The sequence below is a fragment of the Peromyscus maniculatus genome, chromosome 15 (assembly GCF_049852395.1).
Source record: "Peromyscus maniculatus bairdii isolate BWxNUB_F1_BW_parent chromosome 15, HU_Pman_BW_mat_3.1, whole genome shotgun sequence".
Taxonomy (NCBI): domain Eukaryota; kingdom Metazoa; phylum Chordata; class Mammalia; order Rodentia; family Cricetidae; genus Peromyscus; species Peromyscus maniculatus.
The window spans coordinates 6,528,217-6,578,733 of NC_134866.1; the positions used below are offsets into that span (position 1 = coordinate 6,528,217).

The 50,517-nt window shown below is 40.5% G+C and overlaps 1 protein-coding gene across 1 annotated transcript; it reads right to left on the reverse strand.

Moving 5' to 3' along the window:
• Nucleotides 1–10,393: 10,393 nt before the first annotated feature.
• Nucleotides 10,394–37,842, reverse strand: LOC143268731 (uncharacterized). The gene is made up of 4 exons (XM_076552256.1): nucleotides 37,279–37,842; nucleotides 29,644–29,770; nucleotides 28,578–28,673; nucleotides 10,394–19,367 (listed from the first exon to the last, which is right to left on the reverse strand). Exons 1-4 carry the CDS (start codon nucleotides 37,282–37,284, stop codon nucleotides 17,830–17,832), a joined length of 1,767 nt encoding a protein of 588 aa, XP_076408371.1. The 5' UTR covers nucleotides 37,285–37,842; the 3' UTR covers nucleotides 10,394–17,829.
• Nucleotides 37,843–50,517: the final 12,675 nt, after the last annotated feature.

Sequence of the window (50,517 nt, forward strand, 5' to 3'; positions counted from 1 at the left end):
CCCAAGAACAACCCCTGGGGTGTCCATCACAAAGAATATAGCTCAGACTACAGCCGTGAGAACGGCAGACTCACTGTGTTAAAGAATCATGGCAGCTATAAAAGAGATGAATTCTTTTAAAAGGCTGAAGGGATCAGGGAGATGGCCCAGTGGGAAAGCATTTGCTGTGTAAGCACAAGGACCTGAATTTGAACGCCCAGAACCAGCACAGGAACTGAGTATAATAGTGCATATCTATAATCCCGGCCCTCCTAGGGAGAGATGGGAAACAGACACAAAAGAATCCTTGAAACCTAGCATTCAGCTATCTTGGCACACCCAGTAGCAAAAAATAAAAAATCTCTATTGCAAGCAAAAAAAAAATAAAAAAATAAAAAAAAAATCATGGCGGTATCAGTAGTTGTAGCTGTATAGGGGGTCCACCAGCGAGGGATGTGTGCATGCTCACGGTCTCGGCAGTCTTGCTGGATGGTGGAGGAGGCAGCAAGTGGTAGCAGTCACAGCAGGTCTTGGTGATGTATCCGAGTCTGAACGGCACCAATGTTGGTTGCGCAGCAACACTGGCGGGTGGCTGGTGCCCGTGGCTACCATGCTAATGGAGGAGAGTGCTGGAGGAGAGTGCTAGATGTATCCGTGACAGGAAGAGTCAAGAGCCATGGTTACCTTTTTAGAGCTTTATTGGGAGAGAGAGGGAGAGGGAGAAGGAGAGGAAAGAGAAGAGGAGAAAGGGATGCACAGAGGGCCCACTCACTTTTTAGGCTGGGATGGCATCACAGGCTGGTGATGTAATTAAGGACAGAATCCTTACAATGGTATCTGCAAAACTTCCTATAATATCCATTTTTGTCATATCAGGTAACTTTTTTGCAAAAGTCTCTTTAATTTCGTTCTGTAAACCATAAACCATTTGAGAATTAGGGTGACCCATCAAATGCATCTTAACCTTATCCCAATCATACTTGCTTTCATTAAATCATAAGGGTCTGATACAATAACAAGAAAACATCCCAAACACATTTTAATTTTATCTGCTCCTTCAAAATTTTTAACTGATCCCCTAAGAATACAACACCTTGCCTTAACTCAGTTAATTCATTTACTATCTCATTATCAGTCTTATTTTGTTCAGTCCAAAATTCTTCTGAATGTTTATGCCAGTGTCTGATGGATTCAGCAGTTTGGATTTCTTTATGAAGTGCTACTTCAGCTGTTGCTGTTGCAATGATTCCCATAATAACTGCAACAACCAGTTCAACCACTGGATGTGTTATTTTTAATATTCATTCAGTGAGCTTTTGTACCAGGATCATCACAGGGTAATCTTGCCATGGCCTTGACAATTTCACTGGTATCCAGATTGCTGGCCTTGCTCTAAGAATATATAAACTCTCAAAGGTCAAATATAAAAACATACAAGAATTAAAACAGGTATGAAGGGTACAGTGTTCAAAAGTGATGTTGTAATTATTTGGGTGCCGTTGTACAGACTCTTTCAGAAGCAAGTAAGGTAATGGTACACATGCCATAGAAGGATGGCTTTTATTTAGTCTAAAAGACAGAGTGTACTTATCATTGTTAATGTTTAATTTTCCTTCCCATGCCTTAAGAGGGTGGAAGGCACTTGACAAGTTCTATAAGTTAGTCTGAATTGAATCACCAAAATTGCAGGAAGACTTGCCATTCTAACTCCACACCACCAAATAAGTTCATTAACAGAAGCACTGATTTCCATAGTTCTGATTGTATTATACCATTTCCATCTTAACTCGGGTGAGAATCTTTTTCTTGAGGGAAGCCATAAGGTCTCCAGTCAATGAAGGCTCCTTGGGAGATTAATTAGCACTTGAAGTTTCTTACTCTTACATTGTGGCCAATGGACCCAGTCATATTCCTTGTTGGTAACCCTCATTTTCCAGAATGGTAGATTTATGGAACTAGTAGCATTATTCTCCTGTCCTTTAAAACCAGATTCATGAAGCATATAAGACTTATTACGATAATCTTGGATAATATTGACTATGGATAGCCATATTTGAGAGGTTATAGTTAGGCCCTGAATTCCATTTCCCATGCAAATAGGATTTCCCTGTACTCGAACATTGTAATTGTCAATCATTTTACCCTCCTTCATTGGTTGAACAGGACCTCAGTTGTCATGAGTGTTGGTTATTTGCGGCGCTCTTATCCTGCAAGGAAATGTCACGAAACACAACAGAATCCACTAACAAGAGTTTTATTAAGATAAGGTAAAGAGGCAGAGGTGCACAGGCCCGTGGAAAGGACACATGAGTAAAGATGGGACCAGGAATCATGGCACCAGCCTATAAAGGCTGGGCCGCACCTGCACACACAGTCCCATGTGGCTATTCCACCCACATGGTTGTGCTGCGTCCTTTACACAACCATGCAAAGCCACAGGGTCCTGGTCACGTGAGACGTTTTGACTAGGTCCCGCCGGGCATGGGCAACCATGCCCAACTGTGGGAGCATGTTGTGAATCCATATCAATGAGGACCAAAAAGATTAATTAACAATTAATTACATTATTACAGAATTAATTCAGAATTATTCATATCTCCCCAACTCACTGCTAAGTTAATTGGGGGGGTTAGGGATAAAAGAGCAATAACTATGCTCCATCCCTTTTACCTGTACAGTTACCATGGAAAGCATGGCAAGAAATAAGTTTGTAGCAATTAGACTCTTGTGAATCAAGTGAATTATCATGTTTCCTTTGTTTTTTATTTTTATTTTTTTATTTTTTTGGTTTTTCGAGACAGGGTTTCTCTATGTAGCTTTGCGCCTTTCCTGGAACTCACTCGGTAGCCCAGGCTGGCCTCGAACTCACAGAGATCTGCCTGCCTCTGCCTCCCAAGTGCTGGGATTAAAGGCGTGCGCCACCACCGCCCGGCACATGTTTCCTTTGTTAGACAAACTCTTAAGCTGTTTCCAGGTGTGAAGATGAGTTTGTTGCAAAGGTCTCCTGTGTCTCAGCTTTGGCAGAGGCATCTCTGCATCTGCAATATCTTGGAGATGTCTCTTGTGCATGCTAGATTTTTATCAATTTTGATTGGATCCACAATTTTTCTATCTCCTGTGGAAATATAAGCATAATCTAGGCCTCAACTTAACACTTTCCCTGGACTATTTTGATGTTAAAAGATTTACAATAGATGGCCTGACTGAATTTAGTGGGGTTTTTTTTCCCTTCAGAATCCAGTAGCAGCTTGGTAAAGCATTATGCAATATATCCTTGTGGGTCCTCATATCCCCCCCCCCTTTTTTTAACAAGCATTTCTTTTAAAATGTGATTCGATTTTTCAATAATTGCTTGTCCTGTAGGACTGTATGGTATCCTAGTAATGTGTTTTATGTTGTAATGTGCAAAAAAAATTGTTTCATTTTATTAGAAATGTAAGCTGGAAGCCGGGTGGTGGTGGCACACGCCTTTAATCCCAGCACTCGGGAGGTAGAGCCAGGTGGATCTCTGTGAGTTCAAGGCCAGCCTGGACTACCAAGTGAGTTCCAGGAAAGGCACAAAGCTACACAGAGAAACCCTGTCTCAGAAAAAAAAAAAAAAAAAAAAAAAAAAAAAAAGAAATGTAAGCTGGAGCATTATCAGTTTTAACTTGTATCAGTATAGAATGTAAGAGCCCCAGAAATAGGTGCCTGCTATGAGATGTCTTTCTGTACACTGTGAATATATGCTGTTCCCATTGGTTAGTAAATAAAGCTGTTTGGGCCTATGTCAAGAAAGCTTACAGCCAGGAGGAAAATCCAAGTAGGGAGACAGAGAGAAGGGCAGAGTGAGACATATCCCAGCTGCCACTCAACAAGCAGCAAGATGCCATCAGACCGGTAATGCCACAGCCACATGGCCACTTATAGATTAATAGAAATGGGTTAAGTTATAAGGGTTAGCTAGCAAGAAGCTTGAACCTTAGGCCATCTAGTTAATAATTAATATAAACCTCTGAGTGATTATTTTGTAAGTGGCTATGGGTCTTGGGTAAGAGAGATTTGTTCTGACCATAGGCTGGGTGGGACACAGGAAATCTTCTGACTACAGGTGTACTTTTCACAATGTGGGGGGAAAACTCCATTCAGTTCTTTTTATAAACTGAATTCACTTTCTTTTTGGACATGTGTTGTTAATTTCTCCTAAGAAATTACTACAAGCTCTTTGCCAATCATCATTAATCTGCCATAATTGTCTAATTTCAGCACTGGAATAGAGTGCCACAGTCTCAGCTGGATTCATACCTGACAATTGATGAAGTCTTAATCTTCCCTTTATGATTAGTTCAGAAATGTTTTCTATATAGTTTTTTAATTTTTTACTCTGTGAGCTAAGAAAATCTATTCCAAAATATAATCTTCTTTCTGCATAATGAGTCCAGTAGGAGAATGATTTGAAGGTAAAATTACTAAAATACACGTTTGTGAGGTTTAATGTATCCATATAGTCATTTTGTAATTTTCATTCTACTGGGCTAATTCCCTTTCAACTTCAGATGTTAACTGTATTGAACTGTATAAATCTGAGTAAATCTGAGTCACCTTGCAAGATTTGAAACAAATTACTCAATTCTGGGGTAGACAATCCAATTGTAGGCCACAACCGGTTAATATCACACAATAAATTTTGAAAATCATTAACAGTGTGCAAATGATCTCTCCTAATCTGTACTTTTTGTGGCTGAATTCTCTGTTTACTCAATTTAAATTCTAAATAATTAAGAGAATCTCCTCTTTGTATTTTTTTCAGGAGAAATCTGTAATCCCCAATAGGGTAAAAATTTCTTTATTATATTAAACATTTTTTCTAAGGTATCTGTAGCAGAAGCAGGCAATAATCAACCATATAATGATAAATAATGGACTAAGGAAATTGTTTACATGCCATTTCCAGTGGTTGATTTACAAAATATTGACATGAAGTTGAGCTATTTAGCATTCTCTGTGGGAGGACATTCAGTGATATCTTCTTACTGTTTGAGCATTATTATTAGTAAGCATTGTATATTTCTATCCTGTTTTTGTAAAGGAATAATAAAGAAGCAACCCTGTGAATCAATCACTATTGTAGGCCAATCTTTAAATACTATAGAAGGTAAAAGGATTCCAGGCTTCAAAGTTCCCATAGGTTGAATTATCTTATTAATAGCTCTCAAATCAGACAACAGTCTCCATTTTCCAGATTTCTTTTTTATTATAAACACAGGAGAATTCCAAGGACTAGTAGTTTTCTCTATGTGCTTAGAAATTGTTTTTATTGCAGCCGGGCGGTGGTGGCGCACGCCTTTAATCCCAGCACTCGGGAGGCAGAGCCAGGCGGATCTCTGTGAGTTCGAGGCCAGCCTGGGCTACCAAGTGAGTCCCAGGAAAGGCGCAAAGCTACACAGAGAAACCCTGTCTCGAAAAACCAAAAAAAAAAAAAAAAAAAAAAAAAAAAAAAAAAAAAAGAAATTGTTTTTATTTATTGTTTTACTAATTGTTTAAATGCCTGTAATTTTTCTTTAGTTAAGGGCCACTGCTTTACACATACAGGCTTCTTAGCCATTTTAAAGGCCAAGCAGGAGGACTCCTGGCAGTGGCCCCCACTCTAATTTGGATATCCAGTTCCTGTCCAATCTTGCTTTTGTACAACCTGCATAGCCTGTGACTTTCTCTTATAATTCTTTTCAATACCTTTCCCAGGAATATACTCCCTTTTTTTTTTCTTTTTGGTTTTTCGAGACAGGGTTTCTCTGCATAGTTTTGGTGCCTGTCCTGGATCTCACTCTATAGACCAGGCTGGTCTCAAACTCACATATCTGCCCGCCTCTGCCTCCTGAGTGCTGGATTAAAGGTGTGTGCCACCACCACCCGGTGCAGGAATATACTCCATTTTTAACTTCATTTTATGAACTGTTTCTGAAATTGTAGGAATATTAATTTTGGCTCCTCATTGTTGTAACATCTCTCCCCCATAAAATTCATGGCCATATCAGCCACATAAGGCTTTGATGTCCCTTCTTGTCCTTCTGGTCCTATATATTTAATCAACTCTACAACCTTGTTTTACTTGAGATAAGTTTGGAATGCCTACAAATTGAGTGGAGACTTCTTGTAAAGGCCAGTTGGGAGGCCAAGATTCTTGTGAAATTATAGATATATCAGTACCAGAATCCAATAATCCTTCAATCTCAAGCCCATTAAGTTTTACTTTTAATTTATGCCATACATCATTGATAACTGTTTGCTAAAACACCTTTTTTCCTGTACTTCCAAAGCCTCCAGTTCTATATACAGGCACCACTTTGCCTTTAAGATATGGAAGCAATAATAATTGAGCATTTCTATCACCAGCTTCTATTTCCATGGTTCTTTTTACATATGCCATGCATAAAAATAATAAAAACAATCTCTATAGGATTTTAAGAGCTAACTTTAGGCAATACTCTGGAGTATTTTTATAAAATCTTAAAAAAAAAAGTATCCTTTTTTATAGATCCCAACTAACACATTAATGCAAGCTGCCAATTATTAACAGTGTGGATCACACTTTATCTATATTTTATTTAGTGGAAAAATGATCTTCTAAGCTCTTTATTGGTGAGAGATTATTTTCTATGAGTTTTTATCATAACAACCTCATTAATAAGCTAACAACCCAATCTGTTTCAGATGTTAACATTTTTAAAAATTTTACCAAAAATTTCTAAAAAACAACTTAAAGAGCAGAGCCAAATTCTCAGTAATGATAAGCAGACAAGAGCATACTCAATATATAGTTTAAAATTGTGAATCCTGTTCCTTCAGTTTATCTACCATGAAATTTGAACATTCATCTAAACAATTATTAGACAATCAAAAGAAGAGAACATCCTCCATACCATGGATGATTGATACCTCTGGAAATTCAAACAGCATGGACATATCATTCCATTTCTCAACTGCAACCTTTCTTCACCAGATGTTGGGCCCATTTAAACTTTCTTTTTCTCCTATGAAGGGACTGCTAATGATTTATTTCGGGGGGGGGGGGGGGGGGTGGGTTACAGGGCAGCTTGACCACACAACTGCCCTGACAGGCTTGGAGGTCCAGACACAGCTTCTGTGACAGGCTAGCTAGCAGGCAACACCCAAATCCAGAAAAGTTCATAAGCTGACTCCACCCAGGGAGGGCCTGCAGCTAAGGGGAAATACCTGACATTCCATAGCACACACCTATACCTTAGACAAAAGTCAACCAGTCAGGGTCCTGAACCCTGGAAATCCCCTCACCCCAACCTCTACTATGATAAAAAAAAAAAAAAAAAACCCACCCTGCTCAGGCTCAGGCCTCTCTGCTCTCACCACTGCATTGGACAGACAGAGAGACCAAGCTCCTGTTATGCCCAGATCATAGGGACCCCCAAAAGACCACCACAGATACCGAATCCCACATGTAAAAGCAAAGATCCTTTATTTCAAGCTCCAGAGCTTGGTCCTTCTGTCTGTCCAACACAGCGGTGAGAGCAGAGAGCCCTGAGCCCAGGCAGGATGGGATTTTTATCGTAGCAGAGGTTGGAGTGAGGGGACTTCTAGGGTCCAGGACCCTGATTGGCTGACAATTTTCTAGGGATATCTGTAAAACAAAAAATAGGTGTGTGCTAGACTCAAGGACATCTGGCCACCTTATCATTAGGTTGGAATGTTTGGGATGTCAGGTACTTCCTCACCCCTGGGTGGATCCCTGGGTAGTGTCAGCCTCAGGCTTTTCCTGGATCTGGGTGTTGCCTGCCAGTAAGCCTGTCACAGAAGCTGTGTCTAGGCCCCTAAGCCTGTCATGGCTGCTGTGTGATCAAGCTGTTTTGGGGCCCCTCCACACTCCAAGCTTGAAATAAAGGCTCTTTGCTTTTACAGATAGGATTCAGTCTTTGTAGTGGTCTTTTGGGTGTCCCCACCATATGGACATAACAATTCCCACCATTAGGAAAAAACTAAAAACATTACTCCTGAAGGGATATTTAATATTGAGTTGTTCCTGCTCTGGGGGAAAAATAAAAGACATTTAAACCAAAGTGAAGAAAACTCTAAGCTCTGGGCTGTGCTTGTCGAGGCAGCAGCAGTGAGGCCCCACCTGTTGATTCCTTGTTATTCAGACGCTGCCGCTCTGGGCTGGCAGGCAGGTCTGTGAAAGAGCTGACCAGCAGAAAGAACTCAGTTTTTTATCCTCAATTTCTTATATCAGAAAGAGCCTTTTCTTCTACCATGTCTACTGGGTATGAAGATCTAGACTTAACTTTCACAGACCCCACTTAGGGAAAGGGCCATCATCTCAGACCACCTGCTGTACTCAGTTCCAGGAAGAATCTCAGGAATGTGCCATGGCAACTAGAACAGATCCAGGGAATTAAAATTTAACAAGATCCAGACGCTCTTGCAGATATCCTGTCTGAGATTTATGGCCTTTGAAGATATCTAGATAATCCTGTCAAGCAACCCAGATAATCCTGCTCAGCAAGTTGTGGTTCCCCACCAAAAGTCTAATCCAATGGTTTCAAATGTGGTTTCGTTCCCAAAGTCTGGACCAGTAGTTTCAAAAATTCACCTTGCCCCATACCCCTTCTACCCAATCCCAAGTTGCCAATTTCTGGCTTGTGGTTTTTCCCTATAAAAACTCTCTACTCCTGGGCCTGTGGCCTCTGAATTTTCCTGTATTCATGGGAGCATAGGTTAAAGGCCCAGGTTCAAATCTGGTAATAAAAAGACCCTTGTGTGTTTGCATCAGAAACTGGATCCTTGGTGGTCTCTGGGGGTTCCAAGACACAGGCACAACACTCTGAAGAGGCTTTTTCTTTCCTTTATGTTTCTTTTACAAGGCCTCTTAATCTTCAGCCCTAGTTTCCACATTTTCCCCCTTTTCACTGGGAAAATCCTTTTTTTCTTGATTAAAAATTTCTTCCTTTTGCATAGAGAAATTTCCTTTCACTTTCCTTTCCTTCCTTTTTTTTTTTTTTGTTGTTGTTGTGAAGATTTCCTTTTTTATTTTCTTTCTTTCCCTTTTCTCTATTGAGAAAGGTCTTTTTCCTTGATTTACTTCCTGTCTCAGGAGCCACTCTATTCCTATGTTTAAAAATTGTGCAATTACCGATTTTTTTTGACAAGCATTTTTTAGCAACTGTACATTTTGCTGCTCCTGAGATGGGGAGTTTAAATCCCCCATGACCCTGCCAATCCTAGAGTCCCCTTACCCTGAGGGCACTTCCTTCCCATTCTTTAGATAACGGGCTCCTCTTTACTTCCTCAGTGGATCCTGTGTCCTTCAAGCCACATGTTGGAGGCCGATTGTCATAGCACAGATGTGTGGGTCACGAATGTCCATTGAACGAAGACTCAGAGGCACCTAAAGAATGAATCTAGCCTTCTGCTGTTGCAGGTGTGCTTGGGATGCTATGAATGTGTTGCTCTGATTGATTGATAAATAAAATGCTGATTGGCCAGTAGCCAGGCAGGAAGTATAGTGTAGGCAGGATAAGAAGGGAGGACAATTCTGGGAGGTGGAAGGCTGAGTCAGGATATGCTTCCAGCTGCCGCCATGAGAAACAGCATGTGAAGATACTGGTAAGCCACAAGCCACGTGGCAAAGTATAGATTAATAGAAATGGGTTAATTTAAGATATAAGAACTAGATAGCAAGAAGCCTACCACAGCCATACAGTTTATAAGTATTATAAGTCTCTGTGTGTTTACTTGGATCTGAGAGGCTGTGGTACTGGTGGGTGAGAGTGATTTGTCCTGGCCATGGGTGAGGCAGGACCAGGAAAACTTCAGCTACACAAATGGATCCAGACTCTAAGGACTAAAGCCCTTTCCCTTCACCCAGGGAATTTTTATTTTTCTCCAAATTTATACTTTAGCCAGTTGATTTCCATATGTTCAAAACAACCTGAAAGAAGGTTCCAAAAATACAGTGCCAAGTACAAATTTCTCGATTCATCAGGTACCACCGTTTCCTGGGTTTCATGAACCAAGTTTTACATAGGCTTTTTATCCTTGGGAGACTCTGAGACAAGATTCACATTGGGAAACAAGAGAAATAAATTTTGAGTGTCTGCTAAACAGAAGATGGATTAGGGCTAAGTGCTACTCCCTGGAACCAAGCCAGGTATAGCCTCCTAGGAATGTTGCCACACCTTGGTATGCCTGAATGTGCTTCTAAGTGCTGAGAGCTTCTGACAAATGGACCCAATCCAAACCTGGACTGGAAAATTTAGAGACCTTCTGTATAAGTAAAAAGGAAAAAACAAAACAAAACAAAACATACAAAAGAAAAGAAAAAACAGAAACTATAACAACATCAAAAAACTGAAAAAAAAAAAAACCACCAACAATATAAATGAATAAAACACACATGGCAAAGCAGTTTGAGTACAAGTTAGGCTTTGTCTTAATATGCAGTTCTACATATAAATAATCCAAATTGCTCTGTACTGACACTCTGAAGGTTCCAGATATGGATCTGCCTCCACAGCTTGTAAAACAGTTTTCCTGTGAACACTGGAATCCCTGCAGTGTAGGAGATTCCTCAGGGACACAGAGATGGTATAATCACTGAAGAAAGTTAAAGTTCAACTCTCTGACATTTACTTGCAAAGAACTCCATAATCCATCTCAGGCTTTGTCACCTGTCCTTAAGTTCCTTGCAGCTCTCAACTATTAATCTGTATAAAAAATTCAGTTTTGGGGAGGGTTCTACTAGAATTTTGACCATGTTCCCTGGTTTTTGTTCTTTGTTTTTTTACAACCCCAGGTGTGTATTCAGCTCCAGGTGTGCTGTGAGCTGATGCTTACAACCTGCTCCTCTCCAAAATGGAAGGACACAGGTCCTGGCTCAAACACAGACGTAATGACACCTCACCTTTATCCATTGCTGGAATTCCCTCTGCAGAGATTTCATCTGCTGTGTGCAATTTCCTCTTCTCTGATGCTGAAAGGATTCCAATGTGACAGTATTTTGAAATTCGTGGCTTCTGCCTTGAATTTGCCTCAGTTTCTCAAAATCAGGACACACAAATTATTATTTCTAAAATAAAAACATATCAAATAATCTTATTGCAACAATCAAATACCTAACTATATACTATAACCTCTACCCTGGTAGCTTCTGAGAGTTTCACTTTCATCTCTTACTGGGAAAAGCAGTTCACTTCTCTATGTTCTTCTAGAATCTAATACTCCAAAGAGTCAAACTGACTTTGTAATTCAAACAATTGCTTATCCCACTGTGCTTACAATATTATGGCTTCAGCAAGCCATGGAATAGTGGGGACCTGCCACTCCACAAGGCAGATGTCATCTAGCAAGAAAAGATAATAAGTAAGACAGAAACGCAGTGGGAAATTGCGAATCCTGCAACATCTCGTGCACGCTATCTGAGGATCCTGATTGAAATGTCTGGATTCCAAAGAATTGTGTAAACTCCAACTTTCATCTCTTTACTCTGAAGAAAAGATAGCTTTTGTCTAGACTTTGCTATGTTTCTGTCATGAGTATAGGATGGGTTTCCTGTAGCTGGAAGTTTCTCTGGTCCTGCCTGGGCCCCCAAGTTAGATGAATCTCTCCCACTTGAGTCCCACAGCTGTTTGGTCCTATGTAAGCATACAGAGACTTATATTATTTACAAACTGTATGTGCTATGGGTCAGGCTTCTTGTTAGCTAGCTCTTATAACTTAATTCAACCCATTTCTATTAATCTATGTTGCCACGTGGCCGTGCATTACCAGTCTGCTGGCATCTTGTTGCTCCTTGGGCAGCTGGCTCGACTCTCCTCCGACTCCACCCTTCTTCATCTAGTCTTTAGATTGCATGTTCCTCCTAACCTTATCCTGCCCTGCCATAAGTCAATGCAGCTTTGTTCATCAACCAATCAGAGCAACACATATTCACAGTGTACAGAAAGACATCCCACAGTGGTTTCCAAGGCAACTTAGCTGTCATTTGCATCTTTCGTATTGAATCAGTTCTCTTTAACCCTGCTGCAAAGCTCCATGTTGACTTACATGTTGCACCTTAGTGTCTACATATGTAGTACAATTTGGACAGTGCCTTCAAGTTTGGCTTCAATCTTGGGATAGTTCCAGACCCCATAGCAAGGTTTCTTTTGTTATCTGGGTTCTGTCCCTGAAGAAACTTTCCTAGAAGTATAGTTTAGAGCCTGAACCTCTACGAGGGCTCCTCACCTTTCAAATTAAATTGCACTTCCAAAAGATAGAGGCTTCCATGGATGTGTTCTTGGCTCAGAACACATTTATCATTGGCTCAAGGTATCAGAATTGCCAATATTGACCTTAATCTCTCTGACAATTACATCAGATTTCAAATGGTCTATGAATTTAAAGTCACTGTGGTCTTAGAATGAGAATGTCACCTATAGGCTCATACAATGGAAGGCTTGGGCACCAGTTGGTAGGAACTGTTTGGGAAGGATTAGGAGGTATGGCCTTGTCATAAGGGATGTGTCACTGGGGGGTGGATTTTGAAAATGCAGGATCCCAAGACATTCCCAGTTAGCTTTATCTACCTCCTATTGTGGATAAATATGTAAACTGTTACTGATTGAAGAAAAGGCTTGCCCACCTGATACTATGCTCTCCAGCAGAGGACATTTGCACAATGAAACAATGATCCATGAATTATTAATGTATCATCTCATGGCAATTAAAAAGACACTTTTTTTTGTGATTTTCCCATGGAGAAGAGAAAGAATGTGTACTCACCTCAGTGATCACAAAATTTTACAGAAAAATGGATGAATGTTGAACATATATCAGTTGAGATCACCCAGTCATATAAAGAAATATACTGCATGTTCCCATATGGTTAGTATAGACAGTAATATATCTACATATGTTAAGAAATGTGTATGTGCATATACTATGTAAAGTAGAAAAGGGAATAAAGGTTAAATATTAGGAGATGAGAACGATTTAAATCAGGTAATGAACATGGGTTGTGAAAGAGGACATAAGAACTGATTTTTAGGTTCCAACTCTGCCATGGATTTTAGTTTTCATGGTGTATAAGTGCATAAAATATATTCAGTGCAGACAGTGTCAAATCCAATGTGAATGCCTCAGAGTCTGTTCTGAATGTCCCTTCTAACTGAATGTCTCTTCTAACTGCACAGAAGTTCATGACCTCTGTAGTGTAATAGGCTGTCTCTTGGGCCACCAACCAGCTCCCAAATCATGCACGGAGACTTATTCGTTATGAATGCTCAGCCTTAGCTCAGGCTTGTTTCTTGCTAGTTCCTATAGCTTAACTTGTTTCTCTTTATCTATATTTTTACCTTGGGGCTCTTTATCCTTCTTTTTTTTTTCCTGTATATCTTGTTTTCCTGCTGTCTCTATGGCTGTCTGGTGGCTACTTGGCTTCTGGCCCTGGCATGTCCTTCTATCCCTCATTCTCTTCTACTTTTCCTCCACCCTAGATTTTTCTTCCTATTTATTCTATCTGCCTGTGAGCTGCACATATCACTATCCTGCCTAGCTATTGGCCATTCAGCATTTTATTAGAGCAATCAGGTGCCTTAGGCAGGCAAGATGAAACAAATGCAACACATCTTTACATTGTTAATAACGGAAGCAAAAACAAATGTAACACAACTTTACAGAGTTAAAGTAATGTTCCACAGCATAAACAAATGTAACACACCTTTGCCTAGTTAAAATAATATTCCACAAAACTGTAGTTTTCAGCTCTTGATAATTTTCACATATAAATTATTCTTTACTTTCAAATTAATAAAGTTTAAAAATAAAGATTTAAATGAGAAATGCCAGCTGAGATATGAGTCTGTACTATTTAGTCCTGAGAGTATATGTCTCTGCTATACTGTCTACTCTTGACAGTGTGAGCCTTTGCTATGTTATTTACTCCTGAGTGTATCTCTGCCATACTTCTCACATGAGCTGGTCCCTTGAGAAGCTTTCCCCACAGACTGTAGCTCTAAGAAATCATTCTCTTGTAGAACAAATGTACATCCATTAAGGTCATTTCCATTCATAATGAAATCTTCTTATATTCTGAAAAAATTACTAACTAGCTACAGACCCAAGCAGGAAGGAAACATTGACTCACATACACATAGCACACCCAACCTTTGTTCAAGGTGTATTGGTGACCACATCTTAGACATTTTAAAAAAAAGAAACCTTCCCACATATCAGCCTTTCTTTGTTATTAACTCTGATGGAGATTAAAGCCAGAATCATAGACACTTTCATTGCCACGTAATCTAGAGGTTTTTCATTTTTCTGTTTTTTTTTTATTTTTTATTTTTTTATTTTTTATTTTTCCATCACAGGCAATTTATTTTGTTCTATTCATTCACAGTTAATACAGAAAATACTTGGAAACATTTCCATATAATATTTGACACAGAAATCATCAAATAGAAGTATACAATGTTGACAGGAGGCAGTACATTTATAATTTATAACCCCAAATGTATTTATAAATTAGAAATGGAAAGATCTACAAATGAAATTATGAAGGTTCACCAAAGTAATTTAATCTGTCAGTTTCTCATTCATTTTTATGTCTTAATAATATTCTATTGTATGAATAAGCCACATTTTATTTCTCTCCAGTATTTGATAGCTATTTGAGTTGTTTTAACTTTTTTTCTATTAGCAACACACTGCTGTAAACCTTCATGTACATGTTTCATAGGTGCACATTTTCAGTAGTTTGAGGTTATATTCCTAAGGGTAGAATTGTTGAGTAACAGAGTAACAATGTTTTGCATTTTGACCAATCACCAGACTGTTTTGCCAAAGTGGCACACCATTTTACAATCTCACCAAATCCTTGTTTTTAAGGCTCTGATTTTTGTACAAAAGCATTCAATCATTCTGTCAGACCAAACCAGGAAAAGTAAGCTATAGTTCAGAGCTGTTCTATTCCATTTACTATGCAAAGCCAATCTTGGCGTTTGCAACTCTCAGCCCTTTTGAGTATTCTTGCAGTGTTCACCTTTTCCTCCACCACTTTTTTTTCTTCTTTTTTTTCTGGTTCATTTCTATCTATTACAAATGTATAAAAAATCCTCCATCAACACTGCTGATAGCAGCAGAACCTTGAGAAATATACCTTTGGTTTGCCTCAGAAAAGGAACACATATTGTACTGTAAAGTTTATAAAATTGGCGCAAAACATTGTAATAATGTTACAATACCAGTTTTAAGAGTTCAGTGACTAATGGGGAGCCGATGGGATACATGCAGAACTGTGAAAGCGATCTCACTTAGCCAGCTGTACACGTAGACTGTAAATCTACATTCAGATCATTTCTGAACTAAGACTATCATCTCAGTTTATCACATACACATAGCACACCCAACCTTTGTTCAAGGTGTATTGGTGACCACATCTTAGACATTTTAAAAAAAAGAAACCTTCCCACATATCAGCCTTTCTTTGTTATTAACTCTGATGGAGATTAAAGCCAGAATCATAGACACTTTCATTGCCACGTAATCTAGAGGTTTTTCATTTTTCTGTTTTTTTTTGTTTTTTTTTTTTTAATTGTGCATATCACATTAACAAAACTCAATGACAGAGATATGCGACATGTTGTCTGGTAACTTTCTACATTTGACTGTTAGGCTCCTTTCCTAACTTTAGCAATGATGGGTAAACAGGAACAACAACATCTGTGATCACTATGAAGGCAGGAGGGAGGTAAAACCACTGCTCCTCATTACTCTATGTACTCATGGCAAAGCCAAGTGGACAACATGTGGTGAGACTGCTGAATCTCATCTCTGCAAAACTGTCCCTGTCTCTGCCCTGAGGTTACAGTGGTGCAGGGCTCCTGAGTCCTCACATCTGAGCCCTTCTGGGAGTCACTCACTTGATCCCTCATGATGCCTTCCCAGTAGGAAGCTGACCCTCTGTAAACTTTATGACACCCGGATTCATGTGCTGTAATCACTGCTAAAACGGGTCAGTTTGGATGTGTCTAAAGCCAACAAGCAAGCATTAAAATATTTATTTTGGGAGAATTTAACATATGTATATAAATGTTTTATTCAAATCTCCACATTCCTTCACCTATTGCTTCTCACCCTTAAAAACACTTTACTCTCCCTATTTGGTGGGCTTTTTCTTTGTTATTTCCTTCATCCCACTTAGTGCTCCCTCCATGTGTAGGGGTGTAGGTCAGTTTGACTGGAACCTGGAAGCCTCTCAGGTTGACTCTCTCCCTCAGGAGGCATCAATTGCCAATAGCTCCTCCGCTTAGGGAGAGACACAGTGAGGGCCTAATGCAACCATGCTTGTTCTATGTCCCGTTTAGTTTGTGTAAGTGTTGTCTGGGTAATAATAGCCACAGTATGGGGTTTTTTGTTGTTGTTGTCTTGTTTTGGAGACAGGGTTTTTCTGTGTCGTTTTGGATCCTATTCTGGAACTTGCTCTGTACACCAGGCTAGCTTGGAACTCATAAAAATCCACCTGCCTCTGCCTCCCAAGTGCTGGGATTAAAGGCATGCACCACCACCTGGTGCCACAGTGTGTTCATGCATGAAATGGTAGTGACATTTCTAGCAATGTTTCACTGTTCTACAGATGTTTCAACACTTCTACTATCTTAGTGGAGACACCTACTACATCTGGCTCTGACATTCTTTCTGCCTCTTCTCCCTCGGAAACCCATGACTTTTGGCTTTAGATGTTCGTAAGGGACCTCTTTTACAATGTGTGACACAGGTGTCACTTTTAGATTAGGGCCCTGCACAGTCTAATGTTCTCTACACTTGAACCAATTTGTGTCTGCGTATTATTCTCCATCGACAACACAATTAAATTTTCTGGTGGGTGTTGAGAGGTGCCTCACTCTGTTGGTAGAAAGATGAGAACTTGGGTTGATGTAGTTAGTATCCATTTATTAGAATAACAGCAGTAAATTCTCCCTAGCACATATCACCCAGGCAAAAGTGTATCACCAATTTAATGTCACATTAGTTCCCGTTTGTGGAATGAGCTTCAAATCCAATCAGAAAGAGATTGGTTCCTCTCATAACTTCCCTGCCATTATTGCTCTATGGGCACTGTTGTTTTTTATGAGGCACAGCAGCTGCACCTGATGCCATCTCTGCCTCACCTGATGACTGTGTCTCTGCAGCTGCTGCCTTAGACCAGAAAAGCCTGCATGTACTTTTAACTAACTCTCTATCCTTTTATTTTACCAATAAGGATTCAGGAGCCAGATACTGCATGACAACCTGCTAGCTCAGAGAGACAGAGATTCTTACACACCTAGGGGAGATATTACAGGAGCTTGGATGACTCTACTGGGAAAAACAAGAGTAACTATGACACAGCCCAGATCTCAGATTCCAGGCACCCAATGGAGAAAGTTAACGTGGTGAAAATTTCATGGAACATTTATAGTTGCAGAATAAAGAAACTCATTAATCAAGGCAAGTTTCAAACACACTGCTTGAACAAACTGTTGTTGGTTACAGCAAAGAGAAGTCTCTACTCTTCTCTGATGACATGCTTAGTGTTTGTGCTCTTGATAATTAGATGTTTGTGTTGACATTCCAAAATAATTAACTTAATATTCTCCTCTATGGATACATTAGAGTGGATAAGACCTGAATTCTTAGCAAAGACTTTACCACACTTCACACACTTATGGAGTTTGTAGTCAGAATGAATCTTTTGATGTGTTTTAAGGGTTGAAGAAATAAACTTTTTAAGACATTTGTAGGATTTCTCTCCCATATGAATTATCATGTGTTGAGTAAGGATCTATAATGATTAACAAAGTCTATGCCATATTCCCCACACTTTTAAGAATTGCCTTCAGAATGAATTTTGGTCTTTTTTTTATGTCGTCTAAGGGTTGAAGAAGAGGAAAAACATCTGTCACAGTCTTCACATTTGAAGAGTTTCTGCCCAGTATGAACTTTCTTGTGTTTCCTAAGGGATGAGAGATAATGAAAGGCTTTGTGACATTCTTCACACTTGTAGGGTTTCTCTCCAGTGTGAATTGTTTGATGTTCCCGAAAACTCCTAGAATAGGAAAACCGTTTGCCACAGTCTGCACAGGTATAAGGATTGTCTTCAGAATGGATTGTCTGATGTCCTCTAAGGGATAAAGATGAATAAAAACATCTGCCACACTCTTCACACTTGTAGGGATTGTCTTCAGAGTGAATTGTTTGATGGCGCCGAAGGGATGAAGATAAATAAAAACATTTGCCACATTTTTCACACTTGTATGATTTCTCTCCAGTATGAATTGTCTGATGTTCTTGAAGGTTTGTAAAACAGGACAACATTTTACCACACTCTGCACACTTGTAGGGATTGTCTTCAGAATGGATTGGTTGATGTCGTATAAGGGATGAAGATGAGCAAAAACATTTGCCACACTCTTTACACTTGTAGGCTTTCTCTCCAGTGTGGACCGTCTGATGCTCTTGAAGGTGTGCAAAGGAGGAAAACCTTTTGCCACACTCTTCACATTTGCAGGGATTGTCTTCAGAATGGATTGTTTGATGTCGTTTAAGCGATGAAGATGAGCAGAAGCACTTGCCACACTCTTCGCACTTGTAGGCTTTCTCTGCAAGATGAGCTGCCTTGTCCTCAATGAGGAAAGCAGTCTTAGTAAATTCTTTTCCACTCAGTTTACACTTGTAAAGTTTCTCTCCAGTATGAACTGCCTTGTGGTTCTCAAGGCCAGAGTGATAACGAAAGGCTTTGTGACATTCTTCACACCTGTATGGTCTCTCTGCACTATGAATTGTATGATGTTCCTGAAGCTTTGCAGAATGGGAAAAACTCTTGCCACACTCTTCACACTTGTAGGGACTGTCTTTGGAGTGAACTGCTTGATGTTGTTTAAGGTACAAAAGTGAGGAAAAACATTTGCCACATTCTTCACACTTGTAGTGTTTCTTCTCTGCTGTATGAATTCGCTGATGCACCTGAAGGAATGATGGTTCATAAAAAGCTCTGCCACACTCTTCACACTTGTAGGGTTTTTCTCCAGAATGAATTCTTTGATGTTGCTTCAGCATTGAAGGATAGTAAAATAATTTGCCACATTCTTCACACTTGTAAGTTTTTTCATCAGTATGGTTTTTCTGGTGTATAAAAAGTGATGAGCGAGTACTAAACGCCTTATGACATTCTTTACACTTATAGGGTTTTTCTCCAGTATGAAGTCTCTGGTGTATGGAAAGTGTTTTATGAGAACTAAGGGCCTTACCACATTCTTTACACTTGTAGGGTTTCTCCTTTGTATGAATTCTCTGGTGTTGAATATGCGGTGAGTTACAATCAATGGCCTTGTTGTAAATGTTATAATCATCGGTTGTTGTTCCTGTTGAGGAAAAGTTGAGATATGAACAAAACTAGGAAATATTCTTCATACTTACAATGCTAATCTTTTTAAAAGGAAATTTTTACTCCTACATATTGTAGCATGAATGAGAAAGTACAGTACTATTGTTGTTTATTTGTTTATTTTCTTTTGGGACCCAAAACCCAGCTCCCAAATCAATCACACACAGAGGCTTATTCTGACATATAAATGTCTAGCCTTAGCTTGGCTTGTTTCTTGACAGTTTTTCTCAACCTAGATTATCCTATCTCACTTTTACTCTTACTCTGTGGATGGTTTGGTGACTGAGTGGCTGGCCCCTGCCCTCCACTTCTTTCTCTCACTCCTAGATCTCCTTCTATTAATTCCTTCTGCCTGCCAGCCCCACCTATTTTTTCTCCTGTCTTGTCATTGGATGTTCAGCTCTTTATTAGACCATCAAGTATTTCAGATAGGCACAATAACACAGCTTCACGAGTTAAACAAATGCAACATAAACAAAAGTAACACACTTTAAAATAATATTCCCCAACATAGAACATTTCAAAACCTATAGGCACTAAGCATAAATGCTAAAATATTGTAGGTAGCAATGATCTCTACTTCTACTAGACAAAGGGCACAACAGGATAGAATATAGAAATAATGGCATATTATTCAAAGTTTAATAACTAAGTAAGTTGTAAGGGCATTTTACTAAGAGAAATAAGCCCATTAAACAACAGAGACGTTATATGGCCAGACACCCATGAAATTATAAAGTAACCGAGCCTGGAAAGAGAAAGTTAATTGTGATTTTGTGAATTTGGGCTATCATCTAAATACAAGATTTTTATCCTCCACATAGAGTTTTATTTTGGAAGGTACAAAAGGTATGCTACACAAGAAGTAGATAAGTTTATTGCTCAAAAATTCAGGACAGTATTTTGTTTTATTTGGATGACAAGAACATATAAACCTGGAGTATATATGTTGATAACTTGAAACATATCAAGTCATGATAAAAAAGAAAACTTCAGGTTCACCTGTGCATTACACAAATTTTGCTGTGGCAACATATTTGTCAGTGAATAGATGACAAAATGACTGATTTCCTTTTTTGATTGTTTTTGTTTTTTCGAGACAATGGTTCTCTATGTAGACCTTGCTGTCCTGGAACTCAATATCTAGACCAGGCTGGCCTCAAACTCAGAAATCCACCTACCTCTGTCTCTCAAGTGCTGGGATTAATGGGATTAATGGAGTAGGCCACCATGCCTAGGCAATAAAATTATGTATTTCTAAAATTTCTTTACTTACAAGAGTAAACTGCTATTGAGCACTAAATAGAGAGACAAGGAACGAGGCATGAAAACAGGAAACCTGTGTTTACCTATGAAGTAACAATTCACAGAGCAGAGCTTGTAGATATTCTGATATCTTACACTGTCCTTATGTACTTTATCAATGTGTTGCATCAATCCACCAAAATATATAGGGAATGTATAACAAATGATTATAGGTTATACACACCTCTGAAATAATACCAAAGAATATCAAATCGCAAAGTAAAGAAAAACATTTTGAAACCACAAAATTTTGAAAGCTTAGTGGTGAGGTATGAAATGTATACTCCTAGTTACGGACAGTTTTAATCTTTGAATATATATCCACAAAGGGCATGCATTTTAAACCCTTATTGCCGAGTGTGTGATAAAGAAAATATTTAGAAGATATCTTCATCAAAGACAAAAAACTCTGATGGGGTCACTTTCCTCAACATGTATCTAAGTGACATGAAAGAACTCATGTGTGAAGTTAGGTTCATACAATGGTCTCACACCTAGGTATTTAGAAATGTGTGCAATTTTCAGATGTGTAGAAACTAGTACAGAGTCTGTTACCGAACTGTTCAAAGTGAGTCATTTATTTTGCCTAAGTTTTACCCAACTGCTCCCCCAACTGGACAATCCTGCTGAGAAAATGTTCTCAGGCAGCCTCATGGGCAGGTCTAGAAGATCCACTGTTTTACAACAAGAAACAAATTGTGTGAATCAATGAAGGTAAAAGTTTTGGATTTTTGGCCCCTGATCTGGCTGTGGTATGATGTAACTGTGGGTTTGGCTTTATAAACCCAATTAAACTCGGGTTGGAGAGTGCCGGAATGACCACTGCATTTCCTGACACAAAACCCAACGCTGTCCTTCTGGTCCTCCAACGGGGTAGGTGTGGGTATTTTTGTCTTGTCCATATTCTGGTAAAACAGCTGACAGGGACTCCTTCCCTGGGTCTCCTTCTAAGAGTAAAGATGTTGACTGAAGAAGTAAGGGATAAAATTCAGTTAAATCCACACCTTATGTCATTTCTGTGGATGCCGAAGGAGTGACTGTATCGTCCACTCCATCTGTGCTCTCTCTGCTGTTGTTATGGACCTTACACTTTGTCACCTTTCCTGACCCTCCTTGTGGAACAGCGAGTCAGCCACTCTCTGAGCTCACTGTGGATTCAAGGCTACTTGGACGCTGTGGGGTTCCTCTGTCCTCCTGCCTGTCCTCCATGGGCAGTGCCAACGTCCTCTCTGAGGCTGTGTTAGTGGAGCTGGGAAACTCCATGTCTATTCCTCTTCAACTTCCTCATCCCTCGCACTGAGTTCCACCTTATGGTATTATGATGAAACAGGCTACTTAACGTAGAAGGTCTGCAGGATTGATTTAGATTTTATACAGTACACTATAAAGGGTTCAAGAGACTGAAGTGCCCAGTTCCTCCATGAATGTATTTATGTTTAAATTTTGTTTTGGTATAAAAGAATTTCAATTCAACAATCATAATTTTAGAGTGTGAAATTTTTAACAGATATAAATTACTTCATTTATCAAGTCTTACTGATGAGGGTCACTATTTAATTGTAAGCTGTTACAACAAAGGTAACTAAGACAGAATAGCCAATGATGAGTCACCTAATCAATGGTGGAATATACTTAGTGTGCCCAGAGTTGTGTTCACATTCATGGTAAATACAAATATAATTCATTTACAGACACAATATTAGAGGGAGAGAAAATTTCCTACCTTCCATTATCCAGTCCTCTGTACATGTCATCAAAGTTAAGCCTAAAGCAGGTAACTGAAATGAATTTAAGTTCAACTTCTTTTTTCCTTACTATAGAATAACATTAAAATCAGATGTACTTAAAGTAACTGGTTATTGGGCCAGAAGTGGTGACTCATACTTTTAATCCCAGCACTCAAGAGCAGAGGCAGAAAGATCATTTTGAGTTCAGTGCCAGCCTGGTCTAAAAAGCTATCTCAAGGAAAGCCAAGGCTATAGTCAAACCCTGTCTTTAAAAACAAAAACAAAAACAACATAGAAATCTGGTTATTGAAATTGAATACTACACTTGTAGGGCAGGACACACAAGATAGATGATCATCCTTACTCTCACATTGCACACAGACCTGCTGAATTAATGGCATTCTAGTTTCAACACAGGATAAGGATGCATGGGGAATAGGACTTGTCGGTGTCTGCTGTTCCTGTCTCCCTCTGACCTGCAAACCAGACCAGGAAATCCTATTCCTTATCTGTAGAGAAGATGAATCACTCCTCATGTTTCACAAGATGGAGTGGATTCTATCACTCTGAGGAGGATCTTAGATTCTGCACCACATTCTAAATGTGCCAAGCAATGAAAACACTCATTGCAATTTCTTAGCACTCCATGTCTCCTGAACTGATAGTTGAGGATACCAAGGGGATCCTTATACCTATGCTTGACACCCAACTGATATGAGAACTACACGCCAGTTCAAATGGCCATGCCCTGACCCCTGGCTTTGAATTTCCTCCTCTTAACAAAGCTAACCCCAGAGCTGAGATGTCAATGTCTGATTGTGTAAGGAATCCTCAGCAAAGTGGTAGATAATATATGACAGAGGCTCTGCCACATGGTGGGTCAGGACAGCAGGATGAACTATGGGCACGCATTTAAACTAAGTTGCATATGCGATGTGTGGACCCACGACATCAGGTAAAGAAAGCACTACAGCCTGAGGAGGAGGTGAGGTTTACTGTAAAGTTCACCCAAAGCAGTCACTCTGAGTTACTTTCCAGAGACATCTGGGACCAGCTCCTCTGCTGTGGAATAATCTTTTTGTACAACAGGAATATATATTACTCTCACTGTTAATAAAAAGCTGATTGGCTGATGGGTAGGCAGGATTTTTTAGGCAAGGAGAATGCTGGGAAAAAGAAGAGTGGAGAGAGAAGAGTTGCCAGTAGATACAGAGAGAAACAAGATGAATGTATCCTGTAGAAAGAAGATACAAATATGGGTTTGTTTAAAATGTAGGAGCCAGCTAATAATGAGCCTAAGGTATTTTTGCCGAGCATTTATAATTAAGTCTCCACTTTGGTTATTTTGGAGCAGCTGCTGGGACAGGGAAACTCTGCCTACAAATGGCATTCCAACTTGGTGCACCACAATCACATAAGACCTGAGAAAGCTTTAAAAAAATACTGAACACAAAAATGGAGCCGAATGCAGCTTCCTAGTCTTGTGTCCCTCATGTGGGAAGAGGTGAGTCTCCTGGCAGCTGCCTACAGATTTGAGCCACCTGAGCTCTGCAAGCACACTGTGTGGCAGCTTTGATGTTTTGCTCATGCAGACAGAAAAGGTTGCAGATGCTCAGGAAAGACAGATGCAGACAGGGGAAAAAAATCTCTAGACCAGTTACAGTGTGTTTAAGAATGTACAAAGGTTTGGGAAAGAAAAGTAAAAGGGTAGAGACAGTCAGAAAAAATATATAACTGTGTTTAAAATAATAAAGTAAAAGCCCTTGGAAAGAAAGTAAAGTAATATAAAAGAAAAAAGCCACATAAAGAGGGGAAATACACAGAGTGTCTAGATCTGTATGTTGTGTTGTCTTTGGATTTTCTGATTGCTAATGAAGGAACAACAACTACTAAGACACATTGGACTATGAAAACTGCTGGATTAAACCAACCTGTATATTTTTAAAATGCCTTGACTGAAAAAAAAAAACAAAACCAAAAAACAGGAAATTTCCTGGCTACAAACATAAAGAAATAAAGATAGAAAAACTACAAAACATGTGATGTATATTTTACATGCTCAAACATAAAACAAAAACTCATCTTTGGCTGACTTGTGTATACCACATACACTATACTTGTATTAACACAGATATGTATGTTACGTTTAAAAGTTTATGCACTTTCAGAAGGGGACCAGACAGCAATAAAAATGGATGGCCCACATAATCCAACATCTCAGAGCACCTCTGTTGCAATTTTTTCAGAATTGTGTGTCCTAAACAGTTTCACGGCTGTTGGCTGAGATGATCCAGCCTCACAGACTACACTAGTCAAGACCTACCAATTATCCTGATTTACTCAAGATTCCCACAAAGATACCAGTGCCCATAGAGAACAGGAAGTAATCCAAAGAATGACACTCACATTCCCAACATGTGGGTTACAGATGTTTATTATTATTTAAGGGAGATTAGTTACAGGTTTTTATTGTTCTTAGTAAAATAAAGAAAAAAGGCTAAACAAAAGAGTTAAATTCAAAGATCTCTTTCTAAAGGAAAAAGGGGGATATGATACAGAAATGATGGGATAAAAGGGTAGATTATTGAATCCACTTTAAGCCAAAAGGCAATAATTAATCTCAAAATAGTTTACACTGGTATGGATTTTGGTTTATTGATACAAATTAAAGGTTAATTTTTTTTTATACTGTGTGTATGTTTCTACTCGTTTGGCATATTGTGTTTATGCAGTGTGGTGATACATTGTGTACCCTAATAAAATTTGCCTTAAGATCAAAGAACAGAACAAGCCACTAGATTAAACATAGAGGCCAGGCAGTGGCGGCTCACATCTTTAACCCCAGCACTCGAGATAACACACCTTTGCTAACAGTATTTGGGAAGCACACATGCCATTAATCCCAGCACTGGGAAGGAAGTGAGGGCTGGATGGAGAAAGAAAGGTATATAAGGTGTTAGTAGACAGGAACTCGATGCTTTTTGGATGACGCCCTTTTCTCTGAGAGCCTTTCAAATGAGGACTCAGAGGCACTCAACAGAGGATCTGTGGGGTTGGGGAGGTGAGACATGGCAGTGGCTTGTTCCTTTGTCTCTCTGATTCTGAGTTTTTTATAAAAAAGATCATTTTAGAATTTCAAGCAACAATGCCGCTCATTTTTAAATGTAATGTATAATTAAAAATAAAGGTTGGTAGCCATTTATAATAATCAAACTCATAGTCATGCTAGGTATGTTTTAAAAGTCATAAATAGATTTATTTAGATAGATAGATGGTCTTCAAAAACTTCACAGACCTATAGAATATGGCATTTAAAATGTTTTAATAACATAAAGCTTTTCTTGACAGTGAGACACGTCTGCTCCTGGCAGCACCAATTTACTTCAAAGATGGTGGGCATTGAAGAAACTCCATATCGAGTTTACTTTCTTTTCTTTTTCTTTTTGTTTTTTTGAGACAGGGTTTCTCTGTGTTGTTTTGGTGCCTGTCCTGGATCTTGCTCTGTAGACCAGGCTGGCCTCAAACTCACAGAGATCTGCCTGGCTCTGCCTTCCAAGAGCTCGGATTAAAGGTGTGCGCCACCACCGCCTGGCAGTTTTTACTTTCTTTATGGCAAAAGTTAGCCATTTGGACAAAGGAACTGCCTTTGCCTCAGTGGTGACAGTATGCTGTCCAACCTGGACCAGCAAGATGCAAAAGAAAGTGACTGCCAAACTTTGCCAAGACAAAGTAGGACAATCCTTCAAAATTCCCTGCTTCTCAAAATTGTCTGTTAGATATTCTAGGCTTGTAGGCCAAGGATGGATGTCCCAATATTACAATAAAATTTTCCGTGACTGTCCAGGCAGCCAGATGTCCCTGTCATTAGGTAACATTTCACCTTTCTGAGGTCTTTGATTGAGTTAAAGAATGAATAATTAGAGTTAAAGATTTCCTTAGTTATAATAAAAGGTAAATTAGAAATAAATTTTTTTTCGATTCACAAAGATGGAATAGATAATAAAATATTATCTCTAAATTTGTCAAATACAAATGAACTGGATATGTAGTTCTTACTTGAGAACTGTTTTGTTATACATAGCTTTACTATGCTAAACTTAAAATCTTCCTTTTTTTTTTTTTTTCTCAAGATAGGGTTTCTCTGTGTAATAGCCCTGGCTGTCCAGGAACTCCCTCTGTAGACCAGGCTGGCCTCAAACTCACAAAGATACTCCTGCTTCTGTCTCCCAAGTGCTGAGATTAAAGACATACACCACCACTACCTGGCAAAACCATCCTTCTTAATAAGACAAATAGGAGAAAAATGGTATGGAATAATCCTTCTGTAAATCGTGAAGATGTGTTGTTCTCATTGTTAATAAAAAGCTGATTGGCTGATGCTAGGTAGAATTTTCAGGGCAGAAAGAATGTTGGGTACAAAAAGAACAGAGTCAGGAGTCACCAGGATACAGAGGAGAAAGAGATAAACATTCCATACAAAGAAAAGATATTGCCATGTGGCAGAATGTAAATAAGACATATGGACTGATTTAAAATGTAAGAGCTAGTTAATAATAAGCTTGAGCTATTAGCTGAGCATTTATAAATATTAAGTCTCTCAGTGGTTGTTTGGGAGTAGCTGGTGGGACAGAGCTGATTGTGGTCTCGGCAAAAAACTCCACCTACACTCCTCAGCCCTGCTCCTATTATAAATCTGATGCCAGTGAAATTATATACTTGGAGGAAGACTGAGAATCAACAGGGGACCTTGAGAAGAAGGGAACCACAAGATCTCTTCCTACCATTGGACTACTGGTAATATTAGCTATAATGCTTCCTATAGGGATAGCCACAGTGTCTACACTGACAAGATCTCAAACAAAACATTTTACTAGCTCTGACATATCTGGGATCATCAGGCTTATACACAAAAGTGTATAAATTCTTTAACAAGTTGTGTTGGGAAATATATGCCAATAGCAGTTAGACCTAATATATAATAAACATATTAACTTGAAAAACAAAACAAAACCTACAAAACCACAGATCCTTATAGCAAGTGAAAGGCCTAAATAGATAGACTAACTGGAATGAAAGAGAGGCACACAATCACTGTACCCATAACTGGCTTGGAGAGCATCTCTGAGTCAACAGTATAAGGCCCTGTAGCTCATTCTGTCCTCCCCTTCATAGGGCTGATAGTGGGTCCTGCTGAACCAACTGGTGGTAAAAGTGTTGAAAAAACCAAAACAGCCTCTGTTTAATCAGTGTACCCAAAGGCCCAATACAACCCCTTCTACGGTAAGTTAATGCTTTGACTCTTCCCTAAGATCACTAGGGAATGGGCTGTGCAAATGAATCCAGGTTGTCTGAGTTTTATCCAAATTGTTCTAATCAACGGGACTGTGGAGCCTTCTGTCCCTGCCTGGCCCTCAGTGATGGAACTGTGGGTTTGGCTTAATAAACCCAATCATGCTCACTTTGGTGTAGAGAGCTTCCTGTTATGAGTTTGCCTGAAATGTCTGCAAATAAATGACACTCAGTCTGACCAGCACTGAATTCTCTTTCCCTGAGTCTTAAACTACAAGAGAGACTTTTCAACAAAAAGAAAAATCCTAGAAGATGCTGTAAATGGAAGCACAGCTCACTGATGGGGAAATACAAAGCTCGAGACTTAAACCATCATACACTTCTGAGAGATGAGCTTCGACAATAAAGACATGAAGGAGAGACCTAAAGAATGACTCCCACAGTGTCATGTTCCAGGGTGATGGGAAAGCCTGCCTTTCTGGGGGATATTTGTATGGTGATATTTTATTTGTGCTAAAATGTGATTTTATTTGTATGTTAATAAATAAAAGTGCCTGGGGGTCAGAGCTAATAGCAAGCCATAGCAGAAGTCTGGCAGTGGTAGCACACACCCTTAATCCCAATCACACGACAGTGTTCAAGGATAAAATGACAGACACACAGGAATTAGGTCTCTTTCTCAGGGGAAGGACAGCAGCGGCATCGGGTGGTAAGAAGGTGGTCACAGCTTTGGGCTACTGCTCTCTGATCTCTGGGGCTTTTAACTCTGCATTTGGCTCTGTGTTTCTTATTTAGTAAAACCGTTGAGAATTACATCTACATATTTGGACCTCAACCCTGGCCCCAAACCCCTCATTCCTACACACCTGGCTGCACGTTGGCTGCTGCTTGTCTCGTCACATCTGAAGATTCCTGTCTTTGCTCCAAAAGTGTCACCAGGTGTGGCTTAGACTCAGCAAGACCTGTTTGCAGAAAAAGAAGGAACAAGATTGTTTATGTGTTCTTTTACTTGGAACTGACATGCGCCTTCCAGTACATGGCTTATAATGAAAGAGATGATGAAATAAATGAATGCAGATAATCAGTTCCTTAAATGTTTTCTGACAGAATTACTACACTACATAACGGAATTTACAGTATCCAGATGCTGAGTTTCATTTAAAGGAAAAACATTAAAACTGAATTGTGAAACACTGTAATTAACAAGAGTACTCCATGTCTCATGCCATTGAATTTCTAACCGTCCCACTAGAGGGAAGGAAATGTACTTTTAACACAGAAAGGCTAAACACAAAAAGAAAAACAGTGAAATGATCCTTTTTTCATAATTTATTTTTATTTTTCATGTGTATTGTTGTTTTGCCTGCATGTATGTCTGTGTGAGGATGATATATTAATTTAATCTTTTTCAATAAAAAACTGGGAGTCAGATATTGGGGAAAGAACCTGAAAGATCAGAGAAGCAGGGGAGCAGCCACCACTGACTTCCTACCTCTTCCATTCCTCCATCCAAAAGAGCTGAGATCCTGTCTCAGCCCCACCTTACCACTTCCTGTCCCTCTCTACAGTCCTCCAAACCTCTATGGTCAGCTAGGTGTTAGCTCCGCCCTCTGACTCCAAGCAAGCTGTGTCAGAAAACAAGCAAAATATCACACAACATTAGGGTGTCATCTTGGGATTACAGAGAATTGTGAGGTGCCATATAGGTACTGGGAATTAAACCCAGTCCTCTAGAAGATCCACCATTGCTCTTAACAACTGAGCCATCTCACCTGCCCAGAAATGATTTTTAATACAGCAATCTCCCTAATTTTTCTGAAAACAAAGGATATGAAAATGGCTGTTGAAATGAGATCCCATGAGATAACGTGCAAATTGAGGAAGCTACATGTTGATGGTGAAATGAGAATTCACTATGGATGAGAGCCTCACCAAGGAAATCAAGGTTGCTGTAATTCTCCAACATCACATCCCTGTATAAATTCCACTGAGCAGGCTCCAGGCATTCCCTCTCTTCTGCAGAGAACTCAATGGCCACATCCCAGAAGGACAGCATTTCCTGAAATAAAGATCAATGAATGATACCACATTTTAATGTAATTAAAACCATTAATAATATAAACACCTAGATGATTTGGCCTGAAGAGTTCTCCTGTCTTCTTGACACTAGTTAGGGTCATTTGAGAAGAGAGAAGCATAATTGAGAAAATGCCTCCCTAGGACTGCCCTGTAGCCAAGCCCAGAGTGTATTTTCTTAGTGATTGATATGAGACAGCACAGCCCGTTATGGGTGGTGCCCACCCTGGGGATGCTTTTCTATGTGGTATAGGAAAGCAGGCAGGACAAGTCAGGAAGCAGTGCTCTTCTGTGGCCTCTGCTCCAGCTCTTGCCTCAGGTTCCTGCCTTGACTTCCCTCAGTGATGGACTGTTACCTGAAGTTGTAGTGTAAATAAACCCTTTCTTCTCCAAGATGTCTTTCATCATGGTCTTCATCACAGCAATAAAAACCCTAACACAGGCATCATGTGCCTGTGGACACAAATCTAAATTTTGCCCAGGATGAAAGAGAGCTGGAAATGTTTCTTACATAGGTGAGTAATATTTCTCAGACAAGTTTCAAGTGGTCACATGATCTTACACTGGACCCATCTTCAAGGAAAGTCAAGGTAAAAGATTCAATAAGCTCAGCTGGACATGATCCAATTAAGACAGGTAGAATGTAAAATGAAAACATCCACAGAATATGCAGTTAGTGCCATATGCTACTATGCACCACACACACACACACACACACACACACACACACACACACACACACACACACGTTTCTCACAGGAGGAAGTCATGGTCGGGGAGAAGGAATTTCTCAACAGTTGATATGCACAATCACGAATGTGAAGTGAGATGAAAATACAGTGTCTGATGCAGCAGCTCGGGCTGTCATCTGGGTTTCAGGATTTCTACAGATTCACTGATGGTGCAAATGATGGTGACAAGGGACGTGAGAAGGAGCAGGCAGGGGCAGAACTCACAGACTGAATGTCATTTAAGTATCTGATCATGTGAGAAAACAGGCAAGTACAGGACTAACAACACTGCTGAGATTTAACATAGAATAGACATCACTGGATCTTTTTGTCGTTTTTCCCTTGCTGTCTTTTCTCTGACAGGCATTGATTCAGGTGTTTGCGGTATTCCTAAAGCATGTTCTGCACATATAAAACCTGTGTATAAATGTGCTGAAGCTGAGAAATATAATTGCTGATGTTATTTCCTTATATCAAAATTTGCTAATTTTAGAATTTATAGTTTTCATATTTTATTGAGTAAAGTCCCAGAATGACCTAAGAGAATAGTCACACATTAATTTTTCCTTTTTATCAATACAGGAAATATCAGTATTTTATGTAATAATGAGGTATTCCATAATAACTTCATGGTTAAGCTTTAGATCCTCTTCCTAGTTATGATATGGTCACCTCTTCAAACACTATCTTTCAGGCTTCTGAATGTACCCCATAATGCTTACACACATCCAGCATTCAGGACAACAGTACTGGGGGCTTCTCCCTCTTTTCACACTGTCCCAGAGCATTCATTGCTCAGAAAGTGTAGTTGACATTTTTCTTTAGGACACAAGCCAGCTCCCAAATGATGACACAGAGACTTCTTATTAATTAGGAAAGCTTGGCTTTTAGCTTAGGCTTGTCCCACTTGCTCTTATAACTTCATTTTCCCTGTTTCTAGTCATCAGTTTGCCTTGTTGCTTTTACTTTTCTTTCATTCTATATGTCCTGCTTTCCTGCTTCCTCCATGTCTGTCTGTCTGGCCCCTGGTGACTCCCTCTGTCTATATCTTCTAGATTTCTCCTCTTACTAGGCAGGCAAGGTAAACAAATGCAACACATCTTTACACAGTTAAACAAATATACAACAACATAAACAAATGCAAAACCTCTTTACACAGTTAAACTAATTTTCCACAACAAGGAAGTCCCAAATGTTGGCTTCCTGAGGTCACTGGTCAATGGAAAATACCGTTATAGCTCCAACTTCTGCTAGCTATGATTCTTATGTTTAACATATCTCTGTCTTACATGAGTCTCAATTCATTACATTTAACATATTGCTGAGATCATGTCTTATCTTTACTGCCTGAAATAACTTACAGTTTCACCAACATTGTCACAATTGGCAAGAGTGACATATAATTCAGAGAATTAAAATATAAGTATGTCATTTCCCCCTCTGTCTATTCATTGCAACTTCTCTCATCTCCAATAGTCTGTCTCAAATACATAGTGTATACTTGTGTAATTATTATTGTTACACACACCACAAACACAGCAATAAATACGTATATGTAAATATATACATTAACTATATAAACATGAAAGGCTGATTCTGTTTAGTATTCCCTTGTGTACATTTTAAGGACTGACTACTTGTTACTGGATGAACAGTGAGTGCTTTCCTTCCTGGGAAACACTAATTCTCCCTCTCTTAGCAGTTCTCAGGTGCCTACACTTGGATGCTTACCCAGCAGACTGCCCCCTGCAGGGGATCTTGTGCCACTGTCATTGTTCAGGCAGCCATGTTGTTGGGGTATCATGGGCGCAGCTTCCCTTCACTTTCTAGAAGGCACAGCCTCATAGCAGACTTCCTGGACCCCTGGCTCTCATAGTCAATATGCCCCCTCTGCAGAGATATTCCCTGAGCCTCATGTGCAGGAACTGTGGTGTAGGGTATCTTTTGGGGCACAGCACCACAGACAATAGTCCTGTCCACTTTGTAAGTTTTAGTTTTCTGGAATGTTCTCTGTGCTGCAGAAAGAAGCGCCTTTGAGGAGCAGTGACAGCTACACTCAGTTAGGTCTAAGGAGAAGTACTTGGAGTGCAGTTAGGAATTATGACGGTTTGGTGGTATTAGTATGTTCTCCTCTATGACTTAAGACCTAACAAGTCATCAGAGGCAGCTCCAAGCATTCTATAGGTCTGTCCCCTCTAAGTCCCTTTGACAGCTGCTGCTAAGGCCACGATGTAAGACACACTGTGGCACCTTTAGAGATATCATCCCATACTGGTCATTGTTGTGGTTCACGGGCATAACAGCTAAGCAGGACTATTTATTGTTTCTCTCCCTTGGAACTTGCAAAGCACCTTCCAGCACTAAGCAAACTCACCTTTAGGCAGAAGACATTCAGGTCAGATCCAGCTCCAATCCCCTGGCTCTTGTGTCTCAAGGGCATTATATTTTCACCATAGGGAGGAGAGAGTACCTTATCATCACAAGACTTTAGGGACAACTGAAATGTATCCTCCATAAAGAATGACTACATAGAAATTTTTTTAAAAAGAAAGTGCAGACTTGAGCAGCAATGAGGAGGCCTGCAGATATTCGAGAAACAGGCAGAATGAAGCAATTTGGTGAAAAGAACACCCAGCACCTTCTCAAGGGAAAAGAATTTCAATTATTTTGGAAGCTTCTTTGTAGCTAGTATAGAAATGATGCCGCTTTTAGAAGTAAATAAAAGAAAATCAGATCCCACTCTGTTTTAACTAGGGCACTGGTTCTCAACATGGGGTCACGACTCCTTTGACAAACCTTCATCTCCAAAGTATTTACATTACAGTAAATAACCTTAGCAAAATTACAGTTATGAAGCAGCAAGGAAAATAATTTTATGGTTTGGGGTCACCACAATAAGAGGAACTTATTAAAGGGTCACAGCATTAGGAAAGGTGAGGCTGCAGAACTAGGGGGTCACCAAGAATGGGGAAATTACGAGAGTGGAGCAGGGCCAGAGCCCAGGAAACATAAACCCCTGAGAGAACCTGAGCAGCCCCCAAAGCAGAGTCAACTATAAGGACCACTCCCCACATTGCCCAGCACAGATAGCACCATTCTACATGGGGAAGTGTCTGCTGTCCTGGGCCAGTCTCCTGTGAGAAGCTGTGGGTGGAGGGCAGTGTACCTGGGAACAGGATATCATTTAGGAGGGATTTTACCCAATAAAATTAACAGCAAGCATTTCAGAGGAATTTCAGACTGGCAAAATTCATTTCTATAATGAAGAAATTCTAATGCATAGCTTAAGAGGGGCACACTGCCATCCATTTAAAATTGTTACACATTCTTACTGTAATTGTGAGGTGGAAATCTGTACTCCAGTTGAATGGTGGACTGTCCTAGAGGATAGCCTAGAACAACAGAATGGACATAGTAGATGTAATAAGAACTCTTGCATCTCCGGTCAGTATCCCTCAGAGATATCTTTTCGGAGAGTCAGACTAAACTGAAGACTAGCTGGACATTGGTGGGAAGTCAAAATGATGAGCAAAGAAGGACTGTATTTCCGGCCAGGAACTAACACATAGTGACCCTCCATTGGAAAATCACCCATTTACCGATTACATAACACAGTGCTTTCAATACACAGCACACACATCATGAATCAGCAACTCCTGGATCTTTGTCCCAGGGCTTCACTCACACAACTGTGCCATGAAATAATCACTAATGTTTGCTTAAAGCCACCAAGCTATACAATTTTATGACTGAACAAGTGGACTAAAGCATGAACAAATATGGGAGACAAAGAATAGTATCTGCTTTGGAAAAATAAATTATATAATTATAATTTTAGTTTAAAAATAAGTATCACATCCTTTGCTCTGTACATTAGATGCCTAGTTGTATTTGTGGATTTTATAGTCCATATGTTGTTTCTGAGTCTTCTTAAAGCAACAGTATGTGGAGTATATCCAATAAGGATTTGGGACATGCACTCTCATAGATCTGAGTTAATTTCATACAGATGCTTCAAAGAAGAGAACAATGGGATGCAGATTTTGAAAGAGTTGGTCATGGAACCACACACACCTTTCAATTCAAAGTGTTGCTGCATGTGATAATGACTATGGAGGACACTATGACAGGCACAAATATAACCAAAATGACAATGCAATGAAAATCTGTGCTGCTCAGGTTTATTCCTTGCTCATGTTTGACCCCTGTTCAAATCTTTTACAATTTCTCTCCATGGCCTCTGACATAGTCCTTTAGATCAATCAGCAGGAATTGAACATCCTCACCCAGCACCCCTCCCCTCCAGAGTTTTTCCAGATATGACATGTCTAACACAGCAGGGTTCATGCATGAGCTGTAAACACAAGGAACTCCCTCCCTCACACTGACATTAGAATACAATGAAAGAAGCCTGGGAGGAAAGAGACAGGACTGCTCAACAAGGGGACCTGGACTGGACCTGTGAAGAGCAGGAACCAACATGAGCACTTTGCTTTACTGGTTGGACATGGCAGTGCCCATGTGAAGGACAGGGAGGAAGTGGTTTTGTTCTGGCTCACTGTAAGAAGCATCTGCACACAGTAGAACCTCTGGAGTAAGGACAGGGGAAGGCATCCCTGCTGCAGCTGCAGAAAAAGACCCAGGAATGTAACCATAGCAGCCACATCAGTCAAGAACTGCAGAATGGAAATGAAGAAATAATGGAGGCTCAGATTAGTATGAAAGGAGCAACCTGGAAGAAATCAGTGAAACCAGAAGAAATCAGCATCAGGTCATGACAGTAACAAACATAGATTAATATCCAAAAAGAATGAACAATCACTACAAGCAGGAATATTTAAGCAAGACATTGAGAATTCTTCCTCACAGAGTAAATGCAAACCAGTATCTGATCACCAAAAAAGTCTTCAACAAAAACATGTTAGGGACAAAGTTTAAATTACACGTTGAATGAGTTAACAGTAGGTAAGCACACCTAGTTTGTAAATCACTAAAGTGTTGATTGCACTTGAGGGGGTGGGGCATGCTCTCAAGACTTTGGTGCAGAGGAAAGGTCTACTCTGTCAAGAATGATTACACTGAAAATGTCTTTTAATAAAGGGCAGACTTAAGCAGCAGTGAAGAGGCCAATACATCTTCAAATCACAAGCAGACCAGATAAATTTGATGAACAGAACACCCTTTAATTTCTCAAGGGAAAAGCAACTGAACTCTGTTGAAAGCACCTTTGCAGCATGCAGACCACGTTCTCACCTTTACAACTAAGTGAGAAAAAAAACCCAGAAAACAGAGATTCCACTCTTTTTAACTATGAATTTCCAAGAGTAGGGGAAATTGATGACCATGGAGAATGGCAAGAGTCTAGACAGAGTGAAGATGGAAAACCCTGTTCTATGAGAGAACTAGAACAGGTCCCCAATGGAGAACTCACTGCAAGGGTCACTCCCTAAAGGAGCCCAACTCAGTGACAAAAGTTTAAATTACATGTGAAATGTGTCAACAGACGTTAACCACAAGCAGTTCTTAAGTCAGCAATGGGTTGACTGCATGGATTTGTCATGGCACTCAATGTAAGAAACATGAAATGAACCATAGAAAGTGTTTATCCCATCATTTAAGTATGTTTAAAAGTTTTCTGACAGAGACTCTGGCTTTCAATTTGCTATGAAGCAGGGGAGGACCAGAGGGTCCTGCCTCCCCCTCACAAATGCAGAGATGACAGGGATGGGCAATAGAGTAGACTGAAGTTTCTTTTCTGTCACAGGTCGGTTTACTGTAAATCACATGAATACACACAGGTCTGTGAGTTCTTCCTCACCCCGCTGACCTGACACAAAAGTCTGGCACTGGAACCCAAGGCCATGAGAGTTTTTCACCTGTTCCAGGGACCCTGTTTATGAACTAGCTCAAGGCCAGATCAAGACATGTTGACACAATCATTGTTGGTCAAGCAGACATCCTGTCGTTTTTATAGTTAGTTTACCCTACATTATGGATGGAAGATCTTTCAAAAGCTAAGAAAACCCAGACCTCCAGGTGAGGCCTAGAGTCAGCTTCTCCAGTTCCCCTTCTTCCTGCAGAGGGTCCCTTTGTGTGGGGGATGTATGTGTGTTCTCTCAGTCGTTTTCTGTAGCAGCTGATTCTGGCTGATCTGTCTGCTGTGCTCTAGAATTTCCTACATGAGACCTATTGCACGTTGGATTTTTCCTCTCTTAATTCTTTACCTGTCAGACAAAATGACCACGATCAAGACCTCAAGACCGTTACACTAGGCCGGCTACAGAGTTCAGGAAGGACCAGACCCCGTTTGCTCTACAGATTCTGAGAAATCTGACAGCGTCCATGTGAGAACGGCTCAGCTAGAGAAGCATGCTTCCCCACCAAAGCTGCTCACTGAGCTCCCAGCTCCACCTCAGGAGCAGTCAGCTGACCGTCATTAGTTTGCAATCCTGGACTTGGCACTATCATCTATTCCACGCTACCAAGCAGCTCTCCTGTTCTAAAAGACCAAGGCAGACTTTGGGTGCACGCAACGTCCTAAAGAAAGCATCACACAGTGTACAGTCCCTATCGCCCTCTCCCCAGCCCTGACCTGCAACCTCACGTGACCCCGTCAGTTCAGCACAGCACCTCCAAGGCAGCTTCTTCCGCCCTCCCACCCAGCCCAGGTCCACTCCCTCCAAGTCGGACCCCCGCACCCCCCAACCTTCCACCCCGCACCCCGCACAGTGCCTGAGGCTGCGCTGCACCCCGGACCAACCTCCATGTCAGAGACGCAGCAGGAATGTAGAGCAGACAGGACTCTCTTCTAACTTTAAGGAAGACTCACGTGTGTTGACACCAAAAGCCAAGTGCGTATTTCCTGGATGCCCCCCGCCCCGTGATGTCACAGCTCCTAAGACTACATTTCCCAGAAGTCTGAGGGAAGAAAATTCCGGGAACTCATTAGTTGATTTCTTCAGTTCCTGGATTTGTGCCTGTTAGTGTTCTGGAGAAGTCCCACAAAAGACCACCATCCACGAATGCAATTAGCAAAAAGGTTATTTATGCCAGCATGCTTGGGCCGTCCATTCCACACAAAGGCAAAATGATGACCCTGAGAGGAGCTGGCAGGCTCCTTTTAAGCACAGCTGAAGGGAAGTTCTTAGGGCAGTTAGGTCATTTTATCGACAATTGGCTTAAGCAAGTGGCAATCATATTAGTATGCTCTAATTGGCCAGGGCTAGTTAGGGACTTGTCAGGGTTACAGTTTTCCATTTTGGGGCAAGCCTGGACAAATCCCAGGCTTTGTCCTTATTTGGTTTCTGTTGACTGTGGCTCAGGCCTGACTAGGCCTCCTTGTCTTTGCTGTTGGGGCCAGGGGTAGGGTCGGGGGTGGGGAGCATGTGTGTGTGTGGCGGGGTGGGGGGGTGTTGAAGATTGATAATCCTTTGTTTGTGGTTCTTTCAGAAACTGAAATTGCGGCCTGATCTCTTACAGAAGACTGAGCTGCCTGTAAGGTGTCTGCTTCTTATTCTCATCCCCCCCCCCCCCCCCCCCCCCCGCCTTGAGTAGTGCATCATCTCAAATGGTGGAGAGGTTTCTCTTTGGTTCATGGGCTTGTATTGCTGTTTGAACCCATTAATTGGACTGTAGAGATCTATTCCTTAATAAACCTGATTAAAGCATTAATTGTGCTTGGTTCCTAGGTAAGAGTTAACAGTAAGATGATTGAGGTTTCAACTAAGGCTGACAAGGTGACCAGTAAAATAGAGGTTCATACCCTTCTTCATTTTGTTGTCTTTCCAATTGTCAATCATGTAGCTCCTTCCTACGCAGGGCTATTGAGTTCCTGATAACCCAGAGTGGGTCATATAAAAGCAGTGTTGTTCTCTGAAGTCCTTGCACAGGCCCCTTCTATTTAGGAGGACTATTTCGGTTAAAGAGGAGAGTGGTTTCTCTGTGTGTGCAACAGGTTTTTCTCCAGGACAATGACATTTGCATCTGTTGTCATTTTCAGGGCCCTGCAGTTCTGTTCTTGTAGTACCAATGCTGAAGTTCCAGTACCTATGGCCCCAGTTAAGCCGGCTCCTAGCAGAATGGATACAAAGGTTGTGAGGACTTTTCATTTTTACTGACCTGGTGATGTTTCTAATTGCTATATATATATATATATATATATATATATATATATATATATATATATATCATCAGAGTAGTAGACTATTCTGGGGACTAATTGGACCAGGATGCAAGAGACTTTTGTTCTGACCTAAAACCTGAACATCAACCTAGGGAGTCAAGCCAGAGGCTTATGCCCATCAGGCATCATCTGGTGGGAACAGGAAGCTGGCTCCCATTGGATTCTGAGTGAGATTACAGAGGTGGAGAATAGCCATGCAGAGGCTGTTTCAGAGATCATTTCCTATTACCAACCGCAAAGTGAGCCTTCCCTGATTCATTTGTTGCCATCTGCAAGTTTGTATGTCAGGGGTTTGGTTCAGGGGCTGATACTCAGATTCTAGCATCATCAGTTTAGTGGTACCCAGACAGGAATTACCATTTAGTCAAGGCATCAATGACATGAGAGCCAACAGCAGGGTTGGAAATTTAGCTCAGTGGTAGAGCGCTTGCCTAGCAAGCCCAAGGCCCTGGGTTTGATCCTCAGCTCCCCCACCCCAAAAAAAAAGCCAATAGCAGAAGCAGAAGGGATAAAGCCCTGTGATGGCTGACAGAGATCCTTATCTAGAAGGAACCTGAAAATGATAGTGGGGACCAGTTTTTATTCTATCTCAGGTTTCCTATAACAAAAAAAATTCTTTTTGATCTAACATTCCAAGGTGGGGGAGGGGGAGAAGGGGTGATATATTCACTTCTGTAATTACTTCCTGCTGACATTAGGACATTGTTGTCAGGGCCTTGGAAAGCAAGTATGTTAGTCAAAGTCAAGGAGGGAATTTAGAAGCATCTGGTTCATTGACCAGTTGAAGAGACAGCATTTATATTGGCTGGATTGGTCCCTATCAGCTTTCAGCAAGTCCAGGAATCACAGTCATTTGGAGCAGGTTGTCATCAGCAGTTATGTTTAGATGTGTCTGTCAGCCAAGTGGAAACCTGTCGAGACAGATACAAGCTCGGAACAGAAGTTAAAAATTTATGAACTTATTTGGAACACTTAGACCCATAGTCTCAGTAATTGAAGAAGGGGAGGAGTCCCAAGACCAGGAGAGAGCAAGATGACATCCTCATGAATAGGCACATAGGGAAATTTAGGCTGTATTTATCTGGAATCCTTTTGAGCTGTGATATATAGATCCAAGTTTTATGACTTTGTTGATTTTCTGAGGTTTACATGAATATCCACTTCATGAAAAGACATAAAAGTTTCAGATATATTAGCCTTATCAATCTGGACTGAAATCCATATTGTAGAAAAAGCAGATAACAGGTATCTGTAAAACAACAGTAGACTCACATCCTTGAGTCCTAGCAACAGCTATAGATTTGGGCTTAAAAGCATGGACATTGTACATTATATTCTGTCCAGAGAGCCAGGTATAGATTAAACTGAAATGTTTTTAGCCCAACAAAAAGCATCTATGTCTATATTTAGAAGAGAACCAAAAGAAATCTAAAATATTGAGCTTGTGACTCAGGCAGCAGTCGTTGCTTTATTAGCTTGTCAGAATTCTATTAACGTCAAATTCTGAACTTTAGAAATCTTAATATAACAATATCATAAAAGGGCAAAGAAATCTGAAGCATTTTCCATGTTTTAAATAGTTTTTAGACCTTGAAAATTTACATAGCTTTTAACCCTTTTTAAATTTAATCATTTATCAAAGATATAAGTAGTTATTATTGAGAACAGCCATTTTAAGTTATGTTTGAAACCTGTTTATTCCTTAATATGAAGCCTGTAAGGCAATCCTGTTTGCCTTCTCTTATCAAGAGACCTACTAGCTTTAATTAATCAATGAACAACTAAGGTAGCAGCAGCCTTGTGGCTATGTCTTTTTTCAGAGTCGAGGACCGAACCCAGGGCCTTTCTACCACTGAGCTAAATTCCCAGCCCCTGGCAGCAGCCTTGTGGAAGAATCTGTTTGTCTGGTGCTAATAACCTGCCAAAGTTATAGCTAGCCTAGTCTTCAATACCATCAGAGATCTGAGAAGGATACATTCTAAGTGCAGACCAAACAGCTTCCAAATCTATTTTTTTAAAAAATGACAGAGATTACCCATTCCCCAGACTACCATTCCAGTCTCCTGTGCTCTTCGTGGCATTGGAAACAGAGGTATCAGGACAGTCTTTGGTTGCCAAGCCCATAAGGTGAGAGCTTTCCCTGTAGAGGAGAAACCTGGGAAAGACTGGCCTTATTTTGTTAGTGTCTCACTTGTTCACAGTCTGTGTTGGGTCCTGGCAAAAGGTGTTGTGTTGGGACACATTGCCCAGTGATCAGTGTTATCAACAATCCAGGTGGTGTCATTGTGTTGTTTCATATCTTCTGTGGAGACCTTGGGAGCGATTGCTAGAAGCTGGGGGTTTCTGTCTGTCATAGTAAGTTTTTATTAAATAATTTAAATGCCATATTCATCAGCTCTTTGATGGGTTTGAGGACCATTATCTATGAACTATATCTGAGCTAAACAAACCAAGGCTTAATCTTGAAAATGTATCTAAGTTTGTTAACAACAACAACAGGTTTTTGCTTTATCCTATAGACATGTTAGTCAAATGGACCTGTCAGGTTTTGTTGTGTTTTTCTTACTTTATAAGCATTTTTCCCTATTATAGATATTATAGGAGCAGTTAGATTGCAGTTTTCATTTACAGACCATAGATGTGATATTGACAGTTTTTAAGAAACAGGTTTGGACTTTTTCATGAAATTCTGGGTAGCTAAGAGCTTTAACCTTGTCATTTTATAGAAGACCAAACATATAGAACCCTGTAACTCGAAGGGTTATGACTGAAGAGGCATATTGGTGCAGCCATGACAGGCTGCAGACTAACAATCCTGGGACTAGGCCTCACTACTGCAATAACCAGGAAAACCACAAACTGTACCCTGCAGGGACCAATCAGAATTGAGACAAACCAGTATTAGATGCTCCAGAGCATTAAGGATTGCTTATGTAAGTTATATATAAATTGCCAATTTCCGTGCAGCAACACCAGTAAGAACCTGTGTTTGACAAGACTTCTGTTGCCCCACTCCTGCCCAATCAGGAGTTCAACCACCAACCGAATCCAGAATTCCACTACCTGCCTCCATTCTTTACTCCTTAAAAACCCTGCCTCAACTGGGCTCAGGGATCCCCCTGAACGAATCACTCTGTTGAAATGGACAGAGTCCAAGCTTGAACTTGCAATAAAGGCTCTTTGCTTTTGCATATGAACTCAGACTCGTGGTCATCTCTAGGGTGTTCATGATGTATAATAATGACATGATGGTTTTGGACCTTAGTCCTCTTCTCTCTTTTTAAAGAGCATGATTTCATTTTTAGCATAAAAATTCTGTAGTGAAGAATCACCAGGTTTTTTTTTAAATGAAGAAAACCAACTAAAATTAATCTAATATGGTTAAATCTCCAACATAGTTTATAGTTTCCCTTCAAATTCAGTATAGTTCATATCCTGTCTGGCCTTCTACAACTTTCTATATATCCTCAGGTCAGGCCTTTTCTATCTTTGCTCCTCTGGTTCAGCCAGACATAGACAAATTCTTTTTTTTCCTTTTTTTTTTTTTTAATCCAGTCTCCTGATTTTTCTTTTTCTTTCCAGACAACATGCCAATTTTCATCAAAGTCCTTCTTATGGTTTGTACCAGCAGTTCAGAACACTGCATAGGTACACTTTAAACAAGAGCAGAAGCATATATGATATGTGTGTGTGTGTGCGTGTGCGCACTCGTGCGCGCATATATATACCTATACAAAAATAATTCTGAATTTGCATCAAAATATAAAAACATGTACCAATGTGAAACATTGGAGACTAACAGTAGTTTTCCTTACCTCAACCAATATTAATTTGTAACCAATTCCTCTAAATAATGACAAGTATTTATAATTCATTGAATCCCATTATGTAAATGACCAAAACCCATTTACAGCTGGGAGAGGCATAAAAGTGCATTCCATGAACAGTGGAGGAGCAGAGGTTACAAGACTCTTGTCTTGTTTACTTGGACTTGTCTCACAAGCTGTCAGAAATCTCACACAGCTTCGTTCATGGACTGTGTTCTGACACCATACATCTTAAGGAACAGCATGTTACTGTACAGGTCATTTCCTTCGCTGCATAGTGTGCCAAGGGTCAGGATACTCTTTGATGCAGAGTGTGTTTCTTTCACAGACAAGATTGTTGGCAACAGAAGCCCAGGGCTTTGAGTGTGCTGGACTAAAGCTCTACTACTGAACTGCATGTATATATTTTTAAATTAAAGAAAATCAAAATGCTGATTTTTCTCCAGTGATGTTCACAGCTAAAACCTGCAGTTCTATTTAATAGTCTCCTTTTCAACACAGAGATTTGTTTTTATGATTTTTTTAATTATGTGTCTATGTCAGTGTCTGAATGTGAACATGTGAATGTGAGGTAGGTGCCCATGGAGGATGTTATGCTTTTATCTTGGGGACCACCAAAAGACCACCATGGAGATGGAATCCCAAATGTAAAAGCAAAGAGCCTTTATTTCAAGCTTGAGCTTGGATTCTCCAGGTCTGTCTGATGCAGCAGTGAGAGCAGAGAGCCCTGAGCCCAGGTGGGGTAGGGTTTTTTTTTTTTTTTTTAATCATAGTAGAGGTTGGGAGTGAGGGGATTTCCAGGGCTCAATACACTGATTGGCTAACATTTGTAGAGGGGCATCTTGGTGAAAGGCAAATATGTACATGCTGGGCTCAGGGACATCTGGTGATCTTATTTAACCTTATCTAATGGTTGGAATGTGTGGAATGCCAGGTACTTTCCTTTAGATGCTGGCCCATCCCTGGGTGGTGTCAGCTTATGGCTTTTGCTGCAAATACCAGGTGGTGCCTGTCAGTAAGCCTGTCATGGCAGCTGTGTCTGGACCCCTAAGCCTGTCATGGCAACCATGTGATCAAGCTGTTTTGGGCTCCCTACAGAGCCCAGAGGCATAGGATATCCCAGAAGCTAAAGTCACAGGATGTTGTGAGTCTCAGTCCTCCACATACTCCGTAGGGCTGCTGAGCCATTTTCCAGCCCCTTACTCTCCATTATGGATGCTTTTGTTGTTATTTGTTGTTTTTATAAAAAGAAGATGTAGTCACTGGGCTAGCCCCCAGGAACTCAGATCTTCCACTCTTCCACTTACACTCTTACACAATGTGAGGATCCTGAAGGCAAAGAAGACACTGCTATGCAGTTCACGACCACCGGGGAAAAGAACCACAGACTCAGTTCAGATTGTGATTAGCCAAACTGATTAATTCTGCTATCAGGGCAGCAGTCTCCAATCCAAACTAGAGACTGCTGCACCAAGACAGATGTGGGAAGGGGTTTTAAAGGTCAAAGACAGAAGAAGACCTCAACTATCTGCACAAGCAGCCCAAGAGCTATTCTGCTCTGACTACACTGTCAAGGTGACTTCGAAATAGTCCTTGAATGTCTGCATAAGCAAGTTACTGAAGTAAAAGAAGTGATTAGTAATGCCTTAACAAGTCAATGGTCAGAGTTGCACATTTCTGGTGGGGGTCACTGAGTTGGTGTTACTGGGAACTTATTTTCCTGTGTTAATCCCACTGATCAAGAATAAGACCACTACCACAATTTAAAGCCAAATTTGAAGCAAGCTTTAATTAAATACTATGTATGTGGATGGGTTCTGACTATGTGTATATCCAGGTTCCTGGGAAATGGTCCAGAATCAAGTTTTGCAAGGGCTTAAGAAGGAAAAACCATAATTCATTGCATTTTCCATCAGTTCCAATCATGGGGAAGCATACATCCTGATGTACCTCCAGCCTCCATCCAATCAGGGGCAAGTGTACTTCCTGATGCATTTCTTGCCTGTGAACCTCTCACCCACATGTGATCAAGCACATCCAGTGCAGATGGGTCAAACAAACTTGTTTAGGGGAGTGAAAACATGTGGCTTATTATCTCCCATATGCAATGGCCTCCAGCATTTCAAGAGCTATCTGTCCTTGGCCAAGGGGCTTGCAGATTGGAGGTATTTTTGTTTCATGGATCTCTTAGGCATAGTAATTAAAACTTAAAATGCCATGGCTCTGACACCTGGAGCTTGAGTCAGGGACAAGTGGTTATTTGGAATCAAGATGGACACCTACCAATGAAATGCAGTTTCTTTAGCCATCAGCACATCCCCTTTAGGTTACACTGAGGCACTGAGTAAAGAATTTGCCCTCGGGAGAACAGTGGGAGGCAGTGCTCATTTCAAAGAAAAAAACTCCCATAATGTAAAAAGGTCACTTAACAATCAGGGCCTGGGGCCACATCACAGCTCAAAAGTCTCTAGAAGTCTGGGGATCCCATGGGATCATTGTGAGGAGTGCACCTCTGAGACCCAGGGCAGCTCTAAGTGCCCTGTAGTTTGGAGCTTTCCAAATGCCCAGAGCAGCCCTGCATAGTGTTTGCTGCAGGAAAACTTCACATTCACCATTCACACTGTGCTTCCCCCGGGGTCCTGATGGGAGACCAGCTTGGAAACTACTGCGGCGGCTCTGTTTGAAATTACTCAAATTCTGACGCTTCTTAGACAACAGGTGGGCTGTGCGTGACCAGTGTGGCTATGGTGTTGTAACCATCAACACCAGTAGGTGGAGAACTTGTTACATATTGACTCATTTTAGAGCCCAGAAAGCGAAAACACAGAGCTAAAAGGGCCAAGAGAACAGGAGCAAGTAGGAAATGGACGGCAATTTCTTGAAATGATCTTTCCACCTCCCGAGGAAACAAATTCAGTTCCACACTTGTGTACTGATTGCTCACCACACCAAATCCACTATCCAGCAGGGAGACCCTGCCCTGCTCCCAGTTTGGGCTCCAAAGGTATCCATTCATTCTTCTCAGCTGGAGCACAGCTGGATGCCGGTAAGGCCACAGAAAATTATCTCAAAACACCTTCAGGAAACACAACGCAGTAGATCCCTTGATTACTAAAGCCCCTCCCTACTCTGTCCTTTCTTGTGCCTGTTGTAAAAGAAAACAATAAAACAATACAAAAGCACACAATCTTGTTTTAAGCCAGCAGTACAATACCCTCTCATTCCTCATGCCAGGTGCCATCGGGGGTCTTATAAGTCACTTACATTTACATAGAATGTAAAATCACAGCAGTGCCATATTGGCCGGAACTCTCATGCTTTCTCACATAATAACATTCACCTTAATGCCCTCTTCTGTGATGCTCTAAGGACCACTGGGATAATTCATTCAGTGTTTCTAGTAATTCTATAACTGATCAAAACTGGACGACAAGGGGCTGGCTCTTTTTAGATTAATTACAGTCCGAAAAGAAGACAGCAGGAGTTAGCAAGCAGGGGGCGCTACAGAGCAAATCACCTGCTGAGACTCTGTGATCGCACTGCACCGCTGGTCTGCTGCTGTTCCTGACATGTACGACAGGGGCCATGTCAGCCTGGAGACGAGTAAATAAACTGTGAGCTACCACTCCACGGGGGCTCTCTGTGGATGCTGCGGGCCATGCAGGAGAAACATCAGCTCTGACAGCAGAGTGAGATGACCAGTGACACTCTTAAGTTCCGGAAGTACGCCTACCTTGGCATGGGTGGAACCGACTCCTCCGGCCTCTATTCTATAGAAAGGGATCTGAGCAAAGAGTCAGTGGTCTGGCTGGGCAGCAAACCCCTAAGGAAAGGGAGAGAATTGACCTGGCACACATCAGAAAAGTTACCTCTACCTTCTTGTGCGGAGGAATTTACGAAGTGAACGAAGAGACTGGGAGTCCCACTCCAAAGCAGATACAGAGGCAGGGGATCTCTGTGAGTTCGAGGCCAGCCTGGTCTACAAAGCAAGTTCCAGGATAGTCAGAGCTATTACAGAAGAGAAACCCTGCCTAGAAAAAAACCATAAACAAACAAATAAATAAATGAACAAACAAACAAATAAATAAATAAAAAGCAATCAAACTTCAATAAGTACACTAAATGCACGGATATAAATCTAACAAACTATATGCAGGATCTATATGAAAAGATAGTGCAAACACTGATGAAATAAATCAAAGACACAAATGCATGGTACACACTGTGACTAGGAAGACTCCATCTGGTTGTGCTGCACTATGTCCTGGCTGCATATGTAGAAGCAATGCAGTCTCCATCACCATTCCAGCTGTTCTGTAGACAGAGACAATTATTTCCAAGTCTTGGATGGATGGGAGCCAACGTTACTCCAATCTCTACTTCCCAGTCCATTCCATGGTCCATCTCTCTCTCTGAGTCTCTTATAAGGAAACTTACATTTAGGGCCTTCTTGAATAATACAGAACAATATCCTGGCCTTAAGATCCTGAACAATATCTGTGAAGTGTAATTCTCCGTGTAAGAGGGATTCACAGGGTTCTAGGGATTGGCACTTAGGTGTCTCAGACAGCCATTACATAGCATGTGGTTATTTTCATAATCATCCCAAATTGGAAGCAACTAAGTAACCTTTCAAGAAATGAACAGATAAACATACTGTGGTACTTTCATAAGTTAGAATATTATTCAGCAATGTAGTTGAACCACAAGGTGTTAATGTTGATCTACATTAATATTGTGACATGGGAGGAGCCAGTGTGAAAATCTGGTTACTATGATTCTATCTATGCAATATTCTAAAACAGGCAGAACTACAGAGGTGGCAAGATATTGATACTTGTCAATAATTCAGGATGATGTAGGAAGGTTTCATGGGTCTTGAGTTGGAGATGTTTAGGGCAGTGACACTATTCTGTGTGATACCAAAATTGTCAAGTTCATCACAATCAATGGAACATCCAGGGCAAACCTAAGGAAACATGACATACTAACCTGGGTAGGGATGTAAGAATCAATAAATCTTGACATAATGTAAATATGTGTGTGTGTGTGTGTGTGTGTGTGTGTGTAATGTATAATGTATGACTGTATAACTTTGGTAAGGCTATCAATTCTCTAATTTAAGTAATTAGTTGAAATATATATATACATATATACTCACTGAAAACCTTTATTATTTAGGGGATGCAACTTATAATATACAGGTCTTATTTAACACATAATTAAATTAAATATGGGTAGGAGCATTATGATATAAAGAAAAGCAGTTTAAACTTCAGAACTATCCATCATCTACACGAGATCAACTCCTTTCCCTTATTTTTCAAGGAAGACAGTAGAGGCTGAGAGCAAGTGAGTCTTCTGCAAGAGCTACATAGTTATAATGGAGAAGAGGGAGAGGGGAAGAAAGAGAACAAGAGAGAGAAAAGGGGTGGGGAAGAGAAAAGACAGACATACAGACACAGGGAGAGACAGAGGAATAGCAGAAGTTTCTGTTGCCAAAGAATGGCTTTAGAAGGCTGACAGGTCTTCTATCACTTTGAACTTGTAGTTTTAGTTTCAAGAGAACTGTACAGATTCTTGTGCACACATCCAATAATGAGTCTATGTGTGGTGGTATCCTCTGCAGGGACTCATGTAAACGCCAGCAAAGGATCACTTAAGTAAGCTAAAGTATAGTAGAACCCACAGACCAAAGAAGGGACTTGTTCACTCTGTTATTCATGTATCCCTATGTGTACGTGTACATACCCTAGGAAGGTATCTACAAAAATGATTTCTGGATGCAAAAATGGTCTTGTACCATACAGAGTAAAAAGAGGCAAATACAGGATTGTTCAGGTAAAAGTACACTTTAAAAGGTCATATTTTAAAGGTGAAAGTCATCTATTTCAAAGTAAATGAGGCTGTGTAGGAAATTCTTATTTGAACAGTATTTCCAGGTGGAGTAATGAAAATGGCAAATACACCCAGATTTACTGTGCCCCACCACAAAGCACCTTATTCCTTACCCATTCCATCAAAAGTCAATACAGACTGACTTCAGCTTCTGTTCTCTCCCTGGACACCAACTTTAAAATGTAGTAAACTTCACAGGTGTTTGTGTGGGCAGGTCTCTGCCAGCTCTGAGCAAAGAGTCTGCACAGTCCGTCGATGGCTTTAAATTCTTTATATAGGTTTAAAAGGTGCTTAGAAGGTTGTGTGAGAATTCACTGGAATCCCCAGGAGAAGTAATGGTGTAGAAAACAGTGGGCTGAGATGTAACTTTAACGACACTGCGGGAGTTTGCAACAGCCCTGGGAGGATCATAAAAATGGGGAACTATATAAACTATTAAAATGTAAGCCCTTAGCCGGGCGTGGTGGCGCACGCCTTTAATCCCAGCACTCGGGAGGCAGAGGCAGGCGGATCTTTGTGAGTTCGAGGCCAGCCTGGGCTACCAAGTGAGCTCCAGGAAAGGCGCAAAGCTACACAGAGAAACCCTGTCTCGAAAAAACCAAAAAAAAAAAAAAAAAAAAAAAAATGTAAGCCCTTATGTCTCTTTAGAAAATAGCAACCACCAAAAGCATGCAATTGTGCCATTAGCCAATTGCAGCGATGCCTGGTGGGGCCTAACACGTTACCAGGCCGATATCTCCAGCTCTGCCCTCCTGAACATTTTCTCAGAAGGAATGTGTTCTTAAGGTTAGCTGTCCTAAGGAGTGTCCTTAGGAGTGTTTCAAAAATAACCCGAAAATGATGTAAGCTGGTAAATTATGCATGGGAACACTGAAAGCAAACTGTCCAGTAGAAGTCAGATCCTAAGAAATAAAAGCAAACCCCAGTGAGTGGTCAGACAGACCCTTGCCTCCCCATGTTGCCTGTTCTCCACCACACCACAAGAGCCACAGCAAGAGTTCCTTCCAACACAGTGACTCAATACATCAGCAACCCCAGAGTGGACCCCTAAATGCAACATGGTGAGTAGAATCATGATTAAGCTCACTGAGAAACTACTATAACCTAAAACACATTATACGTGAGTCTCCTTCCAGGAAAACCTGAGCAAAACCAGGCATTCAGGTGGGAAGGGAAGCGGGAAGCAAGAAAGCTGTATACAGATGCAGGTTAAGGAAAGCTGTATACAGATGGAGGTTAAGGAAAGCTGTATACAGATGCAGGTTAAGGAAAGCTGTATACAGATGCAGGTTAAGGAAAGCTGTATACAGATGCAGGTTAAGGAAAGCTGTATACAGATGGAGGTTAAGGAAAGCTGTATACAGGTGCAGGTTAAGGAAAGCTGTATGCATGTGCAGGTTAAGGAACGCTGTATACAGATGGAGATTAAGGAAAGCTGTATACAGATGGAGGTTAAGGAAAGCTGTATACAGATGGAGGTTAAGGAAAGCTGTATACAGATGGAGGTTAAGGAAAGCTGTATACATGTGCAGGTTAAGGAAAGCTGTATACAGATGGAGGTTAAGGAAAGCTGTATACAGATGGAGGTTAAGGAAAGCTGTATGCAGATGCAGGTTAAGGAAAGCTGTATACAGGTGCAGGTTAAGGAAAGCTGTATACAGATGGAGGTTAAGGAAAGCTGTATGCAGATGCAGGTTAAGGAAAGCTGTATACAGGTGCAGGTTAAGGAAAGCTGTATACAGATGCAGGTTAAGGAAAGCTGTATACATATGGAGGTTAAGGAAAGCTGTATACAGGTGCAGGTTAAGGAAAGCTGTATACAGATGGAGGTTAAGGAAAGCTGTATACAGATGCAGGTTAAGGAAAGCTGTATACAGATGGAGGTTAAGGAAAGCTGTATGCATGTGCAGGTTAAGGAAAGCTGTATACAGATGCAGGTTAAGGAAAGCTGTATACAGATGGAGGTTAAGGAAAGCTGTATACAGATGCAGGTTAAGGAAAGCTGTATACAGATGCAGGTTAAGGAAAGCTGTATGCATGTGCAGGTTAAGGAAAGCTGTATACAGATGCAGGTTAAGGAAAGCTGTATGCA

What these genes read in the sequence shown, in the direction of transcription:
- LOC143268731 (XM_076552256.1), bottom strand. An exon ending in CAGCAACCTTGATTTCCTTG is followed by an intron (nt 28,674 to 29,643) that starts GTGAGGCTCTCA and finishes TTCTGCAAACAG; the next exon opens with GTCTTGCTGAGTCTAAGCCA. An exon ending in AGCAGCCAACGTGCAGCCAG is followed by an intron (nt 19,368 to 28,577) that starts GTGTGTAGGAAT and finishes TTTCCTCAACAG; the next exon opens with GAACAACAACCGATGATTAT.